The sequence below is a fragment of the Chanos chanos genome, chromosome 5 (assembly GCF_902362185.1).
Source record: "Chanos chanos chromosome 5, fChaCha1.1, whole genome shotgun sequence".
Taxonomy (NCBI): domain Eukaryota; kingdom Metazoa; phylum Chordata; class Actinopteri; order Gonorynchiformes; family Chanidae; genus Chanos; species Chanos chanos.
The window spans coordinates 35,024,865-35,096,953 of record NC_044499.1 but is presented as its reverse complement, the minus strand read 5'-3'; the positions used below and the strand labels follow the sequence as shown (position 1 = coordinate 35,096,953).

At 39.7% G+C, this 72,089-nt stretch overlaps 3 protein-coding genes across 3 annotated transcripts; 2 read left to right on the top strand and 1 right to left on the bottom strand.

Annotated features, from left to right (window-relative positions):
• Positions 1-15,584: 15,584 nt before the first annotated feature.
• ciao2a (cytosolic iron-sulfur assembly component 2A) lies at positions 15,585-18,956 on the bottom strand. Its single transcript, XM_030773969.1, has 5 exons — positions 18,799-18,956; positions 18,313-18,477; positions 17,158-17,207; positions 16,668-16,713; positions 15,585-16,519 (listed from the first exon to the last, which is right to left on the bottom strand). Exons 1-5 carry the CDS (start codon positions 18,920-18,922, stop codon positions 16,419-16,421), a joined length of 486 nt encoding a protein of 161 aa, XP_030629829.1. The 5' UTR covers positions 18,923-18,956; the 3' UTR covers positions 15,585-16,418.
• Positions 18,957-19,607: 651 nt separating this feature from the next.
• spg11 (SPG11 vesicle trafficking associated, spatacsin) lies at positions 19,608-43,135 on the top strand. Its single transcript, XM_030773873.1, is given in 40 exon segments — positions 19,608-19,822; positions 20,012-20,187; positions 20,455-20,682; positions 21,132-21,330; positions 21,717-21,854; positions 22,257-22,633; positions 23,304-23,449; positions 23,930-24,044; positions 24,990-25,145; positions 25,544-25,722; positions 25,903-26,079; positions 26,406-26,477; positions 26,635-26,762; positions 27,003-27,178; positions 27,752-27,950; positions 28,034-28,237; positions 28,385-28,491; positions 28,708-28,853; positions 29,129-29,293; positions 30,083-30,149; positions 30,288-30,453; positions 30,969-31,171; positions 31,847-31,955; positions 32,243-32,402; positions 32,915-33,166; positions 33,893-34,093; positions 34,498-34,605; positions 35,640-35,805; positions 36,314-36,528; positions 36,748-37,471; positions 37,962-38,107; positions 38,234-38,438; positions 39,124-39,261; positions 39,539-39,672; positions 40,108-40,215; positions 40,434-40,602; positions 41,359-41,435; positions 41,549-41,704; positions 42,499-42,680; positions 43,000-43,135. Coding segments are annotated over 40 exon segments (7,125 nt in total).
• Positions 43,136-45,537: 2,402 nt separating this feature from the next.
• Positions 45,538-65,168, top strand: LOC115812429 (neuronal acetylcholine receptor subunit alpha-7). The gene is made up of 10 exons (XM_030774909.1): positions 45,538-45,592; positions 47,848-47,987; positions 50,775-50,819; positions 53,234-53,343; positions 55,059-55,138; positions 56,738-56,905; positions 59,623-59,817; positions 63,024-63,110; positions 63,776-63,885; positions 64,602-65,168. The coding sequence occupies exons 1-10, from the start codon at positions 45,538-45,540 to the stop codon at positions 65,166-65,168; spliced, it is 1,557 nt and encodes a 518-aa protein (XP_030630769.1).
• Positions 65,169-72,089: the final 6,921 nt, after the last annotated feature.

Genomic DNA, 72,089 nt, shown 5'->3' with positions numbered 1-72,089 from the left:
AATTCTCCTCTAAAGTGAGTTTCTGGAGAAAAAAAATATTCTGCTGTGCCTCCTTCTCTATCGTATGAGTCTCCCAGGGCATACTGTGTTAATTAAAACCATATTGTGTTCCTCAACATGTGCTCAGGGAGTACAGTGGGCGGGCTATGGAAATTGATATAACTGAGGTATTGACTCATGCCAATAACTGAGGCTCTGAGCAGGTGGCTCCCACATGTTCATTGAAATTGCCTGCTGTCACTGGGCTCTAAAACAGTGGGCCAAGCCAGGATTCACAATCCAGTCCTGGGAGATATTTCTGTGTGTGTATACTTCTTGAGCTATGCCACAAACAGACCTGGAGAAAATGGAAATTCACAGTGGTGACACATAACCCTTCTTCCGGGCTGACTGGTCACAAGGTCAAACTGTGCGCTGAAAACCAGGGATCTGCATAAAAATTGGCTGAAGAGTGAGTGTGTATGTGTCTGTATGTTTCATGTTCTGAGGGAGAGGAAAGGGGCAAGAGGCTAGAGAGTGAGGACGCTTAATAAATCAGTTGCTTACCAGGAGAAGGGCAAGTATTCAGGTTTATGAATAATAAAGGGATGGGATTTTTCCCCCCCTCAGCATCTATTCATCCACTGCATCTATTCAACACAAAAACATTCCAAACCATCGCCCTTGCTTGAATTTGACATATTGGGTAGCAGTTTTATTTTTTGTGAAAATGAAAGCAGTGCTAGCCAAAATTCCATTGAACGTTACAGTCAAGCGCATCACTGTGTTTCTAGCAGCATACTCAACACAAAAGACTGAAAATTTAGATGACCCACACATGACCCCAGCAATTCAAAGGTACCATAGCCTTTTACTTGACCAACACTTGAAAGTATTCAAGACATCCTTTTAGGATGCTAAAATATAGAGAGAACATCTAACAGAATCCAAGTACAGAGCCTATCTTCAGTCATGAACCCCCTGACTCACTGGCTTTCATTTATGTGTATAAGTGTGTTTAAACATCAATATTTGTGAGTTTTAGGGCTTTGTATTGAGTGTCTTAAAATCTGACAGTGGTGTAAACTTCATTGATTAGTGGCAAATTGCTGGTTTCACTCAACTTACCAGCTTACCAGTTACCAAGTTGGAGACCTTACCAGTTACCAAGTTTCTTTGTATAAATTTTAACCAAGAAATACTGTTTATAAGGTGGAAACATATATTGACTGAAATGAACAGTGTCAATGATAAATGCATTCACAGTGTGATATTCCATAGCAGTTGGTTTGTGCTAACATCTATGCTATGGGAAGTGTATAGCTGCCCAGAACTGCAAAACAAATGAGCAAATCACACAATGCAAAATAAAAGTGTGCCAACAAATTAAAAAAAAATAAAGACAACAGCATAATACAAAGTACATAACCAAAAGAAGAAGAAAAATCAATTACATAAGCACAGAAAAAAATATGCTACACGCAAAAGCAAATTATGAAACAATCAAAATGCAAGAACATAAAACCATTAGGTGACAACATAAAAGCATTAACAGAGACCAAAAAAAAAAAAAGAAAGAAAATCTGATAATCTAGTATTTCATGAGAGCCGGACTGGAAGCGTTCCAGCAACACAGGGGCAGAGTGCAGGGCTTGAATGACATCATTGTGATGGGCAGAGGGAGTAATCTGTGGCAGGAATGTTAAAGAACTGTTAAGCATTAAACAGGGAGGCCACAATTCTTTACATTTAATGTTGGCAGAGTTTTTTAACATAGGGTGACAAAAAAGGAACCTGATAAAGTTTGGTAAAGTTATGATTATTTAATTTGCTTCAGATGGTTAAAAATAATGCTGGCATTACTACTAAACAAATGATTTTAAGTTACCACCTGGCTTGCCAAATTTTCCTTTTGTGTGTACCCTCAAAATGAAGAATCTCGTAAAATGTTTTGTTTCTGTTAGTGTTGCCATGCTGTTACTTAATGGCCTTGTGCTGCCATTTTGTACTTTGTTACCCTTTCTCCCCATTTGTTTCCATATTAATCATTTTTATTCCCATGCTTTGTCATTCTGCTTTGAGTCTCCACACAATATCAAGCACCATTGTTTTATTGGCTAGATCACAACAGTTTTTCTTATCTATTTGCACAGGTTTGACAGCTTCATTATAGGGACAGCTCAAAGAAAGGGTTGGTTGACATGATAATTTTGTCTTTTGGCAACTTTGTTATTGTTCCAACATGCAGGTTGTCTTATCATTTGTCTTTTTCATTGTTGGGGTGAAAATGTTGTGTGTTGTCCTGATTTAAAGGACAAATGATTATTCAGAATAATCAACAGAAAATATGCTTTCCTCATCTGGTATTCATCTTTGGGAATCCAAATTCTCATTCCCTAAGTATCACAAATCTCTTGTCTTTTGGGTGAGAGCCTAAAAAGCAGATGGACCAAATGTTTTAGATTATTCCACTGAAACCAGCCAGACTAAAGACAGGCTGTATTCCACAAAAAATGTGATGCAATATGAATGTTCTTACCACATTTACCTATATTTTTTACCTCAACTAAAACCAAACTCTTTTTTTTCACTACAAGCCAGACCATTAGGCAATGCAGACTTTAAATTCACACTGACCTCACATCACATACCTTGAACCACAAGTTTCTACAACTAATGTCAAAAGCTCAATGGACAACAGGTCACTATGTCAAGCAACATTTGAAATACAATGCACAGAAGATAGGTAGGGATTTAATAGCACAAGGAAACACACTGTATTATAACCACATGAAACAAAGTGACCTACAGAATGTAACCTTTGTTACAGAGATGAGAACCAGGGCACTGCACCTCATCCGCAAAACACTCTGAGATAAAAATATACAACACTGCTGTGATTTATGTACAAACTTCATGTCGAGCTGATGTCATGTCAATTCATTCAGTTGAAATATGAAGAACTGGTCTCACTCCTGAGGCAGGAAAGAGCGACCAGTGTTTGCTGATCTTTGCTGCAAAGAAAATCTAACACAATTAATTTCAGACTTGGATTATTACCAGAACAATTAAATATCCATCAGAGTGACTTGGATACGTTTCTCAAACTAAGGTTGTTCAGACTGAACACTACTGGAGAGTAGGACAGAGTAACCATATACTTTTAATTAGCAGCTCCCAGATCCACCTGTGTCTTCGCAAAGCCAGGTAACAATGGGCCCCACCCTACACAGCTGTGTGAGAGCTGGTTTGCAGAACCATGATGACATTGTGATTCTGGATGGCTCTACAGAGCCAAACGTAGAACGAATGCACTCCAGCTCTGGATAGCGCATTCATGCCAAATGTGGAACGAATGCACTCCAAATCCAGTGTGCACTTGCTTGAGGTGTGAGCTGCTTTGTAATACGTAAATGAAAAGGTAAGGGTCCTTAGGTGGTGTGGTGGAAATGTTGCTAGCCTACCACCCACCCCAAGGAGCTGAGTTTTAATCCAGATCTCTGTGGTGCTTCTAGCTAAGCAAAGGCATGTGGACCTCTGCACACATCACAGGTTGCTGGTCAAAGGAAGAGGTAACATTTGAAGTCTGTGCCCTCCCCACCCTTTAAGGCAAGGTGCAGGGGCCTAAGGCAGCAGATTTTAATGGGTGTGTCTGGTGCAGAGCTGGATCAATGTCACTTTGGAAAAGAAAGTCTGTGCCACATTTGGGTCAGATGTGAACATGACTTTTACATATAGGCCAGATCTACAATAATTAAGGCAGAGCTTGGCCGATTCTGGCCCTGGCTTGTATCAGATAATCAAACTGGACCTGTGCTGATAGTGTATTGCTGTGCAAAATGACACCGGCCTGGATCCATTTTACTGGTCCATTTGCTATGTGGGTATTTATGTGTGTGTTTGACTCAGATAAGTTTGCGCATCCGGCGTGTGTGCTGAAAGGTTGCTAGAGGGTGTTTACTCTTATTTGTAGAATGAATGGTGTATTAATGGGACCAGCCAGTGAGATGTAATGGAGCTGGTGTGTTTTCAGTTTCACTATTTTTTCATGTGGCAGCAGAAGAAAAATAAAGCCAATTACAAGGCTAAGTGACAGTTTATTGTGATGATTTGTTTTGTCCCTTGAAGAAGAACTGACAAGCCACACATTCTAGAATCTACTGAACAGCAATCAGACTCACCAGTGGGAGTTTTAAAAGGCAATAGTAGCAGTCAATGACATTAAGTGCATTCTGCATCCCTGATTTAGGTTGCCCTGTTTTGTGTTGCTGGTGTTAGATGCTGAATTCACTCAGCAGCAGGAGACTGTTTTGCCACCACCGCGTGTCTCCCTCCGGGGCCATTCTGAGAGACAACAGGGGGCATCCCCCCAACTGATAAACTTTCTCTCTCCTTCTCTTCAGAGTGGAAGACTTAAAAGCAGCCCTCGCTGTGCTGCTGAAGTACAGAATATTGAATTCCTCCTTAGCCTGAAGTGAACTGCCCAGCAAGGTTTTGAAATAATTGAACTTCACTCTGTCATCACTTTATGATAAGCTTGACCCTTGGGCCAGGCTAGATGTTGTGGAGTTTTGTCACATCGAATATGATAATTACGTTTTGCTGGGTGTGAAGGAAAAGGGGCTTTATTTTCTTTAATTACTGTTGTTCATGGAAAGTAATGATAGGTATTTGACATATGAACCTCAATTTGAGATGTGTCACCCAGTGCATTTTACTGCAGGAACCTCTCAGCAACTGCAGTACATTTTAACAATAGCTGATCCAGGGCCACTGAATCAGAAGTTGTAAGATATCTGCAAGGACTCTGAGGGGGTTTAACGGTTATTTTTAAGAACCCAGGTCAGACTTGCTCTGTAAACTTATAGAGTACAGATTTAGACTAGCTATAAGTAAGTAATCTGGTGTCCTCTAGGACTTTTGGGGCAACTGGAGTATTCTTGAGGGCTTAGTGATCAGGACATCCAAGGTCAGCTCATCCACTGCAGGCTGATAGCAGTTTTTGACCAATCCGGTAAAATTAGGGGGTGTCTTCGAGGAATTCTGGAACTGCTCTGGTGGTCTGGTCAGCCATTTAAAACAAACTGTAAGACAGCACTCCTACAACTGACCTCTGCATGCCATGGGTCCTCTTATAATTCTTCAGTAGTCCCATGACACAAAGGTTCATCAAAAACACTTAGCAAAGTCTTTGTCTTTTTACTCTATACCTCTGTGAATTCCAGTAAAATCCCTTCAAAACAGTCTCAGTGACCCTTGGGCCATAGACCAGTTAAGCTTTGATATCAGCTGAAGAAAACTAAACTATGCATGTAGCATTATTTATTTACCTTGGAAAAATGAAGCAGATAGCAAGAAGTGACTTGTAAGTATATGAAATAAGATAAACTGTTCCAATTGACAAAGGTCTCACAATGAAAAGGTATCGGAAAATACAGTAATAAAAAAAAGAATCAATACTAATTGCTCAAAATTTCTTAGAGTGGTGCAATTTTACTCCAAATTACAAATTCCTCTTAAACGTTCCTATGTCCTGAAAGTATTGAAATTTAGAACAGTTTATGAGGTGTCTTATACAGGGATTGGGATAACAGGAGTGAGAGGACTTGCATTGCAGTACAACTGATGCCCTTCAATTGTACAATATTGCAATATTATTGTGAGAGATTATGTATAAAATAGACAAGAGACAAGGCATTCACTTTTTGACAGACTGAAATGAAGAGAGAAAATTATGTCAACCAAAGCCACAAATACATCACTGTATTGAACTGATAGTCATTACCATGTTGTGATTCCTGAAAAATGCAACAAAAAGATTTTGAATCTCCTTCAGATTTGTCGGTTTTATGATGTTTCATTATTGGTTTATTTATTTAATTTTTGAAAAACAGGGGGAAAAAGGTAAATGCTAACGGACAGTTTGACACTTCATATGTTGCAAGAATGAGCCAAGAAGCATTATTAGAAATGTGAGATACGCCTTGATCATAGTAGGAATAACATTTTCACAAATACCTCATGCTTCCTATTTTGTGGTAGGAGAAATTCAAGGGAAAAATTCACTTTTAGAGTACTACGAGGCAGTTTATGAAGATCTGCGCTGGTCTCTAGATCTGACTGTGGGCACAAAACCAATTTGTGTCACTCAAACCCACCCACTAAATTACAGAGGCCCATCATAACTCTCATCCACTTACTCTTTCAAGGTGTATCTAGTCACTATTTATTTGAGTCATGATGAAAACCACAGCAAAAGTAAACAAGACAGATGTCACTTCAATACTGAACGAAATCTCTTAGTGGTTTCAAGGTGCCTGGTATTTGCAGTCAGCTTCTAGTATGAGATGAGTGCTGAAGGAATGAGAGGCACAATATGTAAGACCTCCTGTTGTGTACTTTGTTGTCTCATTCTGTTTCGCACAAGCAGCAATATATTAAATTGTTACCATTTGTTCATTTATTTTGCATTAGTTTATTACAATCCAAATTGGTTTAAAACAGATTTAAAATTAGTGTGTAGACTGTAGACACTGCTTATTGATATTGCACTCACATCTCCAGCAGTGAGTGATAAATTGCTAGGGGCCTTCACGAGCCCCTATCACAGCTTATTAAGATCTGTCCTCCTGAAATATTTATGTTTAATAGATATCATTTATTACACATTGATCCACAATGCATGTTTTTCAGACTACCAGTGCAGAGAAATATACTCCTCTGGTGATATCTCAATTTGTTCGATATTGGTTTCGACTGCAAATGTTGCCTACTCTCATAGAGTTATTTTACCTTTCATTTCTGAGTTGGAGCATTTAAAACAAAACAAAAAAAAGTCCATAATTTCTCCATTATTTTTCCACTTTTTTATATCTTTTATAATGATTGATTAAAACCTTTATACTTGACCAATCATTACAGAAAAAGTAATACAAGTAAAACATGACTTCATCCTAAAATGTTTTATTTTCTAGAAGTCTCTTTTTGCTTCCATATGTTTTTCAGATGTATTCGCCTAAATTTTGAATAACTATACAGACATGCTGTATCTAATGTTCAGGCCTTTAACAAGGGGTTTATCCACAGGTCAAATGTTTCCATTGGCAATAGACTGTAAAACACAATTCATGCAAACTAGACATATTTTTAGCCAAGTATAAGACTCTTAGTAAGTTTGCAGCATTGTAGCAAGCAGCCATATATCATCTATATCCATCTTCTTTTACTCTACCCTTCAGAGAGGTTGTGGAAATATTTTATTTACGTATAATATTTTAATATAAATGTATACTACTCCTCTTCCTCCTAATCCTACTACAGTATCCTGTGTTGTGACTGATTTTTTTCTTTCTTTCTGAATTCCTTTATGGATAAATAACATTAGGATTAACATTATCTCAAACATGACATGAGAACTGAGGGAGCTGGTTGGATAAAGGTGCATGACAGAACCAGAGAACAGACAATGTCAACCTAAGTCATTTTCCATCACCTGTGAGCATTCACGACACCAACCTTTTATTATTTTTGATTGTTCAGACAATACGTTACAGAGTATGGAGAAAGGGCTTCTGTTAACATCCCTGTAGTTTAAGCGCTGAGGCATATGACAGTTATTTGTGACGTTTGGGAACTCAAGCACAAAGTGCACAGAAATATTGTTCCATCAAAAGTGAGCAAGGGCAACAATTTCACCTGTGTCACTAGGGAAGATGCTGAAGATCTTTATTTGTCTCCCTTAAGCAAAACAGATGCATGACATTTGTTAGCAAGTCAAATTAACACAGAGCAGATGTTTGGTTGAAGGCATAAACTCTGCTGTAAACAAGTACAATAAAATTATGAGTGACTGAGATCAATCTCAAGGTGACCATGGTCCCTCTATATATAAATATACTTGTGTATATATGTATATATATATACCGGCAAGTTAAAATGTTTAAATATTTTATTTAATAAAAGTAGATCAACTCACTCACCATGAGTCCATGAATTCTACATTAAAATATTAACATATTAAAATAAGGACATGACCTTAATGCACATTTTAGTCTAGTCCTTTTTCAGTGATGTAAAATAGCTCTTTCTCTGTTACTATGGCAAAATACCAACTACTGAGCTGCAGTACTGAATTGTGTTTTTGATAAGCATTTTGATTAAATCGGACAATAAATGCTCTTTATCTGAGTTTATGGTCCATCTGGTTATATTTGTTTTAAGAAGCCAGGTTTGACCAGCACACTGCATAGTAACAGATATTTAGCCAATTCATATGAAACAAACACTGGTAGAAAATTTCTAATGACAGAGATTCTAGTGCTATGGATGGCACAGGTACAATATTCACATTTAGGGAGAGGGAGGATGGTAGGATTGTGAAGCAGGGGGCAACCTGGAGGCGTCTGTAATAACAATACTGAGAGTGGTAATCAGTTGGGCTGCATAAAAAGGAAGCAACTGAGTCAAATATATCTGTACCTCAGGGCTTTAGCCCAAGCCAACAAAGAGTGAAACAAAGGGAAAGAGTAAATATTTTGAAGTGTGGGAAATGAAAAAAGAGTTGTTGGTCAGTTTGCATACTATATGAAATTCAGCCCAATTAAAAAGGGGTATGTCAGAGGGCAATGAAGAGAAACATCAAGGTGCAAGGTGCAATCAATTAACTTACTTCTAGCAGCTTGAGGACCAAGTATTCGCAGCTCTGTCTTAGCAGAGTTCAGTAAGTGGAAAACGCATGTCATTCAGTCAACTATCTTAGAGAACTGAGAAACTTCATCTGGTTTAACTGATATGTACATGTGTGTCATCTGCATGACACCAGAAGCTAATACTGTGTTATGATTTCTATCACCAGTGGATACTATATACAACAAGAGGAGCATTGGCTCAGGTACCAGGATTTTAGGGACACCATACTGATTGCATTCATTATAAGTACAAACTAGTAGTAGTAGTCATTTAGGTAGAATCTAAACCAGGAGATTCCCTGTCTATTTATGCCCACATGAGTTTCTGGCCTATCTAGAAGAGCATAAAAATCTATGTTATCAAATGCTGCACTTAGATCAACCAGCACCTGCATCGATATACAACTTTGGTCAGAGGAGAGAAGGAAGTCATTAAGGTATTCATCACTCTAACTAGAGTAGCCTTTGTGCTATGGTGTGGTCTAGAGCCTGACTAAAATAATTCAGAAATATATTTAGTAAATGCATAAGAAAGTATGAACATAACCATTTAGCAATATATATTTATAAGCAATAAAAACTGTGCATAATAAGCTAATCAAGTCTAGTTTTAAAAAAGCTATCTGAATCCTCAAAGCAAGAACATCAGGCTCTCTCTAATACTAGATTGCTTCAGGGGGAGATTTACTCAGGCAGCCAAATTTGACATGTATCTTTGGAGAACACAGGCTAATAAGTCAAGGACCATGAAATGGTTTCTTAAGGGGTAGAGGAAATGAGCCACAACAGTGGCTCAGGGAGTCTGGACTAACTGGGAACTGAATAGGGTGAAGTGAGTAGAGGAGCAGAAGTAAACAGGGTAACAACAAATCTGCGCACGTCCAAGTCTGTGTGTATAGGGCTCTTATCATCCTTACAGAACTGACCTGAATCAAAGACACTGGGCTATGTCAATACTGTTGATTTGATCTTCTCATACGCAAATCCTGTTTTTCAATTTTTGTTTACTCTTTGAATTGCAAAATATACAGCTGGTAATCAATAACATACTAAACCAGCAGCTCATATTTTATATGACTATGAACATGTAATTAATGTAAACTGAGATATACTTTGTAATTTTGCTGTGTGGGCAGGTGTCCGTGTATGTATGGAATGAAATGTACTGAATGTGTGGTCATCTACGTTTGGAGTGCATACTTGCATAAACTTCAGCTTTGAATTTTGAATTTTATTTTCTCTTTAAATTTAAGTCCCAGTTTTTTTCTTGTCACATTCACATATTACTTCCCATTCATCAAGACAAATACATACATTTATTTGGCTGGAGGGCTCTTAGTTTCCTCCCTTATTGCTTCACATCTTTTAAGGAGCTGTATTTGACATATAAAAAGCTTCCCATTCAGCAGATGGCATTTTAAATGACATTTATTTGCTTATGTGGGATTATTGTGGTAAACAGAGCTACTGGCCCTCAACTGACCCCTCTTATTCAGGGTGTTTATGAGCAAATATTTTCAGGTAGTTTGTGGGGTCTGTTTTATGGCTTAAATTTGGTTTAGGGTAATACAGCAGTGCTTTATTTTGTGTGCATGAACACAGCATGGTGACAACAAGACTGAACACAAAAAATTCCTGACTTTTGGGGTGAGAAATAATAAAAAAAAAATCTTCTTATTGTTTTCCTGTATCCTGAGGGAACACATTATTGGACCTGATTATGGGCAGAGACAAAATCTCCTGATTCTCTTAGCTACAGAATGTATGCGCACTTGAGTGTGCGCATTTACACAGTGCTGACTGGACACATACTGAGAAGATTCTGATAAGAATGTAGCGTTAGGCTGATAAACTCTGCAGTCACTGCACAACTGTTCAGACAGTGGCTCAATAGTGTCTCATGAGGAGGATGTCAAAGATTCTTAGAGAAGCAGAACGCATGTGCTGAGCACTTTAACTTTATTTCCTTCCAAATCCTGGGCTCAGAGTCAAAATCAAGCAGGGTTCAGTACAAGATCAACAGGCTTTCAGAATCAGGACAGAATCAGAAACGAAGAGTCGCCAGAGAAACATACACTGGAAAACAGATTAAACATACATGACTTGTGAGCCAAAAATGAAAGGTTTAAGAAAGGACAACTGAACACACAGGGGGTACGAATACAAGGGATTAGATGAATAAATAGGTACAGGTGTAAGTGATGATCAGACAATGAGTTGACTGAGCCAGTGGTTATAAAAGTCAGTGAAGCCAAGTGCTGATAGGCCAAATCAGGGGGAAATGGAAGAAAGGAGGGGACACATAGCATTTGACCACAACACTGAAAATATAATTCACACTCTTGGCAAACACCCCTGTCCGACTGGTTGAAACTTGTATGAGTGCTGTATTAGCACAACCTCTTGTTTGTATCTGAAAGAGCCACAGAATTAGTAGACCTAGGATTTCATAATAATTTATGTAATTTTCAGTACATTTACAGAACAGAAAGAGGCCGCATGCAGTTTGTCCATATACATCCCATTTTCCTACAGTGTCAGATTCAACTATAAATTGTAGGATCAATAAAGATTTTCATAAATAGGTGGAAAGGCTCTGCAGTCAGCTAGCTACTTACATTCTTTTTCATGTGCTAATGGCTATGGCTAATGGCAAGTCTACTTCTTGTGGTTATGACTGTGTTTCTATAAATCAAATTAAAAGTGTTGTAATTACGTTGCCAATGGTTGAAGTGGGATAAAGCATTATGATAAAGTCAGTTGTCAGAAAATAACCACATGTAGGAGGAGTAAACAGATATCTGCATTACACTGAGCCATATCATAGCCCTCCTGTTGTGTCTTTTTATTTCCAGTGCATTACGCCTAACTAATAGAACATACCCTGATATCTGCTCCCTTGTCAGTCAACAAGAAGAAATTTGTATGTGACTAATTAGAAACATGCAAAACTTCTGTTTTTTTTTTTGTTTTTTGTTTTTTTTTTTTACCTTAGCCTTAAAAAACAGAGACGGTACTAAATAAATTGCTTTTGTTTTGCTGACATTAAATCAGCAGGAGCAAGGAATACAAGCTTCCGCACATCCCTCTACATTCACTGCACATCTCTCCTTTCATTAATGTTTGAATTCTCCACTATGCAAATGTTAGCTGATGGGTTGATGTTGAGGCACACAGTCTCACCTTTGTCTGAAAGCCAGAGCAACAACTGTGTTTTAGAAAGACTCTGTGCCTCCAAAACTCATTAAGAGTTTTTTGAACTCATTAAGTCACACTTACTAAATGTCTTGCTGAGTTTAACTTCCTGCGCACCTCTGACTCAGTCCCTGTGGCTTAGACCATTTGAGGACAGCTAAAATATCAGAAGCAGCCTGATCATAGTTCTGAAGGTATAACAAGAGATTTTTTTTTTGTTTGTAATTTAAAATGCCCCTATGAACCACATTAGTCTATATGATGGTTCTCAACTTAGCAGGTCATCAGAGTAGATCAAAGCCAGCTATCTTCCCTTTTCTCCCATTTCTTCAGGCAAGGAAATTGAGGATTTTAAGGAACAATATACTGCTGAATACTTCTTAAGTCACCGACTGGGTGTCAAACGCTAGACTACTAAAAATGACATTCTGATTATAGTTCTGTAGTGTGATATGCTGAGGACATCATGTGTGCACATACACATGCACACACACACAGAAACACACACTTTAAGTCACTCACACTGCACTCACAAAAGCAGAAAAAAGGAACATTAAATATACATGGAAGAGATGGAGTTGACATATACAAACAAGAGAGAAAAAAAAAGCTTTATTTTGAGAAATGAAAGGATGGTTTTAGTGGTTTGAATGGTTTAAGAGCAAATAGCCTGGGTCAGTGGTTATTTCTCACCATCAGTGTGTGAGACACCCTTGTCATGTCCCACTGTGCATCTTCTGTTATTACCTGTGGTATGTAATGACTACAGTTTTATTGCACAGTTGCATTATACCTTATACAGTGAATTATAAGAAATTGTTAAGGATGTAATTGCAGATTTAATGTTGTCCCTCTGTATCTGTTATAATTACTGATCTGATGGTGTTTATTCAGGTTGTATGTGATAATACCTGTGGACCATCTTGTGTTCTTCCTCAAGAAAGAAAAACTCAGAGCACGCACAAATTTTCAAACAAACAACAAAAACATATTAAACCTGGTGTAGTCATCTCTAGCGCATACACAATTACTGGTTGTGTTCTCATCCTCTGAGCACACACACTCACACACACACACACACACACACACAGTGGCTTCATCACTGAGAGGCTAGAAGTTGTTTTTCAGGGTGAGGTGAATTTCTCCACCTTTCCAGATGTCCTCAAATGCTTTACGGCTCAGTCTAAGTCCGAGTTTCCGTGGCTGTCTCCCCACAGGCAGCGTATTTTCCATTACACAAGCTCTCCCTCTCATTACGTGGCATGAATAATACTTTATATTTACAGCATGAAAAATATCCGACTCAACTGGCTATCAAAGCAGAATATACATTACATATTAAAATGTTTCAGTGAAATAATGTCCACTCTGAATGTAAAAACAGGAACAGTTATGCTTGGAGAATAGATGTGTAAATAATCCCAAGAGTTCATTAATCCCCACAATCCTAAAAAATGCTAAACATCTTAATATACCTCTGCAGTTCAGCATTAAGCATTCTGAATATAAACTGAAAATATAATTCTGTATAAAATATTACAACTTTAAAATGACATAATTTGTTACATTTAGGTGTAACTGTGAAAGACAGTAAAAAGAGTATTGTGAATGGATGTGTTTCCTAATGTGAACATGCCGTAGTTTCTGAACTGTCAGTTGAACCCCCCCCCCCTTCCCGCCCCCGTTTCAGTATGAATGCAGTAGATCCATCAACACCTGTACACCTTACAACTGCTTTATTACGTAGATATGATTTTGCTACCTTTATGTGTTTGCTACATTTAGGTAAGAAACAACTGTTCATAACCCTTACAGATAATGAGCCCAATCTGACACTGAATGAGAATGACATGAAGATATTTGACATCTTTTCCACACCAGTGCTGTGGTATATATGAACCATATCTGATAAGTGTCACTGGACCCTTTCAGTATGAGACACATCCAGAATTCATGGTGCTCTGGTTAAGTGTCTTATAGAAACCTGGCTGACTGGAATGAATGAGCATCATGCTGAAGTGTTCCAATCATTCAGCATTGCATTTACCTCAAACAAGCCCTCATCAGACCTCATTGAAGTCAAGTATTATGACGAAAAACCCTGCTATACACCAGGCATTTCAATATTTTTTTCTCTCCCTCAGAAATGGCAATAAGTCGGTTTTCAGACATTTCTTAACAGTCTTCAAACAGAATGCTGGATGTGCTGATTATTCCACACAAGCCCAGTGGAGTCATCACATACCCATCTCTTACAAAAATTTACATTGAAATCACTACAAGTCATCCAGTGAGCAGCAAAGGTATGAAGATATATAAAGACAGTACTGGGTTGTGGCAGTTGGCATTAGTCAGACAATGAGATGTATCTGCATTCAGGCTGGCACATTTATTCAAACAACAACACGTTCTCTCATGTACAAAGACCAAATAGAATAAGATATGCAAAGTTTGTGCAGCAGCTCCAGATGGTTGGATTCCAATTCATTTGGTGCGTTAAAACATTACATTGAAAGTCTTAGCAGTGTTTTCCCCCCGTGATTGTATACAGGATGATTTGAGGGAGCTATGAAGCCTGATCAACACACTCTTTCACTGACTATCTATCTCTGTCATTCCTTCACTGATAAGAAATCCCTTTGCTCAGCCTGAGATGCTCCCCTGGTGCTTCATTTTTTAATCTAACACAAAGAGAACTGAATGGTTGTCAAGTTAAACATTTGCTTGGACCCTATAAGGGTGCTCATGCAAGAATTCTGTGTTTGTTTGTTTTTGGGGGTTTTTTTCTTATCGCTAAGACTCATTGTGCATTTAGTGATGGGAAGATTCATATAAGAATAAACAGTGCCCCCACAAGGGAACAGCTCTCAACTGCAGCTTAGAAAATTTACTACATGTATCTGCAGTGCAGGACTAAAGACTTGAAAATGATAAAGAAAAAAAAAGGGGCGGGGGGGGGGGGGGGACAGGAACGATATGCCAAAACAAAATAAATTTGCATTGTGAAACTTTCAATCCAAAAATTAATAACTATATTCCTGAGGGAGGAAGAGAGTATCGTTAGTTCGGGATGTAGGCATAGAGAAGATAAAATTATCAAATGATTACAAGGGCAAATTACCCATCTCAATCAACTACTCTGACCCCCATATGCGCAATAAACAAATAAGCTTAACCCACTTATTTCATTGCCAACAATTCCTGTTTGCTTGAAGTGTCTCATGACACAGGGGACCGCTGAAAAAATAAACTAGACTTAACATGGGAAGTTCCATGGGCTTTGTTGTTCTCACTCAAGACAGTATAAACCCTACATTAAAAGCTGCACTGTGGAGAGCTGTGTTTTATGTTCATTTGATGTTGATAAAAATGGATCCGGAATTGGCGCACACAGATTACCAGTATGCGGAGTGTGCAACAATAAAGTTTAAATTGGGCACAGTTTGTTTGAGTGTGGCTAATACTTTGTTTAACTGCTTTCACTTTCATCTTGACAAACACTGCAGTCATCTCTTGCCCTGATTATTTCTGCCTCTCACTGGTGTACTTCCTTGATAAGGACAAATGTTCAAAAAAGGTGGAAAGGAAGCCTTCAAACTATTACTGTTTCATGTTTACATCTGAAAATTGAGGGGGGCAGAGATAACTTTTTGAAAAACAGCTTCATTTTCTAATACCTACAGCTCAGATTGATCAAAAAAGCCATATAAACAAAGCTTTTCAGTAAAATACTTTATTCCCATTGTCTACAAATATATGAAACACATTTAGTTACAAAATCAATCCAGTAGAAGCTACACAATTCACAATTATAAGGAAACAGCACACCTCAAAAACAACAGTGATGTTCATTTTCTGGAAAGAATGGTGTGACCTGGTGAGAGTGCAAGTATAAGAAGCAGGCCACCCAGCAACAGGGTAATACAGGGTAATACATGCCTCAGACTGTATAGTAAGGTAGAACATAACAGCTGGTGAATTTTTATGTCTTTATGATTATTGTTATATTGCTGTGATTCACTTGCTCATTCAGGTGGGTCTTTAAGAAGGCTGCTTGTCAATGTGGCATCTCAAATTACACATAGCAGAAGTTTTTCTTTTATAAAAAATTTGTTCGAAGAACTCGAGCAGGAAGTTGCTGTTCTCTCCAGTCGAGCTTCAAGCTTGAGGGAGTTTCCTCCAAGACTCCTTCTTCAGCTGGGTGACGTCAGAAACAAACGACTAAGCCGTGAGATTCTAACCTCATAAACTTTGGCTCTCTCAGAAAAAAAGACTTGTGATAAGCCTGAGTTCCACTCAGAAATTCCTACTTTCCAGTTCATTATGCTTGAATGACAAGAGACTACAATTGCGGTATGAGAGCCTTCAATTAATGGCACAGGTCTTGCTGCCACTACTAACAACTGTGCCTGCTATTTGCAAAGTAAAGACAAAGGCCAGAGAGTGCTCTATTAATCCTTACTTATTCCCCAGTCTGTCAAAGCAAATTTATTTGAGAAGCCATGCATTCAGGCTATGATTGGGATTTTTTTTGTTTACACAGATGGGAGGGAAGACTCAGTCGTCAGGTTCAGTAACACACTGTTCTACAATCTCCCGCAGGTTTGGGTTTTCCATGGCTGCTGCTACTCTCTCCTTATCATTGATCTGTTTGTTAACTGTAATGTAAATAAAAAACAAAGGAAATAAGTTACCCATGCCGGAAAACTTCGTCTCAACACATGCACTTTTAAAAGGGAAGCATTTATTTTTATTTCAAGTAAAACTTTGAATGATGCAGATGAAATCAATTTGTTTGATACTTACTGTCTTCTTCAGTAGAATGGGTTCCCTCAGAAATGTAAATTTCCAGCTGTTTGGAGAGGGGAGCAGAGAGAAAGAGAAAGATATAACAGGTAGAGTCTTTATGACTTGAAAGAAAGGGGAGATAGTTGTTAACATAATTTTCTTCATGAGAAACTAGCCTTAAGGAGAAGAAGGTCTTGTTTTTGAGTGTATTCATCATCTTTTCATTCTAAAGTCACCTCACATCAAACCAGTGCCACTCAAACAGAACATTAAATACTCCTGCTTACCACTATATTTTCATTTATTTTCTCCGCTAGAGAATGTTCCAAAAATAAAACATGAAACACTGCAGCATTTAAGCTTTTCTAAGAAACTGAGATATCTCAGTAACTGAATGTTCTGGGTTTTTTTGTTTGTTTGTTTGTTTTTAATTTCACATCATAAAGACATATTTTCTGTATAACAGCTTGTAAAACAGTGGGGTTGCATTTTAATTTCTGCAACATACCTTGTGTTTAAAAGGAAGGCACCTTTGCAGTTTAACCTGTAAGCAAAGGCCTGAAACAACATAAAAAAAATGCCAGGATATTAGTGCCAGGATATTAGTGACCTTAGACTTACCAGCTTGTAATATATGTATACACCATCAAAGCAGCATGCTGTTCTGGGGGTGCTAATAAGCCCTGAGGGAAACTTGGCTATAAGTAAACAACAGACCTGAATAAAGTTCAGGTTTTTGACTCAGGCAAGCATGTGAGACAGTCAATTAAACTGCCTCCTGCCGCAGTCTGTGATGAAGAGAATATTAATAGATTGTCTGAACTGGAGGCAGCTGAGGTGGAGGCAGCTGAGGACAGTTCCTAGGAAACTCTAGGCTGGCTGTAACCACATGTCTGATGTTAACGGCAGATTTTTTTTCCTTCAATGTCACAGTTAATTAGTGTTTTATAGTGCTTTATTTTTACAGCAAACATCCAAATCCCAAGTGTCTTCTGGGATATTCAATTTCATCATTCATTTTTCTCTATTCCAGGGGTGTTCCACGATTGAGCAATGATTTAATTTATTTCAGGGTTTTCCTGTTCGCATGGGGAGCCTGTTATTACACCCTAGAGGAGAATTAAGTGACCAGAACCTTTTCAATTTAAGATACAATTCACTCAGTAGTTTTGTAATCCTGCACTGCTTCCCAAACTTCATTTAAGGCAAGTGGCCCACTCAGTAAGGTTTTATATATGGCATGTATTGTATCTATGGCAGGTAACATATTGGTCATATAACATTATGTTCCTCATGCTGGGATATACTATTAATGCTAATACGAATAAGTTTTAGAAAACAGATTGGAGAATCTAATATTACGAAATATGCTATTGTGTAACTTCTCTGTGTGTCAGCTCTGAACTGAAAATGCAGTAAAAGTGACGTAGAACAGTATTAAAACAATGTGATCGGCTCTGCCACTTTAATCGTTTTAAGCCTGAATTAACTGACAATGATTTCATTCAATCAAAATGTTACTAAAAATCAGCATTCATGTGATTCTTAGTGGAAGAAATTCTAGGTTATTTATTACGCAGATCTCACTCTAAAATGTTTACCGTCTGGCGCTTCACTTGTAGCATGACAAAAAATAACCGTTTTTCTTATCGTTTCAACGCACCTATCAAGGTCGCCAACGAGCAATGTGGCACTGTTGGTGAGAACTTAATAATGATAAGGTACTCCTCATCTCCAAGTTCCTGAACTTCCACACATTTCTCAGACACAACGTCCAATTCTTCCAAAGTGTTGGGTTTCTCTGGGTCCCGAATTGTGCGAATCACATCTGCAAAAGCAGACACAGTAGACAGATATAATTATTAGCCACGCTCGCAACTGCTGAGTAAACTCGTCAATATTATTCCTGCTTCCTCGTTTTGAGAAATGAGCGTGACGGATGTGACTTGCCAAGCCTGCTCTTGACAATCGATAATTCGTTTTGTAAATATCTAACTTACAGTAGAAGAGGACTCTCACCGGTCAATTCACTATTACAATATTACATCTAAGTTAGGTAGCAACCCTTGTCTGAATTAGTGTAGACCGTGACGTTACTAGCTAGTTAGCAAGCTCGTCCTCAAGTTATATGATAAACATAATCAGTTACCATAAACTTCAAGTGCTTTCTCCTCCATCTTGTTGGTCCCTTGTGCATTCTTGTTGACAACGAGTCCCGAGAACTGTAATACCTTGGTTACTGTAAATGTTACAACACTAGAAACGATTTCCATCTTTCAAATAGCGCCATACTCGTTCAGTGTGTTTGACTTTGAAGTATGGATCTTGGCTAATATCGCCAAGATACAGCACTACAGGATCTAATCCAAAATATATAATGATTGACGCATCTGTACTGTAGATGTCGGGAACAGACGATTCATATTACCACAACTCAGCAAAAATCGCGTCACCGTTTTACTTCCTAAATAGTTCCTATTTCTGCCCCGACAAAAGTAGACGATAGTAGAGTTAAAGTATTGTGACCTCGAATTCACTCGGACACCATTTCAAAAAGAGAGAGAGACAACTTCAAGAGATAATTAAAATTAAAATGAAGACATATGAAATTCTTGACACTCTGATAGTTTTACAAGATGTTCTAGCTTTGTGATAATACTGTTATTGATTGCTTTGGCTTTGCTCACTTCCTTAATACCGCTACCCCATTGGTCACACTGTGCCAGGTGATCTGTTTTGACATGTGATTATGAGGATGTACTTGTGTTTTGGGGAGGAGAACAAGGTCTTTTTTTATTATTAAGTTTAGGTAAATTTGGAGTGTTTTGTGCTCTAACAGTGACGGGATCGTAAGATGTTCATCCATATATAATCGTTGTAACTGATGGAACGTTAGACATTTTATTGTTAACAGTGTTATATTCTAAGCTGCTTTTATCGGTATTCGAAATGATAAAGATGTTGTCAAGATCTGATCCTTGCGAGCACGGTGCCTTGGAGATTGCTCTCCTACCAGATAGCACTCTGTTCCAAAATGTTGAGAACACAGCCAAAGCCAAGTTGGCTAAAGGCTGCTGTCTTTTGTGCTGCTTGGATGTCGACGGCAAGCTGACTGTGGCGGATGTTTCCGAAAGCAGCATACCAGTGCATACCTGTGAGGGTAAATTTATTGAGTAAGTTCGCTGCTTACTTCCCCTTAAACTCTCCTGCATTTGCTTCGCGTGTAGAAATCTCAAGTGGAGTCTAATGCCTTTCAGTATATCCAGTGCTTTTCAGTATGTCTGACGTTCAGATCGTCATATGACATTTCCATCTAGTTCCTCTTATGTGTTATAACTTCACTCTTACTCTGTTGTTTTTAGCTTTGCTTGGGAAGAGACGGCTGAGTTGTGCAGATTAGACGGTAGCCCCAGACTCCTGGCTGTGAACTCCAGCTACAGCCTTACACTGTGTGTGGTGGAAGCAGAAGATCTGACGACCGCTGTCACTGAGTGTTCATCAGACACTCTCATTCAGCTTATCAAGGACAAGGACCCAAGTTAGTGCCGTTTGCTTTTAATCAATCAGATTGTTCCTTCATCATTGTATTGTTCCTCAACAATCTTTTACATGTAGATGGGAGACATTGTCATTCTAAACTTAACTGTATTATACATTTTTAGTTGACTTTTGAGCCCATGAGAACTCACCGGAAGTTATCCCACGGAGGAGAATCTTGATAGGACTGCGTGTGCCTTGATTCAGTTCATATGTGAAAAAGATGGCAAATTATACACATGTTTTTCTGCTAAACTCAACTTTTCAGGTGTGACTGACATTGTGTCGGTGAAGCTGCTGTCCTTCACTGACAGTCGCTGTGTCCTCCTGCTGAATGCCTACACTCTTGTGCAGCTGTCCTGGGCAGAGGATTCCTGTGAGCCAGAGCTCCTGTCCTGCTGCTGTATAAGTTTGCCAGCTGAAGTCCAGGACACATGTGCAGATCAACAGCTCTGCAGAGGAATGCTCTTTCTGCTGACTGGTCCTGGACTAATATGTATCCTACATAAATACTAGCTATTTATTGTTATTATTATTATTATCATTATTATTATTGTTATTATTATTATTATTTTAGGGCTAAGACATTTCTTAACTCAGCTAATACTGGCAGAAAGATTCAAGCCAAAGCTGAGTCCCATATTAAAAAGGAAGTACGTGACATACAGCTTCTACTGGACAACCTTTCCCTATTGCTTCAGTGCTGCCAGTTTTTATAAAAGTAACAGTTAAAATCATGCGTTCACAGTGAAAGACTTTTAGGTACAAGAATATTTAGCAATAAGTATATAAGTGTTATAAGGATTATGGCTTCTTTGTTGTTTTACAAAATGCTGATACTGCCTTTAAAAGAAAACTTGCATTCATCACTGCATCAAAGAAAAACAGTCAATTGAAAGAAATCAGCTTTACTTTTTACATTTTACCTTTAACTCTGTGCCTCAGATGTGTTTGATAGCCTAGAGGGCAGGCTCTTAGCCAGCATTGACCTGCCCAGGTACCACTCAGCTCTTCAGAGCGAGACAGAGCCTGCAGTGTCCCTGTCGTCTTTCTGTCTCCTCCAGGTGTCACATGATCTTAGCACTCTTGTGGCCACAACCAGCCACAATCTGGCAGTGGCAGTCGATCTGAATCACTATTTCAGGTAATGCTGTTGCTATGCCAGCCCTGTTTCCTTGACTCTGTGCCAGTATGACTTGTATCAAGATGAATGTTCAAAATTCTCCACTGCAAAATAATTTTAGGTACAAGTTCTTAATAGGTTTCAAGAGTTGGAAGTTCAGCAACAATCATATGAGGGCCTGTTCTCATTACTAAATGCACTGCTGCAGAAAAAAACCTGAAATCAGTCAAGTATTATTGATTTGTTTGTCTTCAAGGAGATTTCTCTGAAAACAGAGAAAAATCCAGGACACTACTGTCCAAAGTGTAACAGTGCTCTGATTGAGCTAATTTTACTTTAACAGCCTAGTCTGAATAAATAATAGCTGGTCTTAAATAGACATCAACTCATATTTATGATGTTAACAGGACTCACTCAGACCACCTACTGTGTCAAGTCGACCCTTGTCATCCTCCCATCAAACCACTGGAACCTTGTGACCAGGACAGCCTGTCCAACTCTGCTTATACTCAGTCTTTGCTAGGTACTTCCTTCCACACCGATAGGTGAGAAAGCGACAGATTTACTGTGATGTTAATACCCTCAAGTCATCTTCATGTAAATAGGTGAAATATGAGCAGATATGATCTGCAACTAAGCAAGACTCTAATGTTAAATGGATTGAGTAAATGGTTCCCTACCTGTCCTGTAGCCTCACACTTCAGAACGTTTCTGTTGCCACCTCAGTGAAGTTCCCAAGAGATTAAAAATCTCAAAAGGTTTAATTTAGTGAATCGAGATATTTTAAGAGCTTGTGTGCGTTCACAGATTGGAATGAATGTAACACTAGCTTAGCCAGTTCTGAGCCAAGTAAAAATTCTTCTCTTCTTTTATAAAGTGCTGCTTTTTTTTTTTTTTTCATTTCCTGCTTATTTTACTGAACATTTTATCCTAAATGTCTTTTTCAGGTCATGGGAAGCTCAGTTGACATCACTGTACAAAAAAGCCAAAGCTCCAGCCAGTCAGCTTCCAGCTATGCCGTGGTATAGGGATTTACCACATGTGGAGTGTCATCGTGCCGCAGCCACCGCTAAGCTTTCTCATGGTGTCGTGCCGTCGGGCGGTGCTGTGATGTGTTTTGAAGTGCCTGAGAGGGCTATACCAGCCACACTTTGTGTCTCTGAGTTCTCTGCCGTGCTCACGTTTGTCCTCTCTGGGAACAGCAGCACCACTGTGGCCTTCTGGGACCTGGGGAGCGGGAAGGTGACCTACCACCGTGCCGATGGACCTGCTGTACCAGTACAACGTATGGCAGAAGAGGAACACCTTTCTCTGCTGCTCAAAAGTCAGTCCCCTGCATTAAAATGGAAAATCAGGCGGATTTTTGATCCAGTGGTTAATCCAGACATTTGTTCTAGATTCTCCTAAAAGTTTCAAAGATTTTTACCACTTGAGTTGATTTTGCCACAGGCTTCTAGATTAGGGAACTGGTCAGCAGCTTAAAAGTTGCTTTGCCTGAAGCCTATTGAAGTTTTACAAATATTGAGAAATAAACTTGCCTGTAAAGTAATCTGCCTGTTTACATAATTTACTCTTGACAAATTTCGGTTTGTACCCTTTGGTCTGTTTGTTGTCTCAGTGCACTTGGTTCCAGTTTGGTACTAATGAATGAATTAAAAAATGACAAGCTTTAATTTGTTCAGGTTTTAAAAAGTAATTTTTAGTAATATGTAAGAAATGTCTGTTTTGTCTGTAAAAAAAAAAGTTGATGTTTGCTGGTTGAAAGGTGTAAGTAAGAAAGTGTTTGACAATGTGGTAAATAATGAGTGTTTAAAGTTTATTTAAACACCTATGTATGCAATCATGTTGTAAGTAACTGAATGTATAACCTTATTAGCCTGTGTCATTGTGACGGAGGAGTTATGCTTCTCTTTTTTTCCCCTCTCTTTAAGATTTACTCACTCCCTTAATCACTCTCTGAGCAGATGTTGAACTCTGTTTGCTCTCTGCTGCAGGCTGTGGTCTGTCTTTGGTGCTGTTTGTCGTGCGGCAGGAGGAGCTACTCAACAGGCTAATGGTTTTTGGCAGTGCCAGCACAGTGGACTCTCTTTGTCACCTCAACGCCTGGGACCGCTGCTCCATCCCTATCCACGCCCTACAGGTACACATCACGTATTAATCCCCCTCAAGTCTTGAGTGCCTAAATGAACTCTAACAAAACACAAGTATCAGGGGGAGGGGTAACTCTCAAGAAGCAAAGCAACTGGAACAGTGACAAACATTGATTAATTAATTCCGTGGGATGGACATGTAAATGAGTTTCAGAAGTACATAAATAATGAGAAGAACTCAGTTATTCTTACTGTCAATGCCAGAATGTTTATTGGAGCTAGTTTTCTGACTCTTCAAGCGAGGAGTCTTGCTTCAACACTGTCACTGTTTCATTGTTTATGTGAAATAGGCTTTCCAAGCAGCTGTAGGCAGCCAAAAAGCTCCTGAACCATTACATAAAGTAGTTTGATATGTCTCTGTCTTCTGAATTCAAACAAGGAGAGGTTCATTTTGTGTCCCAGGCTGGGTTTCCAAGATAGAGACTAATTTGTATAGCAGAGTTGGCAAACCTCTTGTCTATTTTTTTCAGGCAGGACTGAAAAATCATCAGCTGGACACGGTGGATTTCTTCCTGAAAAGCAAGGAGAATCTTCTGTGTCCCCCAGTGCAAACATCCACCATTTCAACACAAACCCAGTTAAAGAGTGAGAGTTCAGAGCATCTAGGAAACCTTTTCTCCTGCAAATGAATTTTTTTAGCCCTTTAATTAATGGGACATATCTTAACAGCAGCTCTGCTGTTTGAAGTGTTGCACAAAAAGGTCAGAAGTCTGTAAAAAATTACAGCTTGCTACCAGTCTACTCGCTGATTGGATTTTTGCCATCAAATGCATCCATCATGTGTTTAAATTCCAGCCATGCACTTAACATGTTATTAACCATTTATCATCCAGACGTCCATTAACTGCGCAAACAGTTTTATACCCTGGGTGTTTTCAATAACCCCCACCATGTCTGATAATGGAATATAGACATGGAATAGATGGGTTGAGTTAATCATCAGCATTTGATGATATCCTTTCCAGGAATGCGAAATAATTTACATATTAAATAGATATTTATTAGTGCATGATAAAGTGTGAGCAGGCAAGCTTGAGAAGATGAGTGGTAGTAATCTTACAGGCCTGGGCAACACATGGTGATTATATGCTTGGGTGGAGCATAGAAACTCATACTCTGTATTGAGTTATGATTTTCATTAGCACCATTCTGCAGTCGCATGCGTGGAGGACGGAGTGATGTTGTTGATGTGACACTGTCATTGTGGCTTGATTGTGGGCAAAGCAGCAGAGCGTGCCTCACAAATCAGAATGAGCCATAAAGTGTCGCATTTATCTGAGCCGAAGGGCCAAGCTAAACAAATGTGCGCCCAGGCAGAATCTGTCACTGCTTCGATCAACCAAACAAAATGATGATTCTCAAAGGTAATTGCTTTGAGATGAATGCAGTACATATTATGCTGTTGTCATTGTGATGTTTAATAACTGTCTGGATCTGTGTTTACTTGAGCATGTATGATGTTCAAATGTGTATGTGTGTGTGTGTGCGTGTTCATATCTGTTTTTCTTTTCCCTCCTCTGTTTGTATCAGACGTGCGGGACATGTGCCCAGCGCTAAACCTGCTCCAGTCTGCCATCAGGGACACACACAATGAAGCTCAGAGTCGTCAGTTTTCTGAGCAGCTGCTTAACATCACACTTAACTTCCTCAACACACAAATCAGGACGGTACTTTGTAGCTCTGAAGGTAAGAGACCACCCTGAAGTCATCGATCCTCACCTATGCTGAAGACCCTCTTCGTTTAGATTACTTTGAGAGCGAGACAGATGTCTTGTGTTTAAGAAATGTAAACTGGGATCATTTCCTATGGGAGTGCGTGTTAAATTTGGCCGCTGCTGTTGTATGCCTAAGCCAAGATCATAATAAAATAACCATGTGCTACTAAATCTCTGAAATCAGGATGAGCCTCTCCAGCAGTGGGGCCAAATGAGCTTCCCTTTACTGAAATACACACAGTGAAAAAATGGTAGTAAAAGGTGAATACATTGGTGGGATTTGTAGTCATTCAGATTGAAATTGCTGTAAGTCATTTCAGTGATGGAACCTTGTGGGACTCCAGTGATTTTTCTGTGTTTTCCGTGCAGAGCTTGATGCTAATCTTCAGGAATGTGTAGAGGTCCTAGACGGATATGTTACTGAGCTCCGGTGTTACATGAAGAAATTTCCCTGGCCAGGCGGGAGTGACAGTCAGATACCTGTTCATAGTCCTTCCCCGGCACCTGATGTAACTGAAGAGGAGGAATGGCAGTCACTTTCCACTGAGGTATGGATGCATAAGCATTCCCACATTTAAGCACACCTGCAGAAATGCGAGTCACTGTTCCCGTTAGAGTGATTTGTTGGTTTACTGTTTTTTGATTTTGTGATATCTGAAAGATCTATGTGGATGTGTGAATGTTAATGCATGCTTGTTTATGATTCTCTCTGCATCCTCTCTCTTCAGGAGGTCGTCCAGCGTGCAGTGCTGGGCAGACAGATTGCGCAGGCGCAGGCGTTCCTGCGCAGGCAGGGCAGACCAGAGCAGAGCCTGAAGGAGCTGAGGAGAACGGGGTTGTTCCTGGCTCTCCGGTGCCTGAAGAACAAAGACCTTGAGCAGGCCAGCGCCCTGCTTAGAAACATGGTACACATGCTCACTAAAGCTTTTAATTATTCATGTTTTTATCTGAAATGGGAGTAACGTGATCATTTACATATGGGCCATACTGCCTATGGACAGCGGAATAAATGTGGTAGGAATGGTTTGAACATAACGTTTTTTTAGAGGGAAAAAAACCCCCCAAAAAACATGCCTCCAACACAATCAGACCAATCGGCAGCTCAGCATTGACATTTGAGCCGTAATGCAGCTATGGAATGGATTATAAGGGTACCGCTCTTCTGTGTACTCTGCATGAACTTTATCCAAGACACAGTACTATCAAATTAATGTGAATTTTCTCCACTTAGGGCTTCAATGTGAAAGAGCAACTCCACAGTATTTGTCTGTACACAGCAGACCAGGACCTGAGGAATTTTGTGGTGAGTGTGTCTGAATTTAGACAGAGGGTCAAATTAAGTTTCTGACTAATTGCCATGACTTAAAAAAAAAATATGTTTCATTAAAAGTTTACTATCTTTCTTCAAAAGTCATTAAGCTTCTGCAGTTAAATTTAGTGGATTTTCAATTACCACACAGGTGGAGGAACTGCGACAGCAGAACTATCTGGCAGACGAAGAGGTGGAGAAAGTGGAATTCATCAAACAGATTGAGAGCCTGTGCACGGTGCCAGCAACCAGGTGCTCCAAAGCGATAGAGAAAAGCAGGTGAGTCACTGGGAATGTTATTAAAAATTGTTTGTGATAAGCACCAATCTTCCTTTTTCTCTTTCAGATTTTTGGTCAAGCATTTAATGTGTCTTTGTGTATTTTATAAGTATATTTTATAGTATTTTTTTTAATTTTATATCTTGATTTGACCAACATGGGAGAAATTGATCATATTGATGGACTCTTTCTTCACATAAACCAGCAACCTTCTGTCCTTTCCTTTTTTTTTGATACCAGAGTTCTTCAAATGCGCCAATCTGATAGTGAATCTAAAAGCCTGGTACAAGAGCTAACATGTGATTCAGAGGCTTCTTCATCACAGATGCTCTGGGCCTCAGGGAGGCTGGACTGGGTCCGACACTGGGACAGAGACGCACAGAGCTCTGTTCTTCTGTCCAGACTACAGGATCCCAGTGAGTACCTCACACTTCAGCCTCATCTCTCTGTCCATCATGGACATTTAGTGAACGGCAGCAGAAGGAGAATATCAGTACATCTAATATGATTTCACTGTCCATAAGGGTTTTCTGCAAGATAAGATTGGTTATAAATGATACAACACCATTATGTGTCAAAAGTCTTTAAAAGTTACTTTAAGGCTCTAAGTAAGGTACTGTATTTCAGTGCAGAGCTTCATCATATGTATTGAGTTTGAATCCTAAATCCTCCAAAGTTGCTGACCAAAGCTGACTATTGTGAATAGTTTAACCTTTTGGAATAGGTTGAAAAAGAATAAAGAATTAGGCTTTAAAGTATCGTAGTGGCTTAAAAGATCGCTTCTAAAAGACCTTAAGCACTAACAGAATAGACAGGGGAGGAGAGAACTTTAATGTGATACTTTTTTCAGTCCTCTTCGGCCCTTTCTATTTCTAGAGCTTAAAGTGGTTACACTGAGTGTTTGGAAGCCGTGCGGTTGCGTTATAACATTATTACATTTTATAACACTGTTCGGTAAGCATTCTTTCTCATCTTTGTTTTTACTACAGTGGTCTGTTCTTGTGATCCTGCTGTTCTGTGGTCATATCTCACTTCGATTCATGACCGTGTCCGGGTCACGCACTGGGTCCAGAACCTGGCTGCCCCTACTGCCTTGTCTCAGTGGCCTGCCCTTACTGCGGACATCGTCAACAACCACACGCTGTGTAGCGGCTACATGAGGGATCAGATACTAGACCTACTGGCCAGGTCAGTACTGTGACTTTTAATGCCTTTACCTCAATTCAGGTGACTTAGAAAGACAATCCTGACTTCTACCCGTTTCGTCACAGACAAGGAGTGTTTGTGCAGGCGGAAACAGCTGATTTTGAGCAGCTGCTGTGGCGGTTGGGGCAAGCAGGGGGCGTGATGCAGGAGAACATCCCTGTCCCAAACTTCCACTCTGCTCTGGGCCTTGACTTCCATGCCTGCTTCATACAGCACTGCCTGGAGCATGGACTGCGCTACCTTCTCTATACCTACCTGGAGCACTACAGGTGAGCCCCAGTAGAGTACAACAACTCTCAGTCCCCATGATTCAGCAAATGTCAGGACAGGGTAATAAGGAAAAGCGTTGTTTCTGGGTTTTTTTGGGTTTTTTTCCTGAGATTTCATTTAATTTAAATGATCCCTTCCACTAAAAGGTTAACACCCCAGAATTGTCCTGCTGTCGGTGACAGAAGTTTGTATGAGATTTATCCTTGGTTTGAAATGATGGTGAAACTGCAGGAGATTACACGACATATAACAGGTACACAAAAATCTGTCTTCATGAAAAATATCAACTCCAGAAATCAGATTCCTAATAACTTTCTTTCTGCTACTTTGCAATGAATAATAATTTGTACTTTGTAATTTACTTTATAATTTGTAATTTGCTCTGTTCAAATACACCAAAAATGCCACCTTACTTGTGTGCTATTTCCCTCTCTATTTATTTTTTCTTTTTATCTTTTATTTTCTGTAGACCCAGAAAAGGTGTTCCAGGCCAGTCTGACCAGTGCCCAGGTCCTGTTGCCGGGCAGCCAAGCCAGCATTAGTAGTATGCTGTTGGAGGGTCACAGTCTGCTAGCGCTGGCCACCATCATGTTTGCACCAGGGGGTATTGACCAGGTCAATTGTTTTTTTTTTTTAATCTGCTGTATCAATTTCATCATTTAAATCTGGTGTTGAAAATGTGTGGTTTTTCTATGTTTCATTGCTGTTGCAATGATGTTGCAATATGGTGTTTATTTACTGATGAAATACCCTTTGTTCTTAACAACAAGTCTCCAAACCCATTTACATATCAAAACCCAAACAAATATTTCATGTCGTTCAGTGTTTCTTTCATTTTTGGGATTTCATAAATGAGCATTTTTGTCTTTCTAAATTGTCTCCATAAACAGGTGGTGAAGCAGGTGGAGAGGGCGTTGGACCCTCTTTACAGAGTCGACCCCCAGCTGCTAAAGATGGCCCTGAGCCCCTACCCTAAACTCAAATCGGCCCTTTTCCCTCAGAGTGGGTCCCGTGGCACATCCGTCTCTGACGTCTCTGTATACCACCTCATGCAGGTGCTAAACCAAACCACTCCCCCACCCTCACATCAGAAATGTTTCAGAGTATTTTCAACTTTCAGTTTAAGGTCAACTCTTTTTCCACGTCCCTAAAATGAAAAGCCCTCGGTCCCTTCAGTTCAAATTATCACCTGCTGTCAATTATCCTCACCTAGCAGAGGTGACCGGAGAGTTAATTAAAGAATTTGGGGATAACAAGGCTGAAAAAGATGACCTTACTACCCACACTTTTTACCTCAGAGAGCCACGTAAATGATTCTGCCTCACTGCATAATGCCTCAACAAGATATTAGCATTCGGTTAGGACGGCTTTTTCTCAGGATGAAAGACCCATCATAATTTTGACAGTAGCACCTCAGGCTTCCGATAGCAGAGAGTGATTTGACTAATGAAAGGCAGGAAAAGGTAGCAAGGGTTTTTTTTCCTTTCCAGACAGATATTCTAGAGTCTGATGTTGTCCTCAGGAGGGGCCAAGGCAGCTTGCTGTTTCATACTTGGAAAACATATTTTAGATAATCCGTGCATTGAGGAAGTGAGCTTTCTTTCAGACTTGTGTTTAGCCAACCCTATCATCAGCATAGTCCCAATTCCACAAGTGTACTATCAGTTATTACAAAGTGTAATGTTGGAAATGGGAGGTATTGCTTCACAACATACTTTTAAATTGGATTTTCCAAAAGTTTAAATGATGTCCAGCATTATCTGTTGAAGAGGGCATAGATGTTTGAAGCAATTCCTCAGGTAGTTATCAATTAACTGCTTTTTTCTTGTTGTTGTTTCTTACAGTCTTTACATCCATTGGATCCCTCCAGACTTTTTGGCTGGCAGTCTGCCAACACCTTAGGTTCCAGCGGTAGGTATTTTGCTAAGTGCTAATGAAAGTGACTGTTCTTCTTACTGATAACATTGCAAAAGTTACAACATTTATCCACAATGTCAGCGAAGTTTTCTAAAGTTTCCTCACATCACACGTGCCTGTGCCTCCCCACAGAAACTTCCACAGATCTGCCCCATTTTGCAAGCCCTCATCTCGTCAACAAATATGCTCTGGTGGAAAACCTTGACTTTTTGTACTTCTTGCGCCATGGGAGACCCTCCTTTGCCTACGGAACCTTTCTGGTGCAACATCTGGTGAACTCCAGCAATGTGAAGCTGCAGTGAGTGTGCCATACCCACTTATATCTTGTGGAATAGTAATGAACTGGTTTTTGACATGCATTCATTTATCCAAAGAAACTGATGATACTGGTGAAATTGTTTTTTTGGGGGTTTTTTTCATCATAGTGCTTACTGTTTGTTTTAATCGAAGACTTTTGAGGTCTGTGAGAGTGTGGTTCACTGTAACAAAATACTTACAGCTATAAGGTTGTGCCCTAGATTTCAGCTGAATTCTTCTGTCTCTGTAATATTAGTGAGGAGTATTTGCACAGTGTAATAGCACTCATTGGTGCAGACTTGACAGCCTGATAAAAAAGTACATGACATTTCCCAGAAGGTATATCACATTCCCAGAAGGTATAATCACATGAAAAGGAAGTTGGAACAGGAACGACCACGAAGATGTTTCACATATATGCTTGTGCCAGCTCTGGTCCAAGTACACTGGGAAAGTTTTTGCTGCTGCCTGCAGCGCTTTGACAGGTTCATTCTTTGTGTTTTCCTCCAGGTTAAGTATGGCTGCTGAGCAGGCCTACCATCTGGGCCTGCTGAACTTCAGCGTGCGCCCTGTGGCTGCAGCCTGTGTCTGTTTCTGTGAGCTCCTGGGTGTTTGCAGCTTTAAACTGAGGTTGGATCTCAGAGCACTTAACCACATCCTGAAACTGTGGAGCCAGGGTGCTGAGGAGAGCAGCATTCCCTCTCTCAAACAGTCTCTGGGTAAGATGCATGGGCAATACGGTTATAAAAAAAAAAAAAAAGGTGTGTTTGAATTAAGTTGCCTGACTGCTTGTCACAGTACCGCTAATAGCAGCTGGTTGACTCAGCCCACTTGGGTCTGTGGTTGTAGCTTGATGGAGAAAACAATGATTAGCTCATAAAAAGTAATTATTACAGGACACTGGTTCTCAATCAGTTCCTCTTCCTTGTTAGCCCTTTATTGTCACAGTTAATTGAAGTAATCAAAGGCATGATGATTTGTTGATCAGTGGAATCAGGTGTGTTAGTGCTGGATGGAAATAAAAGTGTACAGAGATCCTTGAGGAATAGACTGGGCACCACTGTTAGATAGAATATAGTTTAGAATGATTATGGTGAACTGCCAACTGAAATATTGAACATCATCTATTATTAGTGTTGTGTGCCATGTTCTTTCTCCATTTACTCCAGTGTTAAGTGACAGTTGTATTCAGATGCGTTATATATCAAGATGGGGAAACAGAAAATTTACTTTGAAAAAAGTAGCTCTTCAAACAAAGATTCTCTGCTGTATCTAAGTTAGCATCACTGCCTTTATAACGATAGATAACAAAATGGAAACAGTGACTGTTAAACATTACCGTGAACATTTTGTTTTGTATACTTTTAACATCTCTCTGGTTTTCTGTCTCTTAGCTGACCGAGCGAGTAAACTTGTGGCTGATGAGAGACAGACAGCTGAGGACTTGCTGGTGCATTTGGAAAATGCAGTGAGAGACAGAATTGAGAGGAAAGGCATCAGCAGGTTAGTAGAACATTTGGCACTGTTAAACTTTAAAAACTTTAATAAACTCTGAATATTATTTCTATTCAGTGCAAAAATACTTTAAAAATAAGACAGACAGCTTGATACATCATCTCATCAGTTCTGACATAATACAGAATTGTGGTTGATCACGGTTGATCAGAAGTGTGCAGAAATTCTTTGTGTATTCACCTTAATTCTTTGGCTTATAAAGGCGTTATTAAGCCACAAATTCAGTACTGTTTAAAGAGCGCTGTGGTATCTCATGTACACTCGTGTGTCTGCAGGTCATCGTATGAGGCTGGTCAGGAGTGGGCATTGCCAGTTGAATTCTGCCACCAGCATAAACTGCCATTGAGTAAAGGCTACCTACAAGACTGTGCCAGTGGTGGCCACTGGCTTCATTTCCTGCTGTTTGTGCAGCTGCACAGTTATCCTCTACAGCAGGTGCCCTTGCACTGATCACCATGAATCTGCACATAACTTCCACATGAATATTCACATAGATATATCCACAGCACAAAGGCTGGGAAAAGTACTAACAGTAACTCTTACAAAACTATTACACGTAGCTATACATTCTAAGTATGATTATTCACAAAAAGCACAACATGATCAGGCCAGCAGCACAAATTCATCAACAAAAACCTAGAAATTTTAACATAGAAATTTGAACACCACAGTCATATACAACAGTCAGTTACAAATCCCTTACACAAATATTCATGCAGCAATCTTCCTCATACAGCTTCCTCATACACTTTGAGGAAAAACCCTCTCTCTATATATTAGTTTGTTGCTCTCAGCAACAAGTAAATACTCTTAAGTAAATGTTTGTACTTTTATGTTGAATATTCAAAATACGTTTAGTCAGCCTGTGTATAGTGGGTTGAACTGTTGACATAGTGGTCTTGTTGGATGCCAGATGGATGCCACTGACAGATCCCTTTCGTCGACAGGTACGAGCTCTGGCTGCCCAGTTTGGTCCCACCCTTCAGGCCCATCTCTCCCTGGCATTCCAGGACCTACAGCTGGTCACCCAGCAGAAGCAAGACAGGTCCCAGGCAGCCGAGGACAGCCCTGAGGCTCCCAAGGAGCTGTTCCAGGTGCTGCTCCAGAGCCAAGAACAGCCTTGTCCGTGGAGGTACCTGCTGGCAGAGGCCGTAGGCCAGCACTGCCCTCCTCTCTCTGTGCTGGCGGCATGTCACAAGGTACAGGACACCAAGATCTCAGTTCTTCTCACTCACAGATGCAGATATCCTTTCGGGAGCTTTCTTCTATTCAGTATGTTCATGTGATACACTTTGAATGCTTTGCATGATCGTTCTACACTAGTTTAGTGAGCTGTGCACGTGTTTTGTTTGAGCTAAGACTGCCAAAGTTATCACTTTAATACCTTACAGAGCACAGATGTTTGTTCTATACCTTTAGTTTGTTATGTATTGTTTATCACATGTACATTTCTAAAAGTTTCATTGTAGGGCTCCTATGTAGGACACTTGAGTGTTATGGCAGTATTCATTCTGCCCTTTAATTTTCATTCCTAAGTAGTTCTGTCCTTAAGATGAGGGTTAAGACTGTGTTCTGAGAAGCCTGTGAAGTTGCATGGAACATGACTGCACAGCATGATCAGCTCTCTTTAAATCAGCTTTACAGTTTGCTGTTAATTGGAGCTTGTCTCACTCCAGTTCACTCAGCAGTTAAATGTAAATGGTTTGAAAACAGTCTTAGCTTTTAAAGCACACAGGATGATAAACTACATATGCTTCACTCTCAGGTTCCACACAGACCTCTTTCATCTTGATTTTTTGTTTGTGTAAGGACTTATATATTTAGTTATTTATTCATTTGTAATGCTACATGGATTTTCTGGCATTTGCAAAATTCCATTTGTCTGTAGTTGATAGATCTTTTTTTTATTATTATTTGATTGACAGGAGTCTGACCCAATCCAGTGCCTCTGTGTGTGGATCCTGACTTCTGTAGAAGATGATATCACCTTGGAAGCCACTGCCCACATCAAAGAGAGTCTGAGGCATCATGTGTGGAATGTTCATGACCTGTCAATGATATGGAAAACCCTCCTCAAGAAGTCCAAAATTAGACCTCTTATTCGTGGTTTCCAGTTGTTTCAGAGGGTAAGCCCCCTCTAATTTGAAATTAATACAACATAAATTGTGCTTTCCATCGGTAAAAGACTGAGTGACTGCAGACACGTTTATGTTTCTGTCCTCAGAAGAAGGTTTACGTTTCTGTCCTCGGTTTCATCTCCATTTTTTGTTCTTATCTTGAGAAAGATTTTTCAATATAAATTCTGATGTGGACCAACCTCTGCCCACAGTATGACCATTATAAGAAAAGTGCCAAAGTGCTTGTCCTAAAGATGTTGAGCTTGTGATTTTCTTGTGTCTCTTCTTTTCATTCTTTATTCATGTGAAAATGTTGAATTAACTTCACATTGTTTGGCCATGAGTTAAAAATTCTAGTTTTGTTATGAGACATTGTGAATCATTTCTGAAACTTTCCTCATTTTCTGTGAAAGGAATCTCCTTTAATCCATATGCTGCACATGTACGAGCTTTGCTATGATTACAAGAACTACCAGGAGGCCAAGAACAAGCTGGTGGAGTTCCAGAAATGTCTACTCAATGTAAGCTCAATCTGTCTTCAAACCCAATTTCAGTGTCCTTTCAGGGATTTTATAACTGACCAGCAATCATGAAACCTACAGCACGAATCATTACCTTATTTGAATTCCACCACTGATCACTGACGTGATTGGTCACTGAAGCAACACAGGGGTATTTGATGATTTATGCTGTTGCCAGTGACTTTTGCTTAAATATTTTGGGCTTGTCAGGGTAGTTTAAGTCAGAGGTGTTTTCTGTGAGGGGAAATCCATTACAGTCATTTGTCAGTTTAGAGGAAGTCAAAGTCCTATAAGAGTGACCTTGGCTCCCCATCTGAGGAGGATGTGGTCAGGATGAATTTGCCATCTGGATATTCAAGTACAGGTCAATTTATGGCCCATGTCACAGTCCAGATTCTGCATCCCTAAGCAGTGACCTTGGGTGTCTGAGACAGCATTGCAGTTCTGTCACTGTCTGTCACTAAGCCTCACAGGCAAAAATGTAAATAGTTTTTTTGCAGGCCTGTTTCAGTAAGGATAGATGGTCTACTGCGCCATAAGACAAAGTATAAAATTGTCTTTGGAGGACTTTGCCCCTGTTCATTCATCTCTGATGCCTTTTGTAAACACTTAGTTTGAATGAGATTTGGATAAAATAGTGATTCCACATCGCTGAGTGTTGAGAAGGGGTGTTATTTGCCAACTGGCATTTTGAATTAGATTAGGTCTAAAAATGTCAGTTCTTAATTTGCAAAGTTTAATGAATAATTCTATTATTTGTCTTGTGTAATTAATTAAATTCCATGCTGGAGAAGCATGCTGTGTTAAAACAGCAGAACAGATATCCCTCTCCTAAGTATTACGATTATAAAACAAATCTTTGTGCACTGATTATAAAACTAATATATAACTTGCTCTTTGTAACATAAAGGAGTAACTGATTACATCTTTCAAGAAGAAAGACATTTCATCTAATATTTCAGTATGTTTTATGCTTTCTGGCTCCATAATCATCGCACACTTTCTCACTCACTCTCTTTCTTACTTTCTCTCAGTTGAGAAACAGTGGCGTACCAGCCGCAGAGTTTATCTCAGTGCAATGGGTGGAGTGTCAAGCCTCAGTGCTCCTGTTGACCATGATGCAGCAGTGTGGCACACAGTATGAGCTACGCAGGCTACTGCAGCTGTTGGCAGATATGGAGCGATTTCTCAAGTCCAGCGGTAAGAGATACAGAGACATGGTGCTAGACTGACTGTGTCATCGCAATATCAACATGATGGACACTGGACTGGCTCCATCTCTTGATACAGTTATAGTAAACCATGTCAACTGATTCACAGCTAATTTTAAAAGTGCATTTAAAGTGATTAGCTTCTTTAACAGTTGTAAATACAGATATGGTGAATCATCCAGGTAATAAAGGGAATACCCCATGGTAGTCGTGTTTTTTAGGGACTTGAAACAGGCTAATGATGTTTAAATAAAGATGACACAGATACAGACACTCATTTCTCAACTTAGTAATGATAAATTCTCAACACTTTGTTCATCTGAGATATTTTCACAAATAATGAGATATGTTGCCCAGAGAGAGGTGGTAGCATTGGTTTTTGTTAAAGGATTATAACGGGTCTTGTACTGGGTTTGCTTTCTTTCTTTCCTTCTTTATTTCTTTCTTTCTCTCTCTCTCTTTCTCTTTCTCTGTCTCTCTCGCTGTCTTCCACTCAGGGCCAGATTTTAAGAAGCTTAGTCTCCTGAGTCAGATTCTTCAGGACACTTCTGTGTGTCTTTCTCCATGCCTGCTGGAGAACTACTCCACCGCTGTCCTGCAGGTGGAGTGCCAGAACATGTTAGAGCAGCTGCAGGACCTTGGTCTCTACAGTCATGCCAGGCAGGTGGCCGAGTTGGCAGACCTACCCATCGACAGCCTCATTGTTAATGAGGTAAGCAACCTTCCTTGTGATTTAGTACAACTACTGTGGATATTACAACAAGAATTGTCACAAAGCACATTTCAAGTTCAAGTAATCCTCGGCCTCGCCGACCAGTGTGCAAACCTGAGGTGATGGTTACCTCAAAACTGTCCTACTCAAAGCTGTTGTTTTAGTGAGGTAACATGTGACATTCTGGATACTTGCATTCTGTCTGTCTCTCTCCTGAAGCTTGTTCAAGAGCTGTGTACGGTGAGGTCCAAGCGCCAGTGGGAGAGGAAGGAGACACGCGTGGCCTTCTGGAGAAAGTGCCATGAGCAATTCCAGATTAACCATACCGGCAAGGAAGCTGCCTACGAATTCTTCCTATCCCAAACCAAGGCCTTAGATCAGGAAAAGCAGGGACAGGAAAAGGAGCTGCTCCCCCTGCAAGAGCGCTGTTTACTCCTGGGTCTGGCTGGTCACTGGCTCTCTAACGTAGATCCTCCTCCCCTGGACCGTCTGGCCACACTGGAGCGAAGTCAGTGGACCTGCCGCATGCACTTACAGGTCCACCAAGCTGCCATGGAGAAGGAAAGCCTGTTTGCCGTGGCAACCCCAGCTGGCACTGCTCCTGAGGATTCATTTGAAGCTATCCTCAAAGAGTTTTCCTTCTCCAAAATGCCTGCTCTGGAGGACCCAGTGCACCTGACCCTGGAGGCCTTGGCAGCCTCAGAGGAAGAGGAGGCCTCTCAGCTGGACGCAGAGGAGAAGAGTGCCCTGGTTATATTGGTGGGTCGACTGCTTGACGAGGGTAGCATCCACGAGGCTAGCCGTGTGTGCCGGTATTTTAGGCTGTGGCACCGGGACCTGTTGTTGGTGCTGAAGTGCCGGGGACTGGCGTTTGGGGAGTTGCAGCCTGGCCAGCAAGACCTGCCCAGTCCTGATGGCTGGCCCAGGAGGAGCTTCCCCAGCTGTGAGTTCTGTCCTTTATAAAGACAAGATAAACTGGGGCATAGAACCCAAGATTAACTTACAATTCACAAATTAATAATGAAAAAAGTAATAATAATGACATGCAGAAATGATGTCTGTAAGTCAAGCCCTGTGCACCCTGTAAACACATCCATTGTAAACACATACATCACTATATGTAAACACATACATTGGAAATATTCATTCATTCATTCATCCCTTTCAAGTGGAACAGTGGAAATGTTTGTTGATTTAACTGTCATGCTCTGAGTTACATCGTGAACTGTTCATTTTGAATTTTGAGATTAACTGCAATAAGATGCTCTCTTATTCATGTAGATACTCCATTAATCACGTAGCCTGCTGGGCCCAGAACAACACAGATAACTTCCTAGCAGCCAGACTATCCTCCAATGTTCATCTTAAGTGTAAACAAGTATAAAAAGAACTTCTCCGGTCATCTTACAATATTAATGCCTCACTCTCTATAGCATCCAGCTGTGGGAGTTTGTCGTCCTTTGTGGTGGTGGCCTCTCCAGAAGACCAGGTGATCACACAGCTGCAGATGCTGGTTGATGAGTGTTGCCATGGCAAGAGCTACTGCAAACAGGTTTTGAGCCTGTACGAGCTCTCCAAGGTATGCCTTGTGCTACAAATACAAGAGCAGTTTGTAAAGCTAAATCATGTTGTGCCAGTGTCGTTGTAAATCGAGAGCATGATATTTTTAGCGATAATGCTAGCTAACCCGTGCTCTGTGTTGCAGGAGCTGGAGTGCTCGTACAGTGAAATAGCTGCTGAGGAGCCTGAAGCAGTGCTACGTAAAGTGCTGTTGTCCCAGCAGCCTGAGCGTTATAAGAAAGCCCAGGCTTTCATTAGTGTTCAGGGCCTGCAGCCTCAGAACGTGGCCCAGCTCGTGTCCTCGGCTGTGGTGCATGACCTGCTCGCTGCCTCTCAGGAAGGCGAGCCAGGTAACGGAAGAACCTCTCCCACACACCTCTAACGGATAGTTTCAGAACACTTCAGATGAGTGTCAGCTGAACAGAGGACTCTCAGAAATCATTGGGCTAATAGTCACTAAACTTTGCGTGCGTTTGTGGAGTTTATTGGTGACAGCATTCTTGATTAGATCTACATCATTTATTTATACTAGGTAATATCCAAATAACAATTCATGTGTCAGTGTGACTACCTAGGTCAGGGGATGTTTGACCCAGTTTAAAAAATTCGTACCAGAAAAGGCCATCCAAAATTCCTTCAGTTTGACATGTATAACGTTCCAGAAATTGGTCAGCTTTGCATTGACACACATCATACAATGATGCTAAGCACATTTGTCAGTTGTCAGTGAGTCCCCTTTTTTAAACAGATAGAAGTTAAACTTTATATGATATTTATTTCATATTAAGTGCTGTTTCATATTTACATCCAAGTTACAGTACACTAACCGTGGTGTCTTGCAATAAGGAATTATAATGGAGAATACAGCCACTTTAAAGGTGTCTTAACCTGCCATTACAAAGTGCCCTGAAATAGGAGGCTGTTGTGTAAAATATGATAATATAAAAAAAAAAACATGGGAGGTTTAGTTTTAGCTTGTGTTGTTTGTCTAATGATCTTTGGTTGACTAATCATTTCAAGCGGTTCTCACTGCAGCAGAGAGGCGCATGTTCAACCCAGCGGATGGGAAAGATGCCTTCCTGCAGCTGGCAAAGCTGTGCGGTGACCCCAACCTAGTGGGCATCAAACTCCTTGACAGCATCCCCGCTGTGCCTGTGTCAGAACTGGCCTGCAGTAAGTCTCTCCATTCTCTAACTGCCACAAAGTCATTGACCTGGCAATGGACCCCGCCTCAAACCACAGCGTGTCTGATTATGCTGTCTTTCAAAGTCTTAAACACAGTGCCCGGCACTGACTGTGCCAGCGAGACGTGTTTTTGGCAGCGGCTTTGTTTTGCTTTCTCATGAAATTCAGAACAGTTTCTCTAGGCTGAACATGCAACCAGTCATGTGTTGAAGCTCTAACTGTCTTTTTGTGCTCTCTTCTCTTCTCTTCCTGTCTTTCACTCCAGCTGTGGAGATCCTCATCTTGGCCCATGACTGTTTCAGTCTGACCTGTAATATGGAGGGAATTGTTCGTGTTCTACAAGCTGCACGTCATCTCAGTCACACACATCTAAACCACAGCGAGCACTATAGCCTGTTGGTGAGCACTGATCTCACACACTGTGAAAGAGCCCTTTTCAACTGTTTAAGTTTATTGTAGGCAAGGTTTCAAGTCCTCATACTCATGAATCATCTCAGCCTTTCCACACATGTGTAGCAGTTTAATCAGCTATGATTGTAGAGAAAGAGAGTAGATATATACAACAGTTATGGACACTTGAGCAGTGGTTTTATGCAAAGTACTAAAGTTTTATGTTTTTCATTGCCCTTGTTTTTCTTAGCAGCAGCTAGCACAAGCATAGGCATATTACTTGGTAAACAATATCCTCAACAGTGATTAGCCTTATAATCCATAGCCTGATAATGTTTTGAACTGAAATTCGCTAGGACAGTGCAGTTTTCATTTGGATAAGTTTGACTGACTCTGATTTTGCTTTTGCTTTTGCTTGTATTTTACTACATTCTGTATCCTTAGGTGCGACTCTTAACTGGTATTGGCAGATACAATGACATGACATACATCTTTGACCTTCTGAATAAGAACCACCGTTTTGAAATGCTCCTAAGGAAGAAAGTGGAGTCGGTAAGTGAGCAGAGAGAGCATTACACAGCCCTAAAACTAATGCACAGATATCTTATGTGTTCCTAACACAAAACTCACTGAATGTAATTTGTCTCTTTACCTTACCTGTGATTATGTATATATAGGAGTCAGTGTCTGTGTACATCATGACATTGTCTGTTTTGTGTGTGTGTGTGTGTGTGTGTGTGTGTGTGTGTGTGTGTGTGTGTGTGTCGTAGAACACAAGACTGAAGACTGCCCTGCTTGACTACATTAAACGCTGTTTGCCAGGGGATAGTGAGAAGCACAACATGGTGGCTCTGTGTTTCAGTATGTGCCGTGAAATTGGAGAGAACCATGAAGGAGCTGCACGAGCTCAGCTCAAAATCATTGAGTCCCAGGAATGGAGTGAGTAGTGATTTGGCTCTTTTAAAGCAAAATGGTTGTGTAACTAGTTTGTTTTGTAATAAAATTAGGCATGTTTGTTGTATTGTTGTATGCTGAATTGTTTCTTGTTACTGTTCTTCAAACCTGCCTATTCATGCCAAGTGAAATTAGGAGGTTAGAATTTTTTTTTTCACTCATCCAGGTTTGTTTTCTGTGCCGGTTATGAAGTAGTTAAGTCTATCCAAGACATGATAATTGTTTTCATTTGTTTCATTCAGAGAACTGTTTGTGAGGATAGCGTTAGTGTTTTATAGTGAAAATTGATTGCTATATTAACATGTGTGCAGATAAAACTGGCCAAATTATTTGACGAAATAAACAAAGTGTGGTACTACCATAAGACCATAAAAAGGACATTGTGAATGCATAGCAAGCTGCGTGACTGTTTGCATCAGTGTAAATGCAATGTAGTAATGTAATGGTCACATATGAATGTAAGCATTTATGAATCTAATTAGTAGAGAGGTAAACAGTAGAAATATGGCAGTTTATCAAAATGTCAGGATAGAAACGTGAATAGTGATATGATAGTGATAACAAAAACCAAGGAATCCTACTACATGCAAATGGATGCTAAAAATAATACCTAGGCTCTTGGTGCAGAACTAACAGTGTGCAAAATCAGATAAGTTAAAACTTTATTTATCCTGGAGGAAATTTTTATGTCACAGTAATGGTATTTCTCTGTAATTAAGAGTTCCTGTTTTCCCAAAACAGAAGTGACCCATGAACTTAAGAGTGCTTTGATGAAGGTTCTGACACTACTGAAAGATGCTGCAGAAAGCTATTCTAAGGTATAGTTTTATTTCCCCCTCCAAGACTGACTGGATATCATTACGTTATGGGGGTTTTTTTGGTTTTTTTTTTTTTGTGAAATTCAAACTGTTTGTTTACAAATCATCCTTAGGATTCCTGTGTGCGACAGGCTGTGAGATGTGTGAAAATGGCCAAACTTGTCACCCTTCAGCTTCACCTTCTGAACCATGGGCAGGACCGTCGTGTCATCAACCTGAACCCTACTGAACTGATGGATGCCATTATGGCTCTGCCTCGCTGTTACCAGGTACATGATACATAAAATGGTCAAGAATGGTGGTGCACATGGTTTTTGTATAGCGAATGAATGAAAGTCTAATGCATACCACAAAACAGGGCTTCCACGGGTCACGGAATTTCTGAAATATCATGGAATTTTGAAAAGTCTATTCTAGGCATGGAAAGTCAGGGGATTTGATCAATTTGCAGGCCACATCATGGAATATCAGGGAATTTTGTTTGTAGCATGTTTACATTTGAGTTGCCATTTATCAAAATGTAATATTTCCCATGCAGTTTTTTCTTTATCGGGTTATTTCACGTTTCCCATATTGTGTGAGTGGTTGTTATGGTTATTTGATTTTTTAGCGCCCATTTATCCCCTTCCTGCTTGTGGTTTTTTTTTTTCTGCTTGACACAAAGGCAGCCTGTTTTTCCAGTCATCATAGGTCATGGAAATTCAGCTTTTTAGTCAGTGGAAGTCAGGGAAAAGTGAGGGAATTCGACATTTGACTTAGAGAGGGAACCCTGACAAAAGAAATCCTTTTGCACTTTCCCGGAAGCATGTGAATGCCATTACATACTATAAATATGTGGGGGTTTTTGTTAGGTTTTTTTTTAGTTCTTACAGCAAGTCTGCCTCCATAAGCTCCCAAAAGTTGTTTACTGTGAACATGAGAGTAACCTGGCAATTCTTTTGAATCTTTAAATGGCATAGCGCTGAACTAATTGAATTAAAACGGACTGAAGCATGCTTCTTAAACCATTCTATAGCTTTTAGTGAGCTTCTTCCCTGACTTGTTTTTTTTATTTTCCTCTTAGTCTTTTGTTGTAGCAGAGGCATATGATTACAGTCCAGACTGGGCAAAGGTGCTTTATCAGAAAGTCATCGTGGAAGGAGACTTCACCTACCTAGACGAGTTTAAACTACATAAACCTCTACCTGCCAGCTTGTTTGAAGACATATCCAAAAAGTACGTCCACAACAGTTTTACCTCATGAAAGTTCATTTGTGTCTCAGTGGATAAATGTTGAAATGGTGTTTTTTCAGGGATGTATCGTGAATTGACATCTACAATTTTAAATTTAATTTAACAGATATATTTTGTTGACAACGGTTAATGAATAGCACAAACTTTAGAAGTAACAAGAACCTCTTAACTTCTCTGCCCCCTACATCATAACAGTAAAATTGATGGTTAAATTGATTTGTGCTGCAGCACTGCTATTCCTGCTAATATTTAATTGTTTTTGTACATCTTAAAATTAATCTGTATGCTTCCTACCCAGAGTGACACAAGGTAAGCCTGCTCCCAACGTCAGTCCAAATCTGAAGAAGCTCCTCCAGCACTGTGAAGATGTCTACACCCACTACAAACTGGCTTATGAGCACAAGTTTTTTGATGTGGCCAACATGCTTCTGCAGGACAGTTACCTTAGTGACCGTTTGGGAAGCTAAATGGAATATTAATCAAGTAGTTGTCAACTGTCTCAGATTTTTTGATCATCTGTTGTTTATATGTAAAAAGAAATGATATATAAACTACATTAAAACTGATATTCATTGTAAAAACTAATTTTGTTGGACTTTTTTTTTGTTTTGTTTTTTAGGTTCTTGTACTTTATGACTGAGTGCAGTCAGCTCAGGGTCAAATACATACTGTATTTGATGTATCTAAATGACAAGACACTGTCCCCATACTTTTTTTATGCTGACCTTTCCCATGCTGTCTACATTTGGAGCTACAATTTAGGAAGAATTTAATGAGAGGTGAACCCACATAAATTCACATAACCCTAATCACAATGCTCTCTTATATGTAGTTCATACTGATATGAAATATATAGAGAGAGGACATTAGGTAATGGAGCTCTTACAGTACCTGAACAAAAGCAGTCAATCAAATAGGTATCCAGTTGTACCTGAAGCTGAGAACTTCAAGGAAAAAGAAGACCAAGGTTGGCCCATTGATTCGTCCGGTACAGAGGACTGCAATGTGGTAAATGGCCACTAGATGCTGTTCTTTCTATGATGTACATTAAGAGTGATTTTCTAACAAATGTGATTTCAAAACCCAAGGGTGTGAAACAAGATTTCATATCAATCATTCTTGTATGTTGGTCTGATGATTCTGGTGAAAATGTGCATTTTTGTGAAGACGCTCCAGGGTGATGGTTTGTGTAGATGACTGATGGGGTAAATATAGTGTGCGTTTCCACAGCATTGTGAGAATTACTGTTTGCTCGTTCTTTTAAGCTGGCGGGCAATGTATTTTGCATGGAGCCCTCCAATGGCACTCTTTTTAACTGTGACAAGAATACCCATGGTAAGCTTCAAAATACAAAGGAACAAAATTGTGTGTGTGTGTGTAGGGGGGGGGATTAAAAGATTCAGGCACCCATGACATGTTAAGGGAATTAAGTCTTGTTTATCTGGTGCCTAAACCAACTTGCCCACTATACTAACTATAAAACAGTTGCCTAGTAACATTGGGGCGTTCTTAGCCCGATTCAGCCTTGCTTTCCTTTGGTTGGTGTTTTTGTGGAAGCCCACTGACTGTAAAGTAGTGGTGGAATAAAACACTACAATAGGAAATGGTGACCAATTGCCATCAGACAATACAGTCTGTAACCTAACCAATAATACTCTTTTTTTCCCCCCCATTGCTTTCTAACCGGATAGATTTTGTGGCTCCTAATATGTGAGCTTTACTGATTGAACGTTTTTGACGTAAATTGAAATAATGAAGATAGCAAGACAAATTCAATATTTTCCTTTTATACAAAGTTTTGCTTTGACTACATCCATTAAGTAAAACCATGAAAGATGGCCTAGAAAGCAGTTTACATGCTGAAAGGTTGTTCTCAATTTGTCTCCGTCTGCTCTGTCAGGATTTTAACACTGGTTTCAGCCAGTTGCTGACACATCTGATTGCATGAGGCATGGTGTTCATAATCAGACACCACGATACAACCTCAACTGATTTTCATAAACTCTTGGTGTTTTAGTACTTGGCCATGACAGAAATGTTTCAGACACATGGCTGTTGGAATTGAGTAAGAATCAGTTAGAGCATAACTAATAAACTCTATCTCATCTAGTGAGCTTTTTTGCCTTTGAATCGTGCTTCAGCATTGATTCTGCATTTGAAGCAGGTGTTGCGAACAAATCACATGTTTTTGCACAGAAAATCCTTTACTGTAATCATTTGGATTCACCAAAAAGATTATTGTCAGATTCAATGTCTGCGTTACTCCTGCCGTTTCATGTTAGAGGATGAATTCTCCTGGTTCTCTAGTGTTCCGTTTAGTAATGAGAAGTAAAAATCTGGAACACCCGTTTCCTTGGGAGGGCAAACATTCTGTTTGCTTTTCTTTTAGTTTTCAGCCAATTATTTGCCTTTTCCTACGGAAAAATGACCGTTTGTGATACGCACTCTCCATCGTGTGTGGGAAAACCACCTCTCTATTTATCCACACTTTAAAAACTGTGAACGAACCTTAGGATTGTCTCCACGTCAGCAGAGGCGCAATTTGGCTATTGAATGCCACGCGGGGCGACAGAGATCCCCATGGATACAAAGCATCATGCAAGCGCAGCACGAGAGTGGCTGTCACAAACATGTGGGTTTAACCGATTCCCATCTTCAAATCAGGGGTATCGCGTAGGGAGCGGCAAGCGGGCAAAGTACCCTCTAGCACAAATATTGATAACGCGCTTTAAACCTGCGATTCCAAGTGATTTTAACCTGTGCTTCACGGCGTGTGTGCTGACTTTACATTGTTATTTGAAAGTAACCTTTCAGGCGGTGGATTTCAATCGGACAGATTTTTAATTTTCTTGCCTGAAGTTTCAGTACGATGGGGTCTCCGAATTTTAGCCTTCTTTTGATAACCGCAGCCTTCCTGGTCAAAGGTATGTTCTAAAAATATTTGATATTTCCATTGATTATTCAGCTCTTTACTTGTTGTGGACCCCATTAATTACAACTGCATGATCCCTTCTGGAGAATCAGATGTGTTATACTGAATAGAAGTCACATTTTTTGATGATTTTTAATGGGGGTTTTTTTCATTTGATCTCATCATTTGAATGTGTTTTGCCTATTAATTTCAGTTTAATGGTTTTGTCTATTTTCGATGACTGTCCGTGACGATTATTTCGAAATTCGGGAAGTAGTTTTGAGATTTTACTCATTACTTAGTGAGTCACAAGCACATTAACGTAATCTAATGGATTACTGTTTTAAATATACATTTCGCAGGTGAAAACATGGAGTGAAATGGACAAAGCTTTATTACATTCATTGGCATATTTTATTGGAAAACGTTTGTTTAGAAATGTTAATTCTTTGAAAATAGTGTCAATAGACAAAGGACTTAAGAGTGAGGCAAATGCTGTGGTGCTGTAATGGTTAATGGTGTGTTGTGCTATGAGCGCTATTTTTGTGGCAAAATAAGTATGCTTCATTTGCATAGTTTACATACGAGAAACAGTGCTTTCCGGGGCAGGAAAATATTTTCAAGAAATTTCAACTTTTGGAAGAGGAGACAGGACAATAACTACTTCAAAATATATTAGTCGGTCGTGTTCGATGAACACAGTTTCTATATTTTGTCTGAATTCCCTTAATTATGGAGTGCCCATCTAGTGGATAATTAGAAAACAAAGGTTACACTTAATGCTGCTCCTAAACATATGGTTGGTGATTTTCAATGCTTTGAAGGAGATTCTAGTCTCTGGATGATCTTTTTTTCAGGCATTGTCCATAACATAGCGTAACTGTCAGTGAAACACTTCATCTGTGTTATCGAAGATAAAGGCTTTTGAACCTGCATGACTCCAGTTTCCCAATAATTCCCAGCCCCATCTCCATTCCATTTCCTCCCCGCTGGACAGTGTTGGTGAAATCACCTCCCTGGGGAGCTGTCACTGAGATTGAGTATAACTAAGTAAATTAGGGCTGTCCAAAAAATAAATAAATAAATAAATTTGGGGGGGGGGGGGGCAACTTAATCTTCTGAAGGCTCTCTCTGAAGATCAATGAAAACAAGTTTTACCTCTGAAACCTTTTTAGTCCCATACTCTGAGTCATAAAAACAAGGAATGGATTCCATTTTTTTTTTTCAGTCTTTTGACCGAGTCTGATAACCACATGATCACGGCCCGGCCTTACAGTGTAGCAACATACGATGTGACTCTTATATAGTTGAACAGGGCACTCTCTGGGTCTTTCAGACATTTTAACAGTTTGTAACTCAAGGACAGTGATAATGTGTACTTCAGAGAAGTGGTGGTCGATTGAAGGTAGCGGAATGAGCTTAGGGGAACGTAGGTGTTTGTGAAAAGCCAAGTGGAGGTAGCGTGGTTGATTAGATTCCGCGATCAATAAACTGGCGTCCGGATGGGCTGCTCAGGCAGTTCCCTCTCTGATTTGTAAGCGCTCACTTTTTCTCTTACTCCCCCACCAAATTTGAAACACTGTCCCAATGAGACTCTGTTCAGTGAGTATATTTACATTCCTGTGGGTTTTTTTTTTTCTTTTTTCATTTGTTAAATCTTTGATAGGCAAGCTTTCATATGCCAGACATAGGCTTGAGTATTTAACTGTATACATTTTAGGTTTCCCCAGACTCCTCCTGTTTCACCATGTGAAACAGGACTCATTCTATTAAAAACCATCCACTCTCATTGTTTTAAGCTACGTAGCTCCGATGAGATAAAGCACTTGGCTAACGAAGCAGTGAAGCCCTCCAACTCTCAAGTGTTTAATTACATTAAAATACATATGATTGGTTAATGATGATAAATATGAACCTGAAATAATTCATCACTGCATTTTGGAAAACCACATCAAAAATTGGAAGATCTAGGTCCAGTGAATATTTTAAGCACTGAACTGGCAATAGTGTACTTTAAAGGTTTAATCATTGTATCCATTTTAAAGTACCTTTAAGCATTCAGAATTCAGCTGCATTCTCTGCCCTGTGGCATGTCTGCAACATAAGTAAATGTTTTACATCTATGTAGTTAAAATGAAGATGCCTCAGTTTGGAATAGTACAAACGTTTTCTGCTCAGTGGTGCTGTGTATTTTGACATATGTAGTGAGAATGATGGTTTCCTTTAATACAACATAACAATAATTTTGTATGTACCTTTTTTCCTCAGTGTCTCTGCAAGGAGAGCACCAGCGCAGGCTTTATAATGATCTGATGAAGAGCTACAACCCTCTGGAGCGTCCCGTCTACAACGACTCCCACTCCCTTACAGTACACTTCAGCTTCAGTCTCATGCAGATCATGGACGTGGTAATTCAGGCTCTGATGCTCACACATGTCCACATAAAGCATTTTGCATGATACCCTTACACTTAATACATGCAATGACATTATATACCACTCGGTATACTGTCCGTACTGAAACACATATATGGCAAACAATTATCAGTGTTATAAAAAGCACATTCTTGCCTAAGAGTCTCCAGTAAAGCTTTGTTAAAGCATTATCAAAGGTGTAGTCTAACTCCATAGCCACTAGATATCTCAAACAAATGCAAGTCCTATTGAAACAGGTTATCAGTTGTGTTTTAAAACACACAAGTTTGATGAATTTGTGATCAAAATGCCATGGCAGCATTGTATGGCCCTGAACCAAATGACAGCTATTCAGAACTGAGGAGACAGACCTGAAGTGGAGACAAAAATATGGCAGCACCCACCTATTCAAGGCTACTGTTAGCCGCAGAGCGATCACTGTAACATATGGATCTGACACTGAGACTGTCAAATCAGGAGGGAGATGAAAGTACAAGCCAGGAGTGCCATGTGTTCAGCGTGAGCCCTGCTGTAGTGGATAGGATATCTTGTCTTATTAATGCAAAATACAGAAAAATGTACAGTAGCTGTACGTATTCATCATGTCTGATGAGCAGACTTTGAGCTCCTGCCAACACGTCACAGCAAGAGTATATTATTAACTCAGCTTTAATCTATACTAACTACACACACACACACACACATACACAGAGTGTATACTGTGTATATTTACAATGTATTCTCTCACTCTGTCAGGAAAATACTCCCATAAATATTTTCATTTGTTACCAGAGCCACATATTCTATTTGAAAACATCTGTTTTACAGTTTTACTACAGCCATATGTATTGTTATACCAAGTTATACCATTGAGTTATACCAAGATATTGACATTGAGTTTTATTTCCAATGCTGCAAAATAGGTGTATACAAATGACTGAGCGATATTTGATCCAATTTTGAAAGATGTCTTAATTAAACTTTAAATTCAAGATAACTTTCCTCATAGAGCTCATGGTACTTAGAGTTCGCTCCCCGAGTGGTACAGACACACAGTTCACTCAGAGGCCTTGTCTTCTACATGATAAATGCTCTCTGTTCTAACACACAGATACATTGTTGCAGCATATAGTATTTAAGCAAGTACAGATCCCTATTATATGAATACATCATGACGATAGTCTTGAGGCATTTTGCTTCTAATAGTTACAGCTATAAAGGTCAAGAAGTAGTACTTTATTGTCTCTGTGGGGAAATTTGTCCTCTGCATTTAGCCCATCCTGTATATACACTAGGAGCAGTGGGCAGCTGTGTGTAGCGTCCGGGGAAAACAAAGTGATATTTTTTTCCACACCACTAACCTAAGTATTGGATTATGTTCATATTTACTCTTGTAAATATTAACATCCTCTTTAAGTATTTAGCCTTTTCTTTAAGTAGTTAACATTGCAAATTATGTCACTGGTTCACGTTGATAAAATTAAACAGATTTACAATTTACAGTTAATTCCACTTGGGCACAATTCACTTCATTAACTCTTTATTATCCCCAAAGGGAAACTGTGTGCAAACAGCGTGTGCAAACACTGTGTGCACATTAAAACAAAGGAGGTATTCAAAGGCACTCAAATTGGGAAAACAGATAATAATTTGATCCAAGCCAAAGAGAATGACCACAGAAACACCTGCTAGTACTATTTGCCTCTGACACTCATTTGTGGAGCTTGGACATGGTTGCACTATTTTCTCCTCCTCTGTTGTGTCTTGAATGTTATTTCTGCGGATTTATTTTGTCTGTGGAGCTCAGCTGTGTTTGGTATCACTCATTGGAATAAATGACAAATTCACACATGCATGCATATCCGTCTGAAGCAGAAGCAGAAGCAATTAGACACAATTCACCAACCATGAAGTTCCTTTTCCATACCGCCATACACCAGGATCATGTTTTTTGGATGGCAAATCTCCTGACAGATTAAACAAGACACCATGCAAAATTTGCTAATCCCTTATTTTGCTGTATTGTAAATTTCATTTTGTGTATTTTTTCATTTCTGCATGTAAGTGTTTGAAAACATTTTTTTTTTTTAAATGCATTTGTCCCTAAATGAACAGAGCTTATTTGAAACAGCTTTTCCATATTTTAAAACAATGACATGTCCTCTGGTTTATATTTTTTGTCAAGGCTCATTTGTAAGAGTGAAGCTCTTTATCTGACTGACCAGCAACTGTTTTGAGAGGGTGTAGATTAGTTAGCACCTGTGCCCTATTGGACCCACATGACAGAGTCACCACAAACCAAAAAGCAAAGGACCATGTCATTCTGAATTTAATTGCTCTGATGTAGAGTCACAGTTTACCTCAGATTACCCAAACCTATTGGCTGAGTTGAGATTATCTTCTCTTCTTCTTATTTCACTCTGTTTGAATATCTGACACATTTTGGAAGTAAAAGGAGAGTGCATTTTCAATTCAGAAAACATCTTTAATGAACTTGTGCTTTTTTTGCAACAACAAATGTATGTTTGCCATTTTTTTCTTTTTTTTTTTTTAGGTTTTCAGGCTTAATCTTTTAACAGGGCAAGGCCTAAAACATAAGATGGCCTGTTTCAGTGTTTTTGATTGTTTGCTGATTTCATAGCTCTGTGTGATTCATCAGGCACACAGATTTCAAATGTGATACCTCTGTTTGATCAGGAATGTTTTTTTATCAGACTTTATAATTACGCCTCAGACCTTTTTGTAAATTGTCAGTCTGACCCAATTTTTGTGTTTTGACAGGATGAAAAGAATCAAGTTCTGACAACTAACATCTGGTTACAGCTGGTAAGTTTTTTTTTCAATTGTTCAAATGAGCGCCTGTCATCAGATGCAAGACAATATGGGTTCTTTCAAACCATTTCACCTGCTGCAAACCATTTCACCTGCTCTCACTTCATACCTCTACTCTTCTAAAATTAATTTGATGCACTAGCAAACTCAGAGCTTATATACAATTTTAAAAAAATAGATTCTGGGCAATTTTGCAAATACTTGGTTTGTAAAGAAAATGTGAAAACATGCTGTAGGCTTTAGATACAGTCTCTTTATTGGAGGAAACCAGAATACAACAGCGTTTGGTTCTCAAAAATTTTTGCACCTGTTTCTGCAGATTGCTTGCAACCAAGCACCGTCTAAAAATAAAAATGGATTGTCTGATGTTAAATATTGGAAGTCTGCCCTTAAGATCTGGTTTGTAACCAGATCTTCAATTGTGCACTTAAGATTAGCACTTTTTGATTACTTTGCCAGTGGCCTACCTCCTACCTGAGGTCAAAATGGCATCAGGAAAATGAAACCACACAAAGCCAGCACGGTGCAGACCAGGCTGAGACCGAGGGAACGAAATCTTAATGGACTGAGAGACAAAGGGTGAATTAAACCACTGCATACACGACAAACTTGTATGAAACGATCCATTTCTTTAAAAAAAAAAAAAAGACTTAACTAAATGAATTGTTGCTAAGATATCTTGTCATTTGGGGGATGAGGCAATGTGAATATACAAAAGCAGTCAAGAAAAAAAAATATATTCATGGAAAATGAAACCACAACACAAACACAAAAACCTTTTTATTTCTTTCCAACCTCCATCTGCATTTGAAAGACTCTGTCTGAGTTGTCTTTTATCAGTTCTCTATGTTGGCTTGAATACCTGAATGTGGGAGTCTTTGAAGAATTGTGATACTTTATCCTCTGAGAGCTTACACTGTCATAAGATGTGTCTTGTGTGAAATTGTACAACCCCTTGCTTTTGAGAGCACCTGCTTGCTTGCACAGTGTCAGTGACTTTGGCAAAAACACACACATTTTGTTTATAGCTGCAGTTATTAAATCCTTTTTGATACAGCAGCTCAAATTTAATTAAGCTCTTATCTGACCTCTTATTGGCTACAGTGAGAAATCCCAGCATTCCCATGTTCTTTTGAAAGTTTTGGTTTGAAAAAAATGTGATGGAGCACCTAATCCAGTTAATACCCTCTTCCCCTACCACAAATCACGCACACACACACACACACACACACACACACACCCAGTTGTTCTTTTGTGGAGGTTATTTTATCCCTAGAGGAATGACTTACCTTCCACAGCCCTTTTTGAATTTGCCCTCAGTCTAAAGTACCCCTTGTGCTTAATTTGCTTGGGAAATTTGCTCTGTAAATTGCCTCCCCATGTGCCCCAATGTTTTCTTAAGTGATCCGTTGAATCTTTTAGGTTTTGCACTTTTTAATTTGGAAAAGCTATCACATGGTGCCTTTAGCAGATACTGTGTTTCTCAAATGCCACCCTCAGTTTCTGCAGAAATTCACTTTCCATGTCATTGGAAGTGCTGATTTTTACTGCCCATCATGAAAGAGAGCACCTAGTAATGAACGAGAAAAGAAACAATGTTATTTATTTACACCTTTGTGTGAAATGTCTCAGTAAGAATAATTCACTGTCTTACTTTATCGCATGTAGTATTTCTTTCACTGTTGAGCACATTTATGTGTGGGAGTCGGCATTCAAACAAGCCCCTTAACAGTCAGATCCAGTGCTAGATGGAATATCACTGTAACTGGATTAAAAATGTTGAACCATACAGCCCACAAACATAAACACTGTCTTAATAATGGGTTTTTCTGCAGGGTATCAGTCTGCTTAAATGACCTATTTCCTGTGGGGATTCAATTTGGGTGACTCTCACTCTCTGAAAGATAGGCTCATTAGACATACCTGAGCAAATGCAGACCACACTAACAATGACGATGCCAGATGTCCATTATGTAATTACACTTGATATGAGACCAAATTGTGGTCCACTCTGGAGGGAGGCTCTGGACCTGGCTCTACAGACCAAATTGAATATATTGTGGGTAAAACAAGGTCATCTACGAGATTACTCTGTGATGTGGCTAACAGCAAGATTTTAATCTAATATTTGCATTTCCATTTGTAATGTGAACATACATGATGCAGAGCCACACCTATGTTATGTTACTGTATGTACTGAACTTCCCTGTTTCAAATCCCAAGTCTGAAATCAGTAGTAATAAACTTTATTTAGTCTTGCCTTGGATTTAGGTACTTATAGGTACAACAAAGACTGTGGGCTACCGCATTGAGTTTGGTGGATGCCCTTAGTGTAAAATAAATTTCCAGATGTTGTGTTTTTGTCTGTGGCAAATGACCTGCCATTCACCTTTTGTTTTCCCTCACAGTACTGGAATGATCACTACCTTCAGTGGAACCCTTCCGAATACCCCGGTGTGACTACCGTGCGTTTTCCAGCCAACCAGATCTGGAAACCTGATATCCTACTGTATAACAGGTAAACCTTTCATTATCATTGCATGGAGGCCTTGCTCAATGTCGCCATTTCCTGTCCTATCCTCTACTCCTCTGATCTAAGACACAGGGATATGTCAAACATAGCATCAACACTCCTTGACTGAATGTGTAGTTAAGTCAGTTGGTATAGTGTACGGATGGAAAAAATACCTGCTTCAGTATGCTTCATCAACTGAATCACTTCTCTTAAGATCTAGTTTCATAGTCCCTCATAGAGTGAGATGCTGGAACAAAACCACAGAGACATCATACCTAAAGTTTACACACATGTTCATGGTAACAGAGGAAGCTCAACAGAAATGTGGAAAGAGTAAATCAGATACTGCAGACAGATCTTAAAGGCATCGTTGGAAAACTTTGATGGTTTTGGTTCATTACATTGACATCAACTCTAAATACCTGTGTCATGTTCAACAACTAGAATCCTGAACTACTCTGTTTATAGACTTAAGCAGACAGCCTGACCGTTTCTAAATACATCATTAAACCATTTTGGACAGTTTGTCCAGAGGCTAGGCAGGCTGTGTGGCTGCATGCTTAATCATAAATTATAGATCAAACTCAGTTTAACAGAGAAGACCACTGAGACTTAGTACGTCGCTTTAGTGTTGAGCACAGGAATAGACTTATTACTCTGCTCTTTCTTTAACACATGCCTGTACTGGACTCTAGCTACCATTGTTACTCACTAATTACTTCATTACACTTTCCGTAATTATCATATATGGTACTGGTAAAAGATTTATTACTGTATTATAACACATTACCTTTTAAACTGGAATCCTCTGTAAAACAGATGACGTATGGAGAACATACAGAGGCTGTGTATAGTTTTTGCGCCACCAATACACAAAAATAGAACAAAGATGTTGACAGTCAATGCAATTAAATATTAATAATACTTTACATGTCTCTTACACACAGGAATTATTATATAATTACATGTCAGTAGATAAGGTCCAGCTGATTTCATTGTATTGACATATTTATGGAGTTTAGTGATCAGTTTTCAGAATGCTGATGGCTATTGATCAGTGTGATTTACTTAAGTGACTGGGAGCTGGGACCTATACAGTCTTAAATGAAATCGCATGTTTTACACAATGACACAGTGCTGGTCCATTTAACTTTTTGATTTTTTATAAAAATTTAACATGAGCTCACATTTTTCTATCTGTGGCTTTCTCGTAAAGTAGATGAGTAGACTGTTTGTCTGCTGTGTTTGAGTGCTTCTTTATGAAAATATGCTGTCCAGGACTGTCATTTATGTTCCTGTAAAAATGAGCGGTGTTAGATGGTAGAGTGTTAACACAGATGAATGGAGAAAGACGGTGAACGACGATATATCTGTGAGAGACGACGTCGCTCCTGATATGCCTGCCATTCTCGTGGCGCATCTGTTAGATGCCACTTCTTTATGTTTTCGGTACCAGAAGAAGCTGAGGTTGCTGTTAACGCCCTACCTCTTCAGAGAGGCGCTTCTGCATTTTCGTAGGTCTTTTGCGACGGCAGCCATGACATTATCATGTCTGCTGTGCTAAAATGAGTAAAGACAATATACCTTGCCTCGTTCCGCCACCAGCAACGGTACAACTTTGCCATAAAAATTTATGAGCTTGCTCTGCCTAAAAAGTTTAAATTGATGCGTTGGAGTGTGTGTTTTTAACCGCTAACAGTTGATCTGCTTCTTCGCAGCGCGGACGAGCGGTTTGACGCTACCTTTCACACAAATGTGCTCGTTAATTCATCTGGGTCCTGCCAATATTTGCCTCCAGGTGAGCTTGTGATGTCTGGTCCTCTCTCTGTCCCCTAGTAGAACCTTACCTCACCTTAATCTAATACCCTTATTCGACAGCCATTCAGTTTTAACTGCAAATTGGCTGATAGATTTACTGATTAAGGAAATGGACTCCTGATGACATGATTACTGACTTGCACTCGTCCTTTTAGCTTAAGACAAATTGTCAATAGGTCATTGCAACTTTCTCTGCCCTTGCATGAACAATATCAGTGTTTTGCACAGTCCAGCTCTCACTGACTTTAACAGCTGTTTTGCTGCTTTGCAATAGAAAAAAATCATTTGTTGGGAAAATTGCATAATTTGGTTGTTAAACTTAACAGAACTAATAAACACTCACCTTCCTTTGTGCACAGTCATCCGTAATTGCGCAAGGGTCTATAGCTGCACCTCCTGAACTCAGTGAAATAGAATCACAGCCCCTGAGAGATGCATCACTCCCTCTGCCCTTAAATCAGGTTTATGACCTTTAAGAATGTCATTAGAATGTGCATTGACTGATCTCAGAGTTATGACTGGGGGTTCGAGCTCAAACATACTAAATTGGAGTCGGATGTACCATCTTTGGTGTGAGTGCTCCACACACACACTGTGTATATAGAACAATCAGTATTTCTCTCATGAGCAAATTTCCTAAGAAGTACCAAATCTTTTGATTCTGGTTTCTTTATTTAAAAAAAACAAAAACAACAACAAAAAAACCCCCATGAAAAACGAGAAATTAATCTCTAGGTGCAGAACATCATCTGGTGGTTCCTGTGACGTCTGTGGGCAGCGCTCTCAGGGACTGATGATCTCTTTGGTACATGACAAGCTCTCTCTTTAGCTTTTGCATGACAGAACAGAAAAAGACAATGGGTCTTCACAAAAATCAATATTGACACAAATAATGGCAGCATGTGACACAAGTTCTCAAGGACAGTTGGTAGGTGAACATGCAAAATAGGAATATTCACAGCAGTCTCTCACTGGTCCTTCCCCCTTCCTAACAAGGAGTCATCCCCACAAAAGCTCAGGCGGTCCTTATTCCTTGGGGCAGTCATCCAGCAGAGATGGAATGGCTCTGCATATGAAGGAGGAGACAGGCGGGAAACAGTTTTGCAGGCGCTTAGTTATTGGAAACAAATTGGATTCTCAGACATTTGTCTTCTGCAGGGATTTGCTGAATGTAAATCGAAGTGCTCCCCTCCCATCCATCCTCTTGATCTGACTCACTCTCTCTCTGTCTGTCTACCTCTCTCTCTCTCTCTCTCTTTCTCTCTCTTTCTCTCTCTGTCTCTCCCTCTCTCTCTCTGTCTCTCTCTCTCTCTCTCTCCCTCTCTCTCTCTCTCTCTCTCTCTCTCTCTCTCTCTCTCTCTCTCTCTCTCTCTCCCTCTCTCTCTCTCTCTCTCTCTCTCTCTCTCTCTCTCTATCTCCCCGTCTTCTGCTTCCTGATTCATTCCCTCAGCATTTTGATACAAAAGCAGGCAAAAGAAATGGTGTCTTTCACCGTTGTTCATCAATATTCTACATGAGCTTCAAATTACAACCCACTGTATTTGGTCAAAGGTCATGTTTTTCTCCACACCCTTTTCAGGGATCTTCAAGAGCACCTGTTACATCGATGTGCGTTGGTTTCCTTTTGATGTCCAGCGTTGTGACCTCAAGTTTGGCTCTTGGACCTATGGCGGTTGGTCTCTTGACCTGCAGATGATGGAGGCAGATATCACTGGCTACATCGCTAATGGAGAATGGGACCTTGTTGGTATGACCAAATCCAATAGTTCTCCAGGGGAAGACAAAATAATTTAAGTTTGACTTGTTTGTACTGCATTTGACCTTCCAGACTTTAGAGAGCTGAAACTATGCCTTGGATGAACAGAACAGATTCACTGTCAATTTATATTAGATAGAACACAGACATCTCCCTAAAATGAAGCAGCAGATGAAGATTTCCTGGAACCGCCTCTCAGGCTTTGTCCTTAAATTGTGAAATTTAAGTATGTAATCTTGTAAAACAGATTTAAATAACCGACATGCCTTGTACCCATAAAACTATAAATCCATTGCTACTCTGGAAGATAGTGCCCAAATTCTGCCAGTGCCTGTTGTTTGCTATAAAAAAAAATGTTTCTAAGTTTGTTTTAAACTCTTGCACTAAGTACCAAAATAGACTCTGAACACTGATTTTAATGTAACACTAAGTATTAAGGATGTAACGGTTCTGAAACCGAGACCGAAACCACAATCCAAACATCCACGGTCTCGTATCTCGTATCAAGATACAGTGTGCCCTCTCTTCTACATTTCTGTATGCGGAACTAAAATTAAAAACTCAGTTTCCTCTCCGATTCCATAACGGACCCGTAACTTAGCAACTGAATTAGCACATGTTCAATGATGAAACCTCGTAAGTATGGTGACCACAAAGCCACAGAGTTTTCCCGTATCCTTCAGGTCCTCTGTTGGAAACATTTTGGTTTTCCAGTGAACTACAGTAGCAATGGGCAAAGACAAGTGGATGAGACGAAGGCAGCGTGCCAGCATTGTTAAATTGAAATTGGGTATGTTGCTGGCAGTACGTCGAACATGATCTCATTTGAGACAGCATCATCCAAATATGAATATTACTGGTACAAGGAAAAAACAGAGTGGAGAGCAAACTGGAAATTGTGGCCAGTTTGCCATTGTTTTCAAGTTTGTGCAAGTTTATAAGTTTACAAGTAAATTCATATTAGATGAAAGGAAATTTCATGTTTTGCATGTCTTTTTTCACTGTACCAAAACCGTACCGAACCGTGACTTCAAATCCGATGTATGCACCGAACCGTGACTTTGGCGTATCGCTACACCCTACTAAATATAAACACCCAAGTGTTACACAACAGCTAATACCAGTATCTTCTATGGAATCAATGACCCTAAAGCTGAACAGTGCCTCTGTAGTATAACAGTCCTGTATGTTTTGTGGAGAGCTGGCAAAGAGACCCATCCAAAATGCTCAGAGGACAGTGTGAATTTAGCAGGCTCTTTCAGTGTTATTGCCTCTCTGTTGGGGAGGGGAGGGGATCTTTTCTGCCTGGACTGAAATGCTGAAAATCTCATTATTATGTCACTGACATTTCCTTTCTTTAACCTATCCTCTCGAAGCCAGATTTTGTATGTTGTAGCAGATAATCACGCTAAATGTCGTGTGTGGGTAATCTGTGCCGTCAGCCGTTACATGCAAGGCAGGTTAATTATTCGGAGTTGTACTTATGTAAATTGTCTTGCATATTGACAGATGGAAGTATTTATGGAGGTAGAAGTAAATGAAGTGGGACACTACTTGATGTGGTGCGGTTTTGTTTTGTTTTTGGGTTTTTTTGTATATTTGGTTCATGTGGTGTGTTTTTTTTTTGCCATACCAAATTCAAATTCATTTTGTTATGACAACAAACACCATCACACACTATGCGGAGTTGTAACGGATTTTTGCTTAGTTAAGAGCTGGAAAGCCATTGAGAAAGCTCACTGTAGCTTTGAAGGTAAGTCAGTGCCAGGTCTACTTAATACTGCTTTCTCAAATGCTTCAAATATAAAATTTGCCCTGCTCTGTTGCATAGGTTTGAGTCATGAAGTTGACCTTATGAACGCTGGCCCCACAAAAGATGAAAAATTAGTTTCTATTTCCTAACCTTATTTAATTTGAAGGAAAATGTCACTTCTAATCTCCCACAAGTCTTCTATAAGCCATTGGAGTTATGATGTGTATATATGTTCCAAAGTAAAAGTGTTTTCACCTTTTCTTCTTACAGTGGAGGAGGGGAACTAGGTGCCTATGTAAGCTGCAGTGGAGGAACTGTGTCTAGGGAGTTAATGAGCAGTGTGTGTTCCCTTCTCAGCTCCTTAGGGAGATTGAGCACCTCGATTTTCTCAGGAAAGTCGGAAACTCGAGTGAAAAGCGAGTACGCTCACAGTCTCAGGAGACGACGGCAGTCAATGAACCATATAGACTCCACTTAATTGAAAATCAAGAGAGGATAGGTGCCCACTTGAGCAGACTTGATTATTTCCTATTGTGTGTGCATGTGTGTGTATGTGAGAGAGAGATCAGAGTGCTGAGGAGATATGAAAAAAATGTTCAGCGTGCAGAGGAATTGTTCTGTGGTTAACTGGGTAGGATAATCAAAGGGCCTTGTATCCTCTTGGGGATAGATGTTCTTAATGTATCTGTGTAAATGTGAATTTGCCACAGTCCAACTGACTCTGGATATCTATTATAGCTGGAGAACATTTGTGAGGAACTTCATACTTTTATTAGGTTATAAAAATTCAAATAATTCTTCATGACCAGACATGGATTTGAACCCCAATGCAGTTATCTTCATGTGTGTGTGTGTGTGTGTGTTTATGTATGTATGTGTGTGTGTTTACTTGTGTATATCTTTATGGCACCATTCATTGAATGTCTGTCCACAACTATGTGTCTCATTGTCCTAGAGGTTCCAGGGCGGAGGAACGAGAAGTTCTATGACTGTTGTCCGGAGCCATACCCAGACGTGACGTTCACAGTGGTTATGCGGCGCCGGACCCTTTACTACGGCCTGAACCTGCTTATCCCCTGTGTGCTCATCTCCACACTGGCCCTGCTGGTGTTCCTGCTGCCTGCTGACTCAGGAGAGAAGATCTCTTTAGGTAAGACAATGCCTGTGAGGCACCTGCTTAGGCAGAGTAAGCTCTGAGCCTCCAACAGAAACCAGGAAAGACAAACTAACAGAGTGTGGACTTGAAACAACATTTTTGAATCGTAAATACAGACATTTTGGAATTGTACATGTTTCTCAAACATAAGGTGTTTGAAATGTTGCATATAGCTTGTGAAAGCTTACTAAAAATAGAAGCACTTCCCTGTGGATACAGGCATAGTACCACGGCCAGTTGGAAGTGCTTTATCATGTTTTAAGTGCATTTAGGCATGTTAGTATACATGTCAGATATTAGATTTAATTCTCTCTCTGTTCATGTTCCTTGTAATGTAAAGATACAACTTGGAAATGTATCTTGTCATGCTGTGTTGCATCACACTATCTCAGTGTGACAGACAATGATAAAGACATTTAAGAATGGGAGCATGGGAAAAATTTCCATACAATTTTAATTTTACAGAATTCTGTATCAAATATGCCACCTGAGTAGTATGAGATTTTAATTTACAATCCAATGGCAATCTCAAGACACTCAACTTCTGGCTTTTTGTGTGTGACTGAGTGTGCTTATGCAGGAAATGATTAAATCCACTAAGAGCACCAAATATTTTTATATATGTTTAATGTCCATGACACATTATCATTAGGAAAAGTGCATGTTTTGTGCAATTTATGTATTGAATTTATTATTACATTCATAATGTATAATAAAATTTAGTTTTCATTCAATATTTTATAGCCATAAAATGTGACCGCATAACACTGAAATTAACGCACTTTGCAAGTGGTTGTATGTGTGACATGTACTGATCCAGTACATGAGTTCTGGCAGCTTGTCCTGTGTCCCATTGCTGATCTTTGCTTATATCTGTAGGCATTACAGAGCCTATGCCACACAGTGTTCCCGGTACACACATCCCCCCAGACAACCTTTGAAAGCCTTTGAATTTAGATCCAGGCATTTGGATCGAATCCCTCTGGGGCTATAGGGCTCTGTGGCAACAAGAGTGTGTCAACTGGGAAAATTTTGGTGTGCGTGCATGCGTGTGTGTGTGTGTGTGTGTGTGAGCTGAGAGACCCAGATGTGCTCACAGAGCAGAAGAGGCAGCTGGTAGAGCTTCAGAGAGAGAGTGAAATGGGGAAATTGGGTGTAGCTGTGCATGTGAGTGTGTGGATCTGCCACTCTCTGTGACCCTGACTGTCGGGCTAGTGGGGCAGATTCATTTCAGCCACATGGATCAGAGAAATTCAGAAAGTATTCAGCTGCAGACAGCTCAACACATTGAACATGCTAACATGATTTTTGTAGGGGTGTCTGTGTGTGTGTGTGTGTGTACAGTATGTATGTAGGGAATGCATGTATTCATGACTGGAGGATTGTATTGTAGGTGAAGGTCATTCACCAGGATCATTCTCCTGAAAACAGTTTTATATTTTGTTTATTTTGTTTGTGTTTATATTTTAAAACCCAGGACCTCACACACTGCTTGATCAACTTGTGTGGCATAGTTTTTGTTTGATTAAAAAAAAAACATATCAGTCCTTTTTAATATCTTTATTATTACAAAAAAAACTGATGATCAACCTAACAAGCTGCTTGATTAGAATCTAGCTGTCAATGTAATGTCCCTCGGAGCAAATATTTGAGATGTTTTTTTTTTTTTAATTTTGTTGCCTTTTTTATTGAAATTGTTTCTTTGATTACCTATGAAGTGTGATGATCAAATGTGCTTTTACAACTTTTAGTGACTGCATCTCTTATTCACAAAATGTTTTTTATCATTATTTTATTCATAAATGTGCAGGGTGCCATCTCACGGGCTTCAATACACATGTATTTGCCCTTCACTTTTCTCTCAATTTGGTCGTGGCCAATTCCCTCCCATTTCTCCTTCCCGTCGCTTGCACAGCTCCCCTGCTGGCCGGGATGGGTGTAAACCACCACATGTATCCTCCACTTCACACAGAGTCACAGACCGCCTCTTTTCACCAGACTGTGGGAACCCGTATTGCACACAGAGGGTTATGCTATGCTCCCCACATCCATCTACCACTAATCTGGCACCCTTGACCGGCCCATGGGAGTTGCTGTTGCGGCGACGGGGCGACGGTCCCCTGCTGACTTCCCTACCGTGAAAACACTGCCAATTGTGTTCGTGTTGATGCATAGCCAAGCCAAAGGCACTGCCACCAGGATACAAACTGGGGGATCTCTGCACTGGTGGGCTTGCATCTTTTTCTACCGTGTCACCCAAGTGCCCAAATTTGCATTTTAAATCCATTTTTTAAATCCATCCATTCTGTATTTTGCTTTTTTCATTTTGAAAACCTTATCAGTCAATAACACATGTATGTATTTATGTGTGTGTGTGTGTGTGTGTGTAAGCATGATGTATTTTACCTCTTGGTTGGTTTGATACCAGTTATTAATGAGAGATGCTCGGTTTGTCTTGATCCTTGGATTGCAGAGCTTTATTGATTTGTTGAGCTCATTAAAAAACTTTTGGTGATGTCCCAGTGAGTCTTTATGCCTCCCAAGGGAACAGTGTTTCTTTTCTTTTTGGAATCTGTGTTCTTTTCGTCAGAACATAATAATAAATGCACTTTAATGTAATAACTGAGCTCCACTGTCTCCGTCTGTTGGGTGAGGTTACTGCGTGGGATGTGTATTTTATATTTGTTTCAAGGTATTTTGATTTTTATTGGAGAGTGCATGAACCTAGCTTCAAAAAGGTGCAAGAGTGTTTGATTTTCTCAGTCTCTTGCTTACCAGAGTCAGATGGTGAAGAAGCCAAGAGATTTGATCTTCAGGCTTAAGTCTGACATCAAGGTAAATGTATTCCAGTTATCTGCAAAGATCTTATAAATAACAGGTAGTTTCAGGTCACATAAATATACCCCTAACACAGGCTGACGGCAGCACTTGGCACTCAGTTGATAAAAGTGATTTGAACTGCTTTTGCCTCACAGGAATCACAGTGCTTCTGTCTCCGACGGTCTTGTTTTGCCTCACAGGAATCACAGTGCTTCTGTCTCTGATGGTCTTGTTTTGCCTCACAGGAATCACGGTGCTTCTGTCTCTGATGGTCTTGTTTTGCCTCACAGGAATCACAGTGCTTCTGTCTCTGATGGTCTTGTTTTGCCTCACAGGAATCACAGTGCTTCTGTCTCTGATGGTCTTGTTTTGCCTCACAGGAATCACGGTGCTTCTGTCTCTGACAGTCTTCATGCTGCTCGTGGCTGAGATCATGCCAGCGACGTCTGACTCAGTGCCACTGATAGGTGAGCAGAATGATCCGTCATGGTGGGGGACCAACCGTTTGTCACGGCGGGGGAGGCGGGGGCAGATGGGAGATGCTGACATGCTCGTCTGATAAGCAGGATCAAAGAGACAGGGAGTTGTTGATGAAGCAGGGAGGTGACAGATATGCTATTTTAGTAGAAGTCGAGCACCTAGGCCCCTGTGAGCCCATTCGTCACTTTCACGGCAATTCATCTTCTTTGAATGGGTGTCTCTTGGAAGCAAGCTCCATCCCTCAATTTGGAATCGTGCGCAGGGCAGAGCAAAAACTCGATTAATGAGAAGTTTATGAACACGTTTGGGTGGCTGGGTGCTGAATGTGTATTCATACGATTAAATTCTACGTTTGGCTGCTTTGTAACATGTCCAAATCTAAAAAAAAAAAAAAAAGGAAAAAGAAAAAAATCAGAAGATTCTTTCTGAAACTATAGAAGTTTCTAGCCCATGATTTTAGTGAAGGTCTGTCAAAGAATGTTGCAGGTTGGTTTTTTATTAACATGACTGTTAACATAAAAATTTCCATTACATCTCATGTCACATACGACTTTTCATGTTTTAACTGCTTTGTACACTGGAGCTTAAACACTCTCAGGCATGGATATGTGTGTGGGCTTTGTATGACTGTGTGAACACATGTGTCTCTCAGCCCAGTACTTTGCCACCACCATGGTAATTGTGGGGCTGTCCGTCATTGCCACAGTTCTGGTGCTTCAGTATCACCATCACGACCCAGACGGAAGCAAAATGCCAAAATGGGTGAGTCTAACTCTCTCTTTCTCTGTCTATCTCTCTCTCTCTCTCTTCTCTATCTCTTTCCCTCTATCTCTGTGAAATTCCATTAAGTCCGTGAAGGTTAAGGTTTCAACATCTGTGCAGTGAATTGCCCGTCATAGTCAGCTGGCATTGTGAGAGAAGGATGTACTAACGTTAGTGGAATACAAATTTCCTTCTAACTGGGGTGCCCACACTTTGCCCAACCTTAAGGACTAAATGAGCTTGGTGAGCCCTTTACATCCAAGGACACCGCAGATGTGTTTGAAATTTGCAATGTTATATGTTCATTTACAAGTTGGTGAAATTTTGGAGTAAGACTGTTCCTAACAAACCTAATTCACTCAAGAGATTGTTCACTCGAAAAGTCAATGTCACCTCTGCACTTCATAGCCTAACATAACAACTTATTGTGGAAATAAGATTTTACTCCAGTAAAGTGTGGTTATGTAGCCTGACCAATTAGGTTTGCTGTCTGATTCTGATATATAAATAACATCAACTGCAGGGCTGCCAGATATTGACTCAGTCATATCGACTTGAGTATAATGCATGACTAACTCTTGTTCATGTGATGACCTCATCCAAACTCCATGAGTTACTAACAGCCATAACTTACTTTCCTGAGACTAAGTACCGCATTTGAAACAAATGTGAAACACATGGGAATGAATTTTTACTTGTCAAATTGGTTTGTGCAGACTAGGGTGGTGCTTCTGAACTGGTGTGCCTGGTTCCTGCGTATGAAGCGTCCAGGAGAGGAGCGGGTGCGTCCGGCCTGTCATAACAAGCAGATGCGAAGAGGGAGTGTCTCCAGCGTGGAGCTCAACGTCAGCCAGGGGCCGCTGCAGCCCACCAATGGCAACACGCTCTACATAGGCTTTCGCGGCATGGAAAGCATGCACTACACCACGTCGTCTGACTCGGGCGTGCTTTGCGGGCGACTGATGGGAGGGGCCAGTGCCGAGGAGGAGGTACCGTTGTCGGGAATGATGATGGGAGGTGGAGTTGGGGGCGTGGCGATGGCAGGTGGTGCGGGTGTTGAGACAGAACTGGGTAAGATCCTGGAGGAGGTGCGCTACATCGCTAAGCGTTTCCAAAACCAGGATGAGGACGAGCGAGTCAGCAACGAGTGGAAGTTTGCGGCCGCCGTCATTGACCGTCTCTGCCTCATGGCCTTCTCCCTGTTCACCATCCTCTGTACCATCGGCATCCTCATGTCTGCTCCCAACTTTGTGGAGGCCATTTCCAAAGACTTTTTCACCTGAACAGAGACCACAGCAGACTTGCCAAAAGGAAACTTGGTTCTTTCACCTGATCTGTAGCACTATTAATAGAAAAACACACTGTGTAGATAGATGATTCCCACAGACCCCTTGCACATCAGCATTTATGTTAATACTGTTGTGAGTGCTACTTGTTGTACCGTGAAATTCTAACTTTTTTAACTGTTACTTATCCACGTGTACATGTTTCTTGTATTTCAGTCTATAGCAATACCAACATTTATCCCCATGAGAGTTTATTATGTATAAGTTTCTTTTAATACTAACCATCTCTAAATGAGCAATATATACAATATATGTAATAGCATTTCATTTAATACAAACGCGCTGTGGTCATACGTTCAGTTATTTTGTCACACCTTAATGCAGACTTGGTTTTGTTTAACTTTAGTAAATGAAAATCTAAATTTTCCACATGCTTCAAAACAACACAAGTCATTAGATTTTATTCCTAATCCTCTATGCCTCTATGCTAATGTCTCTTTATAATGGATCTTGTTCTGTGTAATGCTTACAAATAGGAGCTCTCCAGTTCTATTGGTGATTGTGTGCCCCATTCACCCTGTAGTGATCTGATGTCAGTATGGAAACCACTGTTGACTGGATATGTAATCTACTGAGTCTCCACGAAGAGCATTCATACATTTTCATATAACATACAGTGACATCAGTATCAAAGTTACTTGAAATCCATCAGTTATTTAGATCAGATTTATTCTTTGAGTATCATGTCTTGAAAATATTTCTGGTTATTTCATGGTATGGTTCTGTTGATCTTTGATCTTATTTACACACACAAAATGCTCATGTCACACGGAGCTTTTCTTTTCCTGCTTGACATGATTTTTTCACTGGACCATTCGTGGTCGTTTACACAAGCAAGTGACACTGTGAACACGTGTAGTTCTAGGCCCAATATTTTCTTAGTAATATGTGGGGCTTTCTGAGTGCCAAGTGCTTTTTCATAAACATTAGCATTGCCAGTGAGGAACTATAGTTGGTTATCAAACAAAAAGTTGTGTGAAGAGTGCCCTCTTCTGGAACTGAGGCTGTTCTGTCAGACTGAGTGCTTTGGGCGCTTGTTTTTTGCACTATGTTATGACATGTCTTCACACAGTCACTATTTTCTCTCTCTCTCTCTCTGTGTCTCACGCATGCACACATGCTCATAAAATGAGAGGCGAAAGCAAAAGCAAGACACTGATGTGACAATTTAAAATGGGGACATGGGGACACCACACATAGAGAGGCCAGTCCAATAAAACTTTATCTGGAAAAACTTTATTCCCTCCCCCTCAAGCCCCACAAATCTGAACTGACTGCATCAGGGAGGGACGTTGTTGCCGACATGTACTATGTAGTTGGTCCTACGGTGGTTGCCTCTGTACTGAACATGTACAGGCTTTTTTTTCTTGTCATTATCCACTAAACAATACAGCATAACAACTATTTACATAGGATTTACATTGTATTAGGTATTACAAGTAATCTAGAGATGATTTAAAGTGTACAGGAGGATGTGCATAAGCCATATGCAAATACCACGGCATTTGGCAGAGAATATATAAGGAACCTGAGTATCCGTGGATTTTGGTATCCGCGGGGGGTCCTGGAACCAATCCCCTATGGATACCGAGGGACTGTATGTGTGTGTGTGTGTGTTTATATATATATACATATATTAATATACACACACACACACACAAACATATATATATATATATATATATATATATATATAGTACTATAATCTTTCCAGTCTTTTGGATTAATGAAAAGAAGGAAGAGATAAATATTGGAGATATGGAAAGGGGGAATTAAATGTGGGGAGTCTTTCAATGTCTGGTATATCTCTGGCATCTAATCTACTTTCACTTTTCCGCTATGCTGTAATGTGCCATCAGCCACTTTGGAAAAGCAATATGAGAGCTTGCTACTCTCTCTGTATTTTCTCTTTCATGCATAATTTTGTCAGCACCCAGTAAATAAAGGTGTTTTTATCAATGTTACATTTGATATTCTTGATACTTGCGGCCAAATGTATTATTATATTAGAATATTTGACTGACCACAAAAGAAAACCTCGAATTGCTCCTGTATTGTTTCATTTCCTTTCTCTCTCTTTCTCTCTCTCTCTCTCATTGGCTTTGAGTATTTGTGTGAAAGTCACAGACTGTGCCAGACTGTGTACCAGTAGAGGCTTCACCACTTAAACCCTAACTGAAAAATGGTGTCACTGCTTCTCTTAAATCCATTCATCAAACTTTTACATTCCAGAGCATGGCGCCGGAAAATGAATTTCCATCGTAATGGCACCTAACAGGAGAAGCTTTCACATACAGAGCACCTCACAGCATGCTTTGAGCTGTCCTACAGAACAACTCACAGATTTTCATGACTCCTAATTAATGTAACTGTCATTGCATGCTGTTCCAGCACACACGCAGACACAAATTTCTATTGCCAACCAGTGTTAACGACAATGCTTAGGAGTACTCACTGTTATACTCATGCAAAGACAAGTAAGAGGTGTGCACAGCTATGTCCTACTACTGTCTAAATAGATCACCCACACAGAATTAAGTCACTATGGCCTAATCAAGGGGAATTCCTGGAACAAACAAGGACGGTGAGTTGAAAAAAAGTGATGTAACTCAGTGAACAGACGAGGATAGCAAAGGGAGGAACAAAAACTGATATAAGTAACCAGGATTTCTCTTATCCCGTCCATCACCTACAAATCTCAGTGTGATTCAAGACCAGAGTGTGAAATGTGTAATGTGATCAGTCTGTATATTAGTACAAATACATTAAGTTCCCATGGTAATCTCTGTTTAACTCAGTGTTTCATGATGAATGATTCAGTGTCTTAAACGATAAATTGCAATGTATTATAATCATCTAACGGGGATCTATACACTGTTTACATATTTAACAGGCCAATGAACATTTACACTAAGGAGAAATTCTCTTTTCAAGAGCCCCTTTTGGTCCAGCTGCTTACATTTCAGTTCCCTTCAAGTGTTTTGGTTCAAAGAATGAGAAAGTAATCAACAAGTCACTGTAAACCACAAGTCTTGTAACAGCAGCATTATTTTGAAGCCGGTGCCAGATGGTTTAGTTCTTCACGCTTTATTGGTTGCGTAAATGAACAGTTCTCTCAGATGGGAGAGCCTGTGGTGAAGTCCTTAGAGCTGCAATTGAGAAAGTGAACACTGTGAAGAATGAAATTGAAAAACTAACGTTATTGTTTTTCTTTTGGTCCCACAGCTCAGATTCCCCTGTTATGAACTAATGACATCACCCATCATGCTGCTGTCAGTAGGGCAGGCAGAAGTTTAATCTGGATCAGTCTTTGTCAGTGTCTGAATTGTGAGTCATGTCTTACATGATTCCATTTCCTCTTCTCCCTTTCCTCAACACTGAAGTTCAAATCAGACTAAGGGAACCAGTATAAACGAGTGGTACTTCATACTTCATATGATACCGTTCTTCATTATCACAATTTTATGTGTACTGTCAGCTCAAACTCTTCATTGGTTAACAAGGACACATGGAAAGGAAGCACTGAAACGTAACTGACATGTTTAGATATATCAGTTACAGACTGAAGTTGGGGTAACAGTTTTCCCCAACTGGTCATGACTTCAATAAGGGACACTGGCCCCAGAACAATAAGGGCCAACCTCTCTGGAGTATTCTTAGTAGAAGGAGGGGAATTGTTGGTCAGATTCAATAGAGCTTGAGCTCAAGGTGAGAATAAAAGACATGAGGTCTTAGATAAATACAGACACTTTTCCAAAACCATTCTGAACATTCTGAATAAATTTGCTCACTGACATACGGACATGTGATACAGGGAATTTCACTTATGAGGATGTGTAAATTTGGTGATGGTGAATTTCATTCACTGTAAAACCTAAATGAAATGGCTAAACCAGGGGGCTGGAGCAGATTCAACAGTGTGTAATGAGGTCAGGACTGAAAGAGGCCAGGGTTAAGGACCAGAGAACAGAGAATCGCTGCCTCAGACCTTGGACCTTTGCCGAGACTCTCAGCTGCTCTACTTGAGCTTTCAGGGAGAGCACTTCACCTACCCGTTTTGGGTAAACATTGTATTGAGCCAGCATATGGATGCAACCATATTATTTCTGCTAATGAGGGAGTTGGAAATAGGAGAAAAGATAAGACAAATGATAAAGCGGTCTGTCCCTCTTCATAGTACATTTGGTAGTCCTAATGCTTTTGTACTGATGGAAGAACTTGGCAGGTTTAATAAAACATATACTGTGAGTGCTTGTAATTTACAGAATTTCTTTTTCTCAGACTCTTCAAAGACTAATCAGATTAGTTACCATGTGACCCACCCTAATATAGGTAGCACATTAACTGCTCATTTATCATTTATCATATATACATTTATCTACACAGATTAGTTGGGGGTCTTCTAATGTAACATGAAGCTGAGTGCTTAAGAAGAGACTATCAGAAACAATTATTATTTCAACCAGGAGGACACTGCGATATTAGTCTAAAGCAGGGGTGTCAGAATCCAGTCCTGGGAGGTCCTGTTGCTTTTCCCGTCAACCAACTACATGTGGTTTCTGACTGGCTTAAGAGTGCGGATGCCCGTTTTCCAGGTAATTAAGAGGTCAAAACAAAAAGCATCAGGACCTTGGCCCTTAAGGACTGGATTTTGACACCTCTCAAAAGAGACTGCTTTTGACCACAGCTGCAACACAAACAAATTATTAACATTCTCTACCAAATTCCACATTACTGTTTTACCTGTTCTATTGCATGTACCCAGAGTTTACTGGAATTCAAATTTACACTGCTTATAAAAGACTGTAATTTAAATACAGTTATACAAATGCACCAAACAGCCAGTTTTATTAATTTTCCGTAAAAACCAAGTCCTATACTGTGTGCAAGGACCACATGTATTTTATGCAGTAATACAGTAAAATGGACTGGGACAATCTGTCACATTCTGCTACTGTCAGCAGTATAGAATGAGAAATTTTGTCGAAGAATATACAGAAATCTAATGCAATATTAATGTACATACATTCAGTCAAAACCGTCAAAAATATAGCTTTTGGGGGAGAGTACATGGAGGGAATATGACCAAAGGACATGTGTATTGAAGTAAACTGTAAGTTAATCAAACTTCTACAGGCAGAATTAGGTGTTTTTGACTGGGGTCAAAATGACCAATAAAATTCAGTAAATTTGTGCATAACCGTGTGGGAATCATTCAAATTTCTTGGGATCAAGTTGCTTAACAAAGTCAAGAAAACCTAGACTAATCAAAGAGACTTTCAATGCAGAAATGATCAGCTCCATTGCCACTGAGCAAGTGGTTATTTTTAATTAATGAGTCTCTTGAAATTTAGGGTATTGAAGTCTTAAAAAGGAACTTCTGCATAAGTCAGTTTGCAGATTGACTGTAACACTATTCCGTAGTCTTTGAAGCAACTAATTTTATCCCTTAGATCTAATTTTAAATCACACTGTAAATCTAAAGTGTGAGTTTTTGCACACAGCTCTAATCAAGGAAATGTACATAACATTCCATCTTAAAATATTAAGAAATAGCTTGAAATTTTAACACCCCCCTCCCCCAAAAACAGACATGGTACAAGTATTAAATTTCATAAGTCAGTCCCGCATATTTATACTTAACTGTATGTAGAAATATATAACAAAATACCAGTTATTTAAAGAGCACTTCACTGAGACTTGGATATTGGCTCTCAAACTAAACCAATTAAAATCCTGTTTATCTCAGCATTTTCTTTTGGTATCCATAACTGATACTTTACTCAGCCTTAATGCACTGTTCAAATTACAAACTACAGTATCAGTTTGCTGTTGCAAAATTGCATTTACCCATATACTTTAAGCTAATAAAACAGTTAATTGTAATAATTTAGTGATTCAAATCAACAGAAAATCTCTATTTAAAGAAAGTTGTGTTTCATAAAATCATAATGACATTCCAGGCATTAAGCATGTTTTACCAAAACGCTTAATAAAGGAGTTATTGATAGAGGAGGATAAAGGAGTCTCACTGATAAAATATGCAATAAATTATGATCAAAGTAGGCTTATCTAACCACAGACTTCAGAAGATTACAAGGTGGGTGTTAGATATAAAGGTACCAAAAGGTGTATATAAATAAAGGTGTAGATACAGATTCATCCTCCTCTACATGTCCTACCCAGTTGTCCCTACAGAAAAAAAAGAAATTCAAGGTTGTTTCTTTTATGTTCATAGTTGATAATTTTATGACTTGTCCAAGCAAAGTGTGTGGCTTTCTGCCCCCTCTAACCCTCAGCTCCAGAGGCTAAAGAACATCCTTTTTTTCTTAGCACAGTGCTGAGACAGTTTAAGACTTTCAGATATGGTTATGGCTCTAAAATTGCCATATATATATATATATATATATATATATATATAGGTCATTCCATGTCAAATCAGACAGAGTCCAAGAAAGTGTTTGCAGCACCATCTCAGGTTTTGTTCAAAGTTTGTCTATATAATGTTTGGGTCCCATAACTAAGGCCTGTAAAATATTTTTGTTCAATTCCAATTCTTTTTTTTTTTTTAGGCCCTTGATATTTTTTTATTTTTATATTTTAAAAAATGCCTTATCTGGAAAGCCATGTTTGGGCATTAATATCTTGAAAAGTATTATTCCTTGCCTCACCAAACTTTGTAGGATGGAAGACTAACACGTTCTCAGTATGACTGAACCATTAAAAAATTGTACAGCATGCCGAATGAGTTTTCTATAAGGCCTTTGATTTGGAGAAAAGTGCAACATTCCCAAACAAGAATGATATTAAGGGTATTATAAACCCATTTTTTGCACCCATATGGTATCAATCATTATT

Excerpts from the sequence above, each read along its gene's own strand:
- ciao2a (XM_030773969.1), bottom strand. The coding sequence starts at position 18,922 with ATGGAAATCGTTTCTAGTGTTGTAACATTTACAGTAACCAAGGTATTA. Across the intron at positions 16,714-17,157 it reads GCCTTCCTTTTAAACACAAG|CTGGAAATTTACATTTCTGA; the intron begins GTATGTTGCAGA and ends CTCTCCAAACAG. Across the intron at positions 16,520-16,667 it reads CCATTCTACTGAAGAAGACA|TTAACAAACAGATCAATGAT; the intron begins GTAAGTATCAAA and ends TTTACATTACAG.
- LOC115812429 (XM_030774909.1), top strand. The coding sequence starts at position 45,538 with ATGGGGTCTCCGAATTTTAGCCTTCTTTTGATAACCGCAGCCTTCCTG. Across the intron at positions 50,820-53,233 it reads CTAACATCTGGTTACAGCTG|TACTGGAATGATCACTACCT; the intron begins GTAAGTTTTTTT and ends TTTCCCTCACAG. Across the intron at positions 55,139-56,737 it reads CTGCCAATATTTGCCTCCAG|GGATCTTCAAGAGCACCTGT; the intron begins GTGAGCTTGTGA and ends CACCCTTTTCAG.